The sequence below is a fragment of the Panicum virgatum genome, chromosome 1N (assembly GCF_016808335.1).
Source record: "Panicum virgatum strain AP13 chromosome 1N, P.virgatum_v5, whole genome shotgun sequence".
In the NCBI taxonomy this organism is placed as follows: domain Eukaryota; kingdom Viridiplantae; phylum Streptophyta; class Magnoliopsida; order Poales; family Poaceae; genus Panicum; species Panicum virgatum.
In genome coordinates, this window is record NC_053145.1 from 20417717 (window position 1) to 20489304 (window position 71588).

The 71588-nt window shown below is 45.5% G+C and overlaps 3 protein-coding genes across 15 annotated transcripts; 1 reads left to right on the plus strand and 2 right to left on the minus strand.

Annotated features, from left to right (window-relative positions):
- Positions 1 to 24137: 24137 nt before the first annotated feature.
- LOC120653408 (protein ELC-like) lies at positions 24138 to 25705 on the plus strand. The gene is made up of 3 exons (XM_039931159.1): positions 24138 to 24498; positions 25079 to 25083; positions 25334 to 25705. Exons 1-3 carry the CDS (start codon positions 24138 to 24140, stop codon positions 25703 to 25705), a joined length of 738 nt encoding a protein of 245 aa, XP_039787093.1.
- Positions 25706 to 29842: 4137 nt separating this feature from the next.
- Positions 29843 to 43199, minus strand: LOC120655483. Of its 11 annotated transcripts, none has more exons than XM_039933327.1 (15): positions 43058 to 43138; positions 42894 to 42966; positions 41607 to 41710; positions 39671 to 39869; positions 39476 to 39573; positions 39314 to 39400; positions 39074 to 39218; positions 38633 to 38983; positions 36054 to 36193; positions 35786 to 35977; positions 34660 to 34750; positions 34435 to 34582; positions 33282 to 33398; positions 33093 to 33186; positions 30729 to 31022 (listed from the first exon to the last, which is right to left on the minus strand). In XM_039933327.1, the coding sequence occupies exons 4-15, from the start codon at positions 39824 to 39826 to the stop codon at positions 30986 to 30988; spliced, it is 1656 nt and encodes a 551-aa protein (XP_039789261.1). In that variant the 5' UTR covers positions 39827 to 39869; positions 41607 to 41710; positions 42894 to 42966; positions 43058 to 43138; the 3' UTR covers positions 30729 to 30985. The 11 variants fall into 11 exon arrangements, 9 of the variants coding, with proteins under 9 accessions (XP_039789261.1, XP_039789262.1, XP_039789256.1 ...); XM_039933328.1 differs by having other exon boundaries at positions 38633 to 38977; positions 39671 to 39907; positions 43058 to 43100; XR_005667542.1 differs by adding an exon at positions 29843 to 30031 and having other exon boundaries at positions 30135 to 31022; positions 36054 to 38977; positions 39671 to 41710; positions 43058 to 43199.
- Positions 43200 to 61237: 18038 nt separating this feature from the next.
- Positions 61238 to 67001, minus strand: LOC120655485. 3 transcript variants are annotated; one of them, XM_039933332.1, is made up of 2 exons: positions 65604 to 66977; positions 61238 to 61669 (listed from the first exon to the last, which is right to left on the minus strand). In XM_039933332.1, the coding sequence occupies exons 1-2, from the start codon at positions 66960 to 66962 to the stop codon at positions 61652 to 61654; spliced, it is 1377 nt and encodes a 458-aa protein (XP_039789266.1). In that variant the 5' UTR covers positions 66963 to 66977; the 3' UTR covers positions 61238 to 61651. The 3 variants fall into 3 exon arrangements, with proteins under 3 accessions (XP_039789266.1, XP_039789265.1, XP_039789264.1); XM_039933331.1 differs by having other exon boundaries at positions 61238 to 61672; XM_039933330.1 differs by lacking the exon at positions 61238 to 61669 and having other exon boundaries at positions 65305 to 66836; positions 66870 to 67001.
- Positions 67002 to 71588: the final 4587 nt, after the last annotated feature.

Genomic DNA, 71588 nt, shown 5'->3' on the forward strand with positions numbered 1-71588 from the left:
TAAAACATCATAACGATACAATCGCCACCTGGTTGCAAAAGGAAGTCATGGCTAACGATCAAATTCATGAGTAGCTAGCTTGGCTGGCCAGGGGTCCGGAAAATTCAATCTTGATGTACCAAGGATATGAAATTAATGGTTACACATTTTATACAAGAGCCCAAGATAACAAGAGCACCAATCAAAATAGTGGTGTCCGTATAGATGCCACCGACTCTAGTGGCCAAATGAACTCATATTTTGGTTACATTGAAGAGATCTGGGAACTCGACTATGGGCCGTTGAAAATACCTCTATTTCGTTGTCAATGGGTTAAACTCACAGGAAAAGGTGTTGATATCGATGAGTACGGAATGACAACGGTAGACCTGAAAGAGCTTGGCTATCGAGAGGAACCATTCGTCCTAGCTAAAGATGTCACTCAAGTTTTCTATGTGCAAGACATGTCTAGAAAATCGAGAAAGGACAAGTCCAGAAATAAATCAAGTTTTGTAGGTGCCGGAGATGAGCCAAAGCGCCATATTATTCTGGCAGGAAAAAGGAAAATTGTGGGAGTCGACGATGTCACAGATGAAGAAGAATACAATAAGGTTGAAGATATGACTCCGTTCGCAGTGGAGGTTGACACAAGTATTCTTTTAGTCGAAGAGGAGGCTCCGTACGCACGTCATGATCATAATGAAGGGACGACTGTAAAGCGAACCATCGTTAATATTCCCTTAGTTGAATGATTATGTCTTGTAATATTTTCTGTGAACATTATTAGATTTATTAGGCAATTAAATGATTTTCTAGGCATTTATTAGATTTATTATTCAATTAACTAATTTATTAGATGATCAAATGATAAATTTGATAAATAATATAATTATTGGGAAATTAAATGATTTTCTAGCCATTTATCAGATTTATTAGGCCATTAAATGATTTATTAGGTAGTTAATAGTTTTCTTAAGCAATTAACAAATTTATTAGGCATTAATCAGATGTATTATTGAATTAACTAATTTATTAGATCATTAAATGATTTTCTAGGCAATTATCAGATTTATTAAGCAATTATCAAATTTATTATGAATTATCTAATTTATTAGATGATTAAATGATTTATTATGCAATTATCAGATTTATTATGAATTATCTAATTTATTAGATGATTAAATAAATTACTAGGAAATTATCAAATTTATTACTCAATTATCTAATTTATTAGATGATTAAATTATTTATTATGCAATTATCAGATTTATTACTCAATTATCTAATTTATTATACGATTAAATGATTTACTACGCAATTAATATATTTATTGGGCAACTAATGATTTTCTAGGTAATTAACTGATTTGTTTGTGAACTATTAAAAAATAGAAAAGGAGGTCTAAGGTACCGGTTGAAACCTTCACCCGGTACCAAAGGTACCTTTTTGCAAAAGAAAGGTTGCGCGGCAGGAGTCGAACCCTGGCCGCAGCTTCCAAAGTGTGTAGTGTTTCCATTGCGCTACTCTGGGAATTCGAAACAACGGGCGGCAAAAATACTAAAGACAACTGAATTATCGGCCTTAGGTACCGGTTGGTATTATTTAACTAGTACCTTAGTCCTTTTAAGTTTCCCGCTCATTGGGAACTAAGGTACCGGGCTCAAACCTAACCGGTACCTTTGCGGTGCCTAAGGTACCGGTTGGGTTTACAACCAGTGCTTTAGGCTTTTCTTAGGTACCGGGTTATGTTTTCACACGGTACCTAAGGGCCAGGGTACAAAGCACTGTTCTTCTTCCTCCCACTCTGCTTCCTCTCCAGTGCCCGATCGTCGACTTCCGCAACGCACCCTCCACGCCCGATCTTCCGCCGCCCCCTCCGTGCCTGGTCGTCCACCGCCGCGCCGTCTCGACGCCACTGCCCTCAACGCCGGTCGCCCTCGACGCCCCCGCCGTCGACGCCGGCCCCGCCTCGGCGCCCCCGTGCCCCCGGTATCGGCCTCCACGCCGCGCCGACCTCGAGCGCCCCAGCCACCTCCACGCCGCGCCGACCTCGAGCGCCGGCCTCCATGCCCCCGCCCTCGACGCCCCTGGCGCGCTGCCGGCCTTCCCCCGTGCCCCTCCTCAACGCCGCGCGCGCGGCCCCCTCCACTGCGACGCTGGCCCCCTCCTACGCGCCGCGCGCCGACTCGCCGGCCTCCTCCACCGCGCCGAGCTGCTCCCCCTCCACCACTGCCACCGACCTCCCCCCATCGACGTAAGCAATGGCGCTGCCGCCGCCGGCTCTTGCTTTTTCCTTTTTTTTCTTAATTATTATATCTAATGTTTTTCTACGATTTCTATAGTATTTAATTATGTAGTGAATAATATGTAATTTTCTAGTTTGTAAATTCTATTTGTACTATTTAATTATGTAGTGAATAATTTAGTATAGAGAGAAGAATTTAGATAGAGAGAATGTAGAGAATTTAGTATAATGAAAATAAATAATTTCTATTTAATTTTTGCAGTGAATAATGTACATGTCAATGTCAATTATTTGTTACTTTTTTTTACAAGTGTAATTTAGATGTACATGTAGTCAAAGACTTCAATTTATTGTAAATATACTTTTATTTAAAGACTTAAATTTATTGTAAATGGACATGTATTCAAAGACTTCAATTTATCAAGCTCCTCTGTAAGTCATTACATGTATTCCATGTGTAATTTAGATTGATTTAAATTAATTCTCGAGCTCGAACACCTCGACGCTTTAAATTTAGAGTACGGCCCTCTAACGCGTTACTAACACACTCACACTCACACACACACTCACAGTGACTCACACACACACTCACTAACTCTCTCTCTCTCTCTTTCTCTGTCCCACTAACACACAAACACACACACACACACTGACTCACACACACACACTCACTAACTCTCTCTTTCTCTGTCCCACTAACACACAAACACACACACTCTCTCTCTCACACACACACTCACACTCACAAACACACACACACACTCTCTCTCTCCCTCTAACATACACACACACTCCTCTCTCACACACACACTCTCTCACACACACACACACTCTCTCTCTCTCTCTTTTAAACACACATATTCGTTCAAAGAATTGAATTCTCCTGCTTCATTTAAGGATGGACACATACTCTAACACAGTTTTACGGTTTCAGTTAAGGATGGACCTCTTTGGTGATGACGCGGCCGCCCGGCAATACATGTTGGACGCAATAAACGAAGATACGAGGGCCAACACCACCCAGCCAATCGGTGAAGAAGATGCTCGGACAGCTGATTTGTTCCTAAATATATCTGGAGATGCCGATGAAGAAGATGATGTCTTTGCGCCGCCGCCCAATCAACAGCAGCATGTTCCAATACAAATCTTAAAACTATATGCGATTAACATATCTTTTCTGTAATTTAGTCGACCTCCGCATCGACTTCGTTGAGCCAGTCAAAAGGGAGACGCCGGCCAACCAAGAAAATGGAGGGAAGACAGGTCGTCACAGAAGTGGACGTAGAGGGCTGTCCAAGTGCTCCAGAGGCTGCTAGCACAAAATTTGTCAACCAATGTGGGGTTATTGTTCGGGCAAGAATTCCGATCACCACAAGACTATGGAAAATGAGCAAACCCGAAGAACAGCAACACGCCGTGCCTGCACATCAGAAGGAAATGCTATGGGCAGAACTCAAGGATATGTTCACTCTTCCTGAAGGAGTTGACCAAGAACTTGTGAAGAAATGTGCCTTGAAAAAGATGGCCCTTGCCTTTGCAACTTTCAAGAAGAAGTTGTACATCAATTACATCAAGAAGGATAAAGAGCTGAACTGGGACGATCTTCCTCAGGTTAAACCATACTGGGAGGAGTTCAAACAATACAATCTATCAGAGGAAGCCCAAGAAAAATCCGAACAGGCCAAGGCGAATGCAGCAAATAAGAAGTACAACCACCACCTTGGGGCTGCCGGGTACAAGAAGTCAATAAAAAAATGGCAGAAGATAGGAGCAGGACCTTATGGATAGAGGCATCAGGCCGACGACTTGGGATTGGCCGGATAGATCCAAGTGGTGGTTATTTTCTAATGGCGTGACACTAAACCAGTTGGATGGAAATTTGGTCGTGCCCGAGCATATGCAAGAAGTGTCCCGCGATCTAGTGGCTGCAATAGATGAGACCCAACAAGGAACATTCCATCCTCAAAGGGAGAATGATGAGCTGACAAGGGCATTAAAGAATCAGGAACACCCTGGACGAGCCCGCGGCATCGGCGTGGTCCCATGGAAAGTTGCTTGGGCCAGAGATTCCTCTTACAAGACTCACCGAAAGAGCAAAGCCGAACACGAAGAGAAACTTCGTGCCATGCAAGAAGAGATGACAAGGAAGGTTGCGTCCTTGGAATCTCAGATAGGCGCCAGGGTCAATAAGGCAGTGCAGCTAGCTCTGAGCCAAAGGGGCACTGCTGGGCGCACCCGGATGTTGTGATAAGCCCGGTCTCTCAGCGACGCAGCAGCTGTGCATCCACAGTGGCGCCCGACGTACAAGCGGAACAGCAACCCCAGATTGAGCCAATGGCGGTAGATGAACAGAGGTATCCAATGGACGATGTCACCATGCCGACACCGTGCGAGCTTCATGTGCGAGCAAGAAATATATCCATTCATGTCGCATACGGGTCAGCCCTGCCCCTGAATCCTTCTACTACAATTCATGGAAGGCCGATACCCCCTGGCTACACCTCCGTCACAGTCGAGCAGATAGTTGGAAACAATGAGGATCTTGAGCTCGACTTCGTTGGAAGAGATGGAGAGAAGACATTGGGAGACACACTGCACGGGGTCGTTCTATGGCGCAAGGCCGACATCAAACTTACTGCAAGCACAACGGCTCCCGTGCAGACCGATCACCGCTAGAGGACCTACAGGCCGCGATATGTCTTTCTAAAACTGGATTAACGCTAGAGGAGGCAACGGGGCAAGTGGAGGCGGAAATCCCTGTCGCTCCCGTTCTTACTCCATTCCAGCATGGAAAACCTTTTGTCACTGAGGAAGAGGAGAAAAGTCTAGGCACGCAGATGTTCAATTTGCATAGATGGTACTTGCGAATGTCGAAGGACCATGGGAAAATGTTTGGAGTCAAGTATCGTGACCATGATTTCTTCCGCGGGGAGGAGGACTTCTGGGTGTACTTCGAAAATTTATATCACATTTACCATCGACAAGCCCTCGACGACTCTATCATCACCATTTGGGTTTTGTAAGTATCACTTACCTCTACATTAATACTTTTTGTTAACAAGAACATAATTATATGTGTGCATTATAAAATTTCTATTGTATCGTTTAGACAGGAGACCCAAAGAAGCCGAAAACATGGATGGACCATCAGATCGGCTTCATGTCTCCTTTGCTAGTCAACCATAAAGTGCTCAACGAAAATTACAAGGAAACATGCGAAAATATGTAGGATTCATTGACTAGGCAAAATTACAAATCCTATATATTCATACCATACAACTTTGGGTAAACCTTGGTTGACTCAATCCTCTGTTATATTACTAAATAAATACTAAGTCGTCTAATGCATGTATGTATATATCCTATCTATATCCGCAGTTATCATTGGATTTTACTCATACTTTCCATAGAGACTGGCAATCTTATAGTCTTTGACTCAATGAGAAATCCAAAGTCCGCAATCCAACATATCATAGACCCCTTGAACAGGTAAGTTCAGTTTGCACAATCAAATCTTTTTTCTGTTAATAACAATTTCTAAATATCAAACTTAACTTTGAGCGCAGGGTTTGGAAAAAATTTGTGAGAAATAACAAAGGACGTGGTCAATGGAGGCCCGAACTGAACGTTAACATGGATTATCTGGTATGTTGATTCATAAAGATTTGTCTAGTTAAGTATATAATCCCAAATTGTTCTAAATTGAGTAATTTATTTGTTTCTCCTTAAGTGTGCGAGACAACAACAAGGAACTGATTGGTGCGGGTACTACGTATGCGACTACTTGCACATCATGACTCCATGCGGGAAGGTTACTGATGAAGACACGAGAGTACGTCCGAACCGTTCACTAGTATATTTTCATAATTGTACTAATGCACATGATGTTAATCCTTTTTTCTAAATGATAGATGTCTCAAATGGCGGATGAATGTTACTCTACTGATCGGATCAACGCCGTGTGCGAGCAGCTCGCCGGATTCATTTTTGAACGAGATCTTCGATCCTAGAGGCGAGTTCTACCACGACGGTCACATCCATAGAGGACTTCCATCTACCTCCTAAGGGGACCAGTAGTTGGACTACAAACATGACTTGTACATTTGTAAATATTTTTAAACATTATGTCTTGATGTTTGTAAATTTGTAAATATATTAGTTCATCTAATTAGCTTAATTATATGCTCGCATTTCACTTTTAGTTAGTTTCAAATATTCTCTGAAAACGAACACGAACGACCAATGAACGTATAGTACTGTAGAGCTTGAGTGTGTTTAGCAATTATAAAAGAATAAACAATAATAAATATAACAAAGAAAATTGGATTTGGGAAAAAAAGGAAAAAGGTCATTGGTACCGGTTGGAAAGACCAACCGGTACCAAAGGGGCTGCCACCTTGCGTCAGCGTGGCAACCTCTTTGGTACCGGTTGGACTTTCCAACCGGTACCAATGGGTGCCTAAGGCACCGGGTTAAATACCCGGTGTCCTAAGGTGAGGCCATTGGTCTCGGTTGGCGGGAACCGGTTGGAAAACCGGTGCCTAAGGCCATTTCCAACCAGTTCCCATGGCCCATTTTCTAGTAGTGAGGTTCGTCCTATAGCGAGTAGGGTTGTTGATATCATTGGTCAAGAGGATTAGGTCCTCCATGTAATGATTCTAACTTGGGATCGATGTACTTATGAATATTATTTTTCATGCTCTTGACAGGTGTTTATGCCTTACTTTCGCTTTTTGGTTAGTAGATGGACATATTTATTCCATATTAAGCTTTGTATGGGATTCCTTGAATACCTCGCTCCCAATAAGCACTACCGGAATCTGGGTCTTTGCCGTGTGTCAAAGACACACGGCAAAAGGTTCAAAGCACACGGCAAAAGGGTTCACCGTCGGACGCCCACGGTGAAGACCCGACGGCGACCGGCCAGACGGCAAAGGCTTCACCGTGCGTTTTTGACGACACACGGCGAAAAAAAGAAGAGACGGCATGACGACGGAGAAACGGCAGGGAACGGCAGGGTGGACGGCTTCGCCGTGAGCCAAATCAGATGCATGGCATACAATTTCAAAAAAATTAAAAAAATCAACCAGCTGCCCCCACCGCCGGCCGCACCCCTGGTGCCGCCGCCGGAGAGACGAGAGGCAGGGGAGCCGCTGCCGGATGGAGGGAGAGGAAGCTGCCGCCGCCGGATGGAGGGAGAGGAAGCCGCCGCCGGAGGCCCCCGCCGTCGTGGGAGAAGGAGGCAGACCCACCGTGCGCCGTCGCTGGGAGGAGGAGGCCGGCCGCCGCTCGCCTCCGTCACCGGATTTGAGGATGAGGCGGAGGACGCGGCCGCCGCTCCTCGCCCCACCGCCCCTCCTCACCGGTCAATCACCGATGAGGGGCGAGCAGAGGGGGGAGGAGAGGAGCCGCGTGAGGTGAGGGAGAGGGCTGACGGAGGCCGGCTCGCCGCTGTACTGGCTGCTCACCATCGCACGGGAGAAAAGGAAGGGGAGGGAGAGGAGAGGAGTGGCGGCGGCGGATCTGAGAGAGGAGTGGCAGGCGGCAGGGAGAGGAGGGGGGCGGCGGATGCGGGAGGAGGGCGTGCGGCGCGGCGGGACGAGTGGGGCGGAGGGGCGGTAGGGTTTGGAAGGGTTGAGGGGAATTTATACAAAGAGTCGGCGAATCTGGGCCATCCGGTCTCGAGATTGACGGGCCATAGTCCAGAGAGACTTGTTTGTCGTGGGCCAATAAAAAAACACACGGCAAACATTTCTACATCAATGAAATTCCTGTAATTGCACTTGATATATTATAATTATCAAATAGTTTTTATAATTGCACTATATATTGTGTATTGCCTTTAGAAAAAAGTTCGAAGACAAAACCAAATTTGATCATCACTTCCACTCCAAAACTAACCGCATCCTTCTAAACTCTATGATTCTTCTTCGGAGATGTTTCCGTTTGTAAGCATCGTACGTGAAAAAATTCCAAAACTCACTAAATTTTTTACCACAACCTCCACTTATGATATCATGAGTTGTTCACAAATCTCACATTTTTTAGACTTGATTTGCATTTTTTAGAATTTTAAAATCATTCAGACACACGGTCGTGGTCGTTTTTCCTGGTCAAGTTGTTCAAAATTTCTTTGGATTTCATGCGTATGGCCTTAAATTGGGCTAAATAACATGAATATCATTTTTTCACTCACTTTGATTTACTATTTGAACCACTTGCAGTTCAAATTTGACTTGATTCAAAAAAATTGCTTGAAATGTATATTAATTAGTTAAATATAGCAAATAAATACAAACATGTTCCAAATTTTAACACGGATTACAACATGTTGCTTGTGGATTGGGAAAAAATTTGGGAGGCGGGGGATGATTTTTTGTTGTCCGCTTTGCCGTGTGCCTTCAAAAGGCACACGGCGAAGCCAGGCCTTCGCCGTGTGCCTTTTCATGGCACACGACAAAGCCTAATGCCGCAATCCCCTCGTAACGGCCATCATACATGTAGATAAAAAATATTGCTTTGTCGTGTGCCAAAAAAACACACGGCGAACTATTACTTCGCCGTGTGCCACTAAAAAGCACACGGCGAACCATTACTTCGCCATGGTGAACTATCGGGCACAGTGCGACTTTCGATTTTCCGGTAGTGAAGGGGTCTGGGTTTCTGTTTCAGTAGATGAGTTTGAAGGCTCGATGGAAGTAAGGTTGATCGAGTTCTTGTTTCTGGAAAACGATTCTGTAGTGTGAGCTCGTAGACTCGGCAGACGTCAGGATGTCCATGTACTTGTTCCTGATGAGTACTCAGGGCCCTATTTTGCAATGTGAGCTCAAAGACTCAGCAAATGTCGGGTTGTCCGGGTACTTGTTCCTGACGAGTACTCGGGGCCCTATTCCGCAGTGTGAGCTCAAAGACTTGGCAAACGTCGGGCTATCTGGGTACTTGTTCCAGACAAGTACTCGGGACCCTATTTCGTAGTGTGAGCTCAAAGACTAGGCAGACGTCGGGCTGTCCGGGTACTTGTTCCTAACGAGTACTCGAGACCCTATTCCGCAGTGTGAGCTCAAAGACTCGGCAGGCGTCGGGTTGTCCGGGTACTTGTTCCTGACGAGTACTTGGGGCCCTATTCCGCGGTGTTAGCTCAAAGACTCGCCAGAATTCGGGTTGTCCGGGTACATGTTCCTGACGAATACTCGGGGTCCTATTCCACAGTGTGAGCTCAAAGACTTGACAGGCTTCAGGCTATTCGGGTACTCATCGAGTACTCGGGGCCCTATTCTGTAGTGTGAGTTCAAAGACTCGGCATACTTCAGGCTGTCTAGGTACTTGTTCCTGACGAGTACTCGACTACTCGGGGCCCTATTCCGCAGTGTGAGCTCAAAGACTCGGCAGACATCGGGCTATCCGAGTACTTGTTCCTGACGAGTACTCGGGGCCCCATTCCACAGTGTGAGCTCAAAGACTCGGCAGACTTGGGAAAACTAGGTGGCAGGTTGTAACACCCCGTCCGGATACTCTGGCGGTAGGCCCGGAAACTTCGGACAAAGCGGTTGAGGCGTCTTTAAATCCAAGTCTTAGCCTCTCCACTCTCACTCAGCTCTCTCTTCTTTCTCTCTTCTTCTTTCCCAAGCTGGGCTCATTTCCCCACCGCCCCACCATCGATCTCCACCTTCGGCCACCGGATCGTCGATTCCATCCACGAGCATCTTCCTCTCCTCGATCTCCACCTTTCCCCAAGCCCGTTTGATCCATTCGTCGATCGTAATGGCTCCCCACGGATGTCCTCCATTGTTGGCTGCTTGAAGATCCGCCTCACGCGTCGAGCTCCATCGTTTGGCCTTCTTCCACACGAAACGAGCACGGGGTAAGCTTCACCTCATCCTTCTCGACCTTCCCGGCCTCTTCCAGCACCTTTTTCCTTGCCGGCGCACTGGGAATGTTGCATGTGCCGCTGCACCCCGTGAGATGCATGGTGTTTTTGCTCTTTTGTTAGGTCTGCCCGGAAACTCCGGGTATAGGCCAGGAAACTCCGGACTTGGGAGTCCGGATACTCCGGTCAGTAGTCCGGATACTCCAGATTTGAGCGTTGATTGCCGGTTGATTAGAATATGCGGGCAACCCAGAGACTTCGGGTATTCGTCCAGATACTCCAGATTTTGAGGGATGTTTTTGGCAAGGGAGTGCAATTTTTGTGTAAATTACTAGTAGTTGCATCTGGTCATTGGCTATTTTAAGGTTGCAACCCATTTATGCATTTCTCATGGCAAATGCATACGTGTAGAAACCGCAGCCGAGGAGGTCGTGTACGAGGTGATTATGGAGCCTCAGGAGCAGCTGGAGCAAGCCTAGAAGGAGATTCACAAGGCAACGGCCCAAGGCCCAGTTCACCCCAGCGCAGAGCAGCAGCCCGAAGGCAAGCCCCGGTGCATGTTCTATTATTTTAAATTATGATTCACTATATATATGTTTATTTATTACTTGTGCATTACGTTTTAGGAATTATTTGGAACCCTAGTTGCATGATCCTTAGGTTCCCTTGAGTTATACTAGTATGTATAGAATGATAGCGACGCCATGCTTAATAGGTCTCGGTAGAAGTCGGGTGATTTCTTGTCACTCGCGAGATATAGGATTTTATAGAGGTCGAGTAATTGCCAGTTACTCGCGAGAGGTACAATTATTTTTATATACTTCAGTAATTGAGATATGTAATGCAAATGTGGAAATGATGGAAACTTGAGACTGGGCGGGGAAATGGTGATGATATGTAGGTATGGCAGCAGGACATGGTTCCTGGTTGTCTTAGCCCCGTCTGTGTCGATTAAGGACCGGTCGTTGTCGGCAGTGCTGATTGGGGATTGAACTGTACTAACCGCATGCCGAGAGTAGGAGGTAGTCAAAACCGGTAAGCCTAGTACTGCCTCACTTCGAAAGTACAGGACCCCATCTCACCTCCTGGGGTAGTCGAGTAGTCGCGGAGAAATGGGGATGCATGTATTTACTTTTGGTGGTCTCACGTTGAGCTCGGCTGATCATATAATGGTGGGGCGGTCCTGTAGTTCGAGGCGGGAAATGGTTGGTGCGTGTGGTCCGACGGGGCTTATGCGTGCCGTGTTGGTTAGGTCCACCTTGCAAGGTTAAATCAAATCGACTCGCCGTGACTCGCGGATATAAGAGCCTTGATGTCTTTGTCACATCGTAGTAATGAGATGGAACATGGATGTTATATGGTGGTGATTACTCTAAATTGTTATATAATACTCTACCATATTTGCTCTAGATATGCAAATATTAGCTTATGGTTAACCTATATAGAAGTTTGAGCTAAAATATTAAAAGTAAGGATCCAATCTTAGATGCTTTTTGGCAAAACAAACCACCAACCAGAAAGCCTTGCATGTATAGATACTAGGCTAAGTATACTCTTAGTCGGGTAAGTCTTGCTAAGTATTAGTATACTCAGGGTTTGTTGTTTACCCTGTTTTAGGTATAGAAGCTAACCAGGATTCACATCAGTGGGCTCGATGTGACGTCCTCACATTTTCGTAGTTGTCATTTTGTTTTACTGGTTCTCAAACAAACTCCCTTCTCTCATATTATATTAGCTTCCACTGCTATCATTTATTGCAAGTAAATTCTAAATTTAAAGATGCTTTTGTAAATATTTATGTTGTTATCTATATTTGTGAAATTATATCATGCTAGTATCGTCTGCGCTCGCCATCGTGCGAGACTACTGTGATGTTTCGATCGGCCTGTTGGTTGAAAACAGACTGTCAGGTTACACTTAATTAAGCTAATGCGTCTGATGTGTTCAAATGAAGGCCATTACGCTTAATTAAGCCGTTTAACTTGACGGTTCTGTCACAGCTGGTATCAGAGCTGAAACACACTAAGGAGGGTACTAGCGTGATTATTTTGGTGATTTCAAAAACTAAAAATGAGCTTTAGAAAACTACGTTTCTTTGCGCTTAAGGGAATAGGAGAGATTAGTTCGTATGCCCTATATAGAGTAGACTATGACAGGTGGTTGTAAATATGATGTCAACTAATTCCTAGCCATTTATTAGTCGTGAAGATATATATTGTGAATTCTTCTGTAGGTACACTAACCACGTTTATGCAGGAACAATTCGTAGCAAACGACTAGTATATATGTATAGGGAGAGTGCGTATTGTGCCACTGAATGATCTTCGTATATTGCCATAGTTTGATTGGCAAAAATTTACCTTTGTCAGGACGTATAGGTCATGTATGTGTCACATCATCTTATTGAATTTTTATGTTTTTGGTTTCATTAGAACTTTGGTATAATCGTTGTTCACTTGTGCACGTCTGTTCATAGAGTTGGCACTAATAGCATGTGGCCAGTTCTCACCACCAATATCATTTTCTCGAAACAACTAAACAATTAGAAAGTTGTAGTAATTTGTAGTTCAGGGTGGCAGATAAATTTTAGAGATTTTCGGGAAGTAGAATTCAGGTTATGGTTAATACTTTTGAGCCGAGTTTTCTAAAGACTTAAAGCACACAACAGTTATTGAGGTTAAAAATTTGACATGTTTAAGTCAGAATCTATTCAAATAATGAATACCCGGATAATTCGGATGTTGTGTTCGGATATTCCGGACTGCAACTTGGAGTCTCCGGAACTCTGTAGAGACACTATCAAAAGATCGTTTTGGAAAAGTATTTGAGGATCTCATGGATGTGTATAGGTTCTTTTGAGCACTGGTTCCAAATCAAACCATATAATTTATCCTTGTCTCTAGGCCCGTCGTTTTCATGCTCAAAGATAATTCATCCCGGCCATCCTTGATGACTAAAAGTATCATGTTATTCCTTCCACAGTATTTGTTGATTCCTAATCATCTTGATTCATATACCTAAGATGGATCCGCTTGCATTCTTGCTCAAATAAATATAAATAAATTAAAACCTTAATCACATTCATTGTTGTCATCATGCATCATTATAGTCGTCATACATGAATAAGGTCGCACTTTGTTGCATGGCAACCACACTATTGCATCACATCGCATTGTATTGTTGGGCCATGCAAGGTTAGGAAAACATTGGTAGTAGTTTGGCTGACTCTATGTATTCGTACTTTTGAGCATGTTTTCTGGCTGCCTTCCGCTTACTTAATCTCTTTCGATCCATTTGTGTTATTTGGGATGTTGTTATCGGTTCTTATGTAGTGGAGATAGATTTTTCCCATGACTTGTAGTGCCGCGACAGGACCTAGGGCCTCGTGTGTGCAGCCGCCACGCGATTGTGCTACTGGGTGCGCGCAGGTGCTTGAGTGCGTGTGGGTGAAACTACATCGCCAATTATTTTTGTGCAGGCTTTGGAATCATTTTTCTCTGCTTCTGTTCCTTAAGGGGGTAGGCCCTTGGGGGAGTAAGAATGTGAGTAGGGTGTTTTACATGGGAGTTTATGGGGGTCTACTAACTTGCATAGTAACATAGGGGTCTTGCATCATGCAACTTGACTAATAAACAATATTGAGCCAGAATGTTCTTGAGCATAACCTCGCCTTGATGCCTTTTATATATTGATCCCAGCCGTTCCTTGAAACTCACTTCGTATAATCAATGATTCCTGCTTCCAACCAAAGATAGAATTCAATTCTTTCAGGAACATCCTTGATGCAATCCTTTCTAATCAAAATCCATTGAGAGTCTCTTCGTGTATTCTATTTGCATGACCTGTTATGTTTTCTTGGTGCCGGTTAACCACTGTTCTGTTCCCAGTTGGGTCTGGTGCAAGTGACTTAGAGTAATTTTTTTCTTCTTCCAAATACTTCCTTGGTTTCTTTTAAAATGTCCAACTCTCATGACTCCTACACAGTTTCTAGAGGTCAGTACTCGACTTTTGCTTTCCCCTTTAAATCTCGGGATGAGATTTCTTTTAGGGGGGAGGATTGTAACACCCCGTCCGGATACTCCGGCCGTAGGCCCGAAAACTCCGGACAAAGCGGTTGAGGCGTCTTTAAATCCAAGTCTTAGCCTCTCCACTCTCACTCAGCTCTCTCTTCTTTCTCTCTTCTTCTTTCCCGAGCTGGGCTCATTTCCCCACTGCCCCACCATCGATCTCCACCTTTGGCCGCCGGATCGTCAATTCCTTCTATGAGCATCTTCCTCTCCTCGTTCTCCACCTTTCCCCAAGCCCGTTTGATCCATTTCTCGGTTGGAATGGCTCCCCACGGACGTCCTCCATTGATGTCCGCTTGAAGCTCTGCCTCACGCATCCAGCCTTCCTCCGCATGAATCGAGCATGGGGTAAGCTTCACCGCATCCTTCTCGACCTTCCCGGCCTCTTCCCGCACCTTTTTCCTTGCCGGCGCACTGGGAATGTCGCGTGCGCCGCTGCACCCCGTGAGATGCATGGTGTTTTTGCCCTTTTGTTAGGTCTGCCCGAAAACTCCGGGTATAGGCCCGGAAACTTCGGACTTGGGAGTCCGGATACTCCGGATTTGAGCGTTGATTGCCGATTGATTAGAATATGCGGGTAACCCAGAGAATCCGGGTATTCGTCTAGATACTCCGGATTTTGGGGGATGTTTTTGGCAAGGGAGTGCAATTTTTGTGTAAATTACTAGTAGTTGCATCTGGTCATTGGCTATTTTAAGGTCGCAACCCATTTATGCATTTCTCATGGCAAATGCATACGTGTAGAAACCGCAGCCGAGGAGGTCGTGTACGAGGTGATTGCGGAGCCTCAGGAGCAGCCGGAGCAAGCCTAGAAGGAGGTTCACAAGGCAACGGCCCAAGGCCCAGTTCACCCCAGCGCAGAGGAGCAGCCCGAAGGCAAGCCCCGGTGCATGTCCTATTATTTTAAATTATGATTCACTATATATATGTTTATTTATTACTTGTGCATTATGTTTTAGGAATTATTTGGAACCCTAGTTGCATGATCTTTAGGTTCCCTTGAGTTATACTAGTATGTATAGGACGATAGCGATGCTATGCTTAATAAATCTCCGTAGAAGTCGGGTGATTTCTTGTCACTCGCGAGATATAGGATTTTATAGAAGTCGAGTAATTGCTGGTTACTCGCGAGAGGTATAATTATCTTTATATACTTCAGTAATTGAGATATGGAATGCAAATGTGGAAATGATGGAAACTTGAGACCGGGCGGGGAAATGGTGATGATATATAGGTATGGCAGCAGGACAGGGTTCCTGGTTGTCTTAGCCCCATCTGTGACGATTAAGGACCGGTCGTTGTCGGCAGTGCTGATCGGGGATTGAACTATACTAATCGCATGCCGAGAGTAGGAGGTAGTCGAAACCAGTAAGCCTAGTACTGCCTCACTTTAAAAGTACATGACCCCATCTCACCTCCTGGGGTAGTCGAGTAGTCGCGGAGAAATGAGGATGCATGTATTTACTTTTGGTGGTCTCATGTTGAGCTCGGCTGACCATATGATGGTGCGGCGGTCCTGTAGTTCGAGGCATGTGGTCCGACGGGGCTTATGTGTGCCGTGTTAGTTAGGTCCACCTTGCAAGGTTAAATCGAATCGATTCGCCTTGACTCGCGGATATGAGAGCCTTGATCTCTTTGTCACATCGTAGTAATGAGATGGAACATGGATGATATATGGTGGTGATTACTCTGAATTGTTATATAATACTCTACCATGTTTGCTCTAGATATGCAAATATTAGCTAATGGTTAACCTATATAGAATTTTGAGCTAAAATGTTAAAAGTAAGGATCCACTCTTAGATGCTTTTTGGCAAAACAAACCACCAACCAGAAAGCCTTGCATGTCTAGATATTGGGCTAAGTATACCTTTAGTCGGGTAAGTCTTGCTGAGTATTAGTATACTCAGGGTTTGTTGTTTACCCTGTTTCAGGTACAGAAGCTAACCAGGATTCGCATCAGTGGGCTCGATGTGACGTCCTCACATTTTTGTAGTTGTCATTTTGTTTTACTGGTTCTCAAACAAACTCCCTTCTCTCAGATTATATTCGCTTCCACTGCTATCATTTATTGCAAGTAGATTCTAAATTTAAAGATGCTTTTGTTAATATTTATGTTGTTATCTATATTTGTGAAATTATATCATGGTAGTACCGTCTGTGCTCGCCGTCGTGCGAGACTACTGGTGATGTTTCGATCGGCCTGTGGGTTGGAAACAAACTGTCAGGTTACACTTAATTAAGCTAATGCGCCTGATGTGTTCAAATGAAGGTCATTACGCTTAATTAAGCCGTTTAACTTGGCGGTTCTGTCACACAAGTATAGGCAATCTGAACTGAGTACTTTTTATTCATATCTTGGGGAATATATCGTATAAGGCGTCTCTTTGCTTCAATATTATGGGTAGAATCTTTGCAAATGCTCAATATTCCATGAGTTCGGTACTTCTCCATCTTCTGTTTGCAGGCGGTAGGATCCTGGTCTGGTTACTTTTGATACTATGAACGGTCCTTCCCATCTTGAGTTCAAAACTTGTGTAGGCCGTCTTCATTTTGGATTCATCGGAGGACCAAGTCACCAATGTTGAAGGATCTCTCCTGAACAATGCGATCATGGTAGCGTTGGACTCCTTGGAGATATCTGGCCGACTGGACTAGGGCATTGCATCTTTCCTCTTCGATGGAGTCGAGTTCCATTCTTCTTGATTCTTCTGCTTCACCTTCCTGGTACATCTCAACTCTTGCTAATTGCCACATGATATCTGCTGGAAGGATGGCTGTATACGAGAAAAAATGGTGACTACCCAGTTGACTTACAGGGTTGAGTTCGGAGCCCCCAGATGACATGTGGTAGCTCAAAGATCCATTTGCCTCCTTTCTTGTTGTTTGCCTCATACAATCTTTTATTCAGACCTTCTAGTATCAGTCCATTGGCACGCTCTACCTGCCCATTGGCTCTTGGGTGTGCTACCTATACGTACTTGATGTCGGTAGCGCTCCATTTGCAGAATTCCCAGAAGGAGTCTGCTGTGAAGTTGGGTCCAGATCTATAATGATGGTGTTGGGGAATACGAAGCGGTATAGGATGTTGCAAATGAACTCAACTACCCAGTCAGCACTCGAAGTGGTGACCGGTTTGTACTCGATCCATTTTGTGAACTTTTCAATGTCTACCCGCACATGCGTGAATCCTCCTGTGGCCGTGGTGAAAGGTTCGATCGTGTTGAGCCCCTAGCACGCGAATGGCCATGAAGGAGGTACTGTGATTATTAGGCTGTGAGTTGGTACCATCATTTGTTAATTTGTCAAAGAATTGGCACTTGGTGCACTACCGCACGAGTAGTTCGGCGTCTTGAGTGTCGTGGGTCGGTAGAAACCTGATCTGAAGGATTTACACACTAGGGTTCTTGATGCGATGTGGTTTCCTCATACCCCAGAGTGGATTTCATCAAGTAGAGCCTTGCCGTCCTCCAGTAATTGCACTTCATGTGATGAGAACATCACCATGCTGGACACACACAATCCGACCGCATCACCAAGATACAAGTAGTCGCCAGCTTGGACTGTGCGTTCAGTTCGGATTCAGCCGACAACCCTGCACTCAAACTGCGATATCTCCTTCATACAGCGTCCAAATAAGGTGTTCTTGGATGCATTGGAAACCTGATGATGAGACGCTTCTTTTGGTTCTGGTCCTAGCTCCACAAGTTTCGTGCATCAATCTGTGTGACCACGACAAGGTGCCGCAACACCTATTTGGACCGAGCTGGCCTTTGTAACGTGTTGGGCCTTACGCCCAAGTTGTGGGCGCCCCCTGGTCACCCCAACCCTAGGACATCCCTCTTTCTGCTATAAACTGAGTAGCCACCGCCACTTAGGATTTCAGGTTTTGTTTAGATCAAGTTTTCAATCGAGAAATTGTCTTCTTCATTGTAACTGTGACGTCGAGTCCTTTTGCTGTGAATCAGGGCCCCCGTTCTTGTGTTCTTCACTACTATGGTGATTATTCCTTTTGTGATCAGAGCTAGAATGCCATCATAATTTTTGTTTCATACACATCTGCAATTTCAGATTGCGTGTTTACCCTTTCTTCTTGTGTTCTTGAAGGAAAAGCCTTCTTGGCGAGGTCAATCAAGTTGTGCTTGGTTGATAACCAATGGAGCAGTGGTGTAACGGTTGTAGGACTTCAAATCATGTCTGATTAGAAGCTGGATCGCCAATGTTACCCCTACCTTCGGGAGATTGGGATAGTGCTACATCAAGAGGTATCAGGATTCAGTTTTATCGTGAGGTATATTATCATGTTCCCCTTTAGATTCATCTCATTCCTTAACCTTGAGTCCACAAAAAGCCCATAAATACTTCACTTTCCACTGTCCTATAACCTGTTTTAGCCTCTGCAATTTTTGTTTCAGATTCACTTTGTTGAGTTCATGTCGGTGATCAAGTCTTGTTGCTGGTTTAGTGTGTTCGTAGTCATAGTTCAACCGCCCATTACTGCTTTTGTTTCTGCCGCCGTCCCATCCACCTTTACCCAAACAACAAGTCGAGCCGTCACGCTACTTGACTTGCCCTCACTAGCTGCCTTCTTGTGTGAACTCTCGCCGCGCAAGCCCTAGATAGGTTTCAAGCCGCATTGTGTTTTTTGCCTTGCATCGCAGCCTTTCTTGATTTATCTGGCAATACCTATTGCTGCATACACCAGGGACGCTTTCTTGACCAAAAGAACTGGAGATGCAAAAGGGCTAGTACTATTTTGAATGATACCTTATTTTAACATGTCCCGCGTCTGCTTCTCAATTTCTGTCTTTTGCAGTGGGTTGTATCTATATGGTCTGACATTGACAGGTTGTGCACCTGGAATGAGAGGAATATGGTGATCACAGGTCTGGTAGGCGGTAAAGCAAGAAGCTCCTGAAAGAGATGACTGTACTGCTTAATCAAGTGTTGAATATTGTCAGGGATTCCATAGGTACATAGAGCTGAATCTGTACTGACAGAGGTGGAGAAAACAAAAGAATCTTGGATTGGAATAGCAGACAACTCAACGCAATGTGAAATGGCTTTTCTCCTCAGCAAGCCTTTGAGTTTTCTGACATGTAATTGAGTACATCTAGAGGTATCATCAAAGATCCCAAGCAACTGAATCCTTTTGCCTTTATGAGGAAATCTAAATTTCTTCTTCTTCCAATCCACATGGGGCTATGGTCCTCAAGCTAATCAGCACCAATAATCATGTTATAACCTTTAGTGGGAAGCACTCTGACATCATAGGAGAAAGTGTGACCTGTAGCTGGGAGATGAGCTGGTCAGACACCATGACCATCAGCTTTAGAAAATCTCACTGACTCACATGGCCGGGACTGTTGGGAGATGTGATGAGCCACTTCAGAGCTGATAAAAAGTGCCCACACTACCGGAATCAAGTAGAATCGAAATGTCTTGCAGCCCAATGGACCCTTTGAACCTCATAGTGCATCTTATGGTTGTACAAGGGTGTTGCTCGCTTGGATCCTGGACAGCCAACGCAACAGCTTCGGAGTTCTCATCATCCTCATCAGAAGTGGTATAGTCTGAACCATCTTTCAACTAAAAAATTTCCATCAACTGATGTAGCACATTGAGAGACACTTGGTTAGGGCACTTTGGTTGTGGCCCCATTTTTCACCACATTTGTAACAGAGGCCATTTGCTTATCCGTAGGCTTTAAGAGCAGCCCATTTTTCATCCATGACAGACTTGTCAAGTCGCTTGCCATCTTCTTGCTTTGCAGGAGCCTTATCATTGGTAGAGAAAACCTGGCTACCAGCCTTGAAATGTTCTTTAACGTCACCACGACTAGAAATTTTCTTGTGAGATGCCTCTAGCACCTTTTCATGAATCAAAGAAAGAGCACTAGCAGTATCGACATAATTTTTTGGTCTGTGTAAAGCAATGGGAGCAGGATTATACAGCAAAATCTGGTGCGAAAGTTGCTCAAACATAGCATAGTATTCAGCAACAGAATTAGTCTGACGCAAGGTTAACCTAACCGGTGGGAACCGGTCCGGTTTGACCGGTTACCGGTCAAACCGGTCCGGTCCGGTTCCGGTTCCGGCCGGTACACAACCGGCCAAAATTCAAATTTTAAATTTGAATTCAAAAAATGAAAAATTCCCAAAAAATTCCTAAAAATACTTCAAGGTGTGATGAATCTAATGGTGTCAAATTTTCTCAAAAATTCATTCATTTAGTATAGTTTGTGAGAATTTAAAGTTAAATCAAAAAAGAAAAAGAAAAAAAATGGGCCGGCCCATGAAGGCCCACCGATCAAACCGGTCAAACCGGCCGGTAAACCGGTCAAACCGGTCGGTAAACCGGTAAAACCGGCCGGTAAACCGGTTGCACGGGAGCGTTTGAATTTCAAACCGGTCAAACCGACCGGTAAACCGGTAAAACCGGCCGGTAAACCGGTCAAACCGGCCGGTAAACCGGTCGGAACCGGTTGCACGGGAAAATTTGAATTTATTTGAATTTGGATTTGAATTCAACCGGTTTCCACCGGTTACCGGCCTAACCGGTCCGGTAAACCGGTACCGGAGGGCGGCGGTAACCGGTTTCCGGTTGGGAAATAAAACCTTGGTCTGACGCAAACTATCCAAGTGCCGCATATGAGACTGGTATTGATCTCAATCAAATCGATCAGTACGTAGTTCAGTACAGCCTGGCACAGAGCCTCCCAGGAAGTGACACAGCCTCTCAATTCAAGTGTCTGCAGCCAAGATCAGGGTTCAACTTACCGACCGCTAACCGGTAACCGCCGGCCTCCGGTTCCGGTATACCGGACCGGTTTGGCCGGTTACCGGTCGGAACCGGACAAATTCAAATTTAAATTCAAACTTCCCCGTTCAACCGGTTCGTACCGGTATACCGGCCGGTTAGACCGGTTTACCGGCCGGTTTGACCGGTATACCGGCCGGTTTGACTGGTAACCAGTCAAATTCAATTTTTTTTCTTTTTTGGTTTAAATTCAAATGCCCGCAAAGTATACTAAATAAATGTTTGTATAACATATTTTAGTCTAAATGAACCCTCCAACCCTCTTTTGTACTACTTTTACATTGTATTTGTATACTTTTGTATGCACGTTTTTTTTGTTTAACTTTAAATCCCCGCAAACTATACTAAATGAACGAATTTTTGAGAAAATTTGACACCATTAAATTCATCGCATCTTGAAGTATTTTTAGGAATTTTTTGAGAATTTTTCATTTTTTTTGAATTCAAATTTAAATTTTGAATTTGGACCGGTTTATACCGGATCAAACCGGAACCGGTCCGGACCGGTTTGACCGGTAACCGGTCAAACCGGACCGGTTACCGACGGTTAGGGGAACCATGGCCAAGATGCCATAGCACCCTTGAAATTGAGAGCAGCAAAATGTGGCTTAAGCGCATCACTAATACCATAGACCTCAAAATATAGCTCTCACTTGTCCTTCCAGAGACGAGGATTGTCACCATCAAAGAGAGAAAACTCTAACTTAGGAATATACTTGGAAGAACTAGCGCGAGTATCGACATGGGAAGGATCAACCATGGGTGAGATGGGATTTTTGCACGTACCCGTGACAAGGATCCTACCAACATCCCGGTGACCATGTTCATGGCGGTGCCTGCTGGGCCACTCCGAAGCTGACACAGATGGGTGTGTCGTTTGTCCAGGAGCCATATTCAAGACAAATGGAGTACCCATGCTGACGGTAGCGGTGGAGGAGGTTGGCGCGGTGGTGGAGGAGATGGAACCAACTTGAGCCGCCGCAACCTCGATGCCTTGTCGTCCACCTTCCACAGCAATGCATCCATGTAATCACGGGCAGTCGATTGCTAGGATTCGAGGCCCGAAACCTGTCAAGGACGCGTTGCATGACTTGGTTGAAGCCCTCGAACTTCTTCGTGACGTCATCCAGCGAGGCCACCATGTCGATTTGAATCTTTGATGGCTTGCACGCTGGAGCCAGTTCGCCAAATTGGAAATAGGGAGAAAAAAATTTGGGTCTATTTGTGGAGCAGGAGGCTCCGGATGCCAATTGTCACGAACAGGGGTAATGTCACAGCCCGTGGGCCGTGTTGGGCCGGACCGAACGTGCGACATTGAATCAAAAAGTTACTGTAGTGTCGCGGGTACTGTAGCAGCGGTACAGTACTTCCCAGTTTAGTCCTATAGCATGGAAACGGAAACGGAAGGAGAGACAGACCAGCTTAAAAACTCGGTCATGGGAAACTAATAACTTCGGTTGCAACCTTTTGCGCGAAGCGAGGACGAAAACGCAAGAGAGTTATTTAGCAGGTATGGTTTACTCAACATGTAGAGTAAATCTTAGTCGTTATCCCGGGCCGGGTCGTTGCAGAGGTATCAGAGCCATACTCTCGCAGTTTCACGCCACGTACGGGCAGAAGTGCGCGTACATGAGCACGTTGTGCGCGTGGGGACACGGATGCCACCGGCATGTGTGGACGGACACAACATGGGCTGCTGGCAGTGAACCCACGGACGTGGCACATGGTATCGTTAGCACTAGACGTATGGGACGTGGCCAAGAGAGGTGATCCTGCTCCTTTGTCCCATATGGGTAAGTTGGTTCGATATCTCGACGAGGACTTCGAGTCCTCACCAGGGGGTGATTGTCACAGCCCGTGGGCCGTGTTGGACCGGACTGTAGCATCGCGGGTACTGTAGCAGCGGTACAGTACTTCCCAGTTTAGTCCCATACCGGAAACGGAACGAGAGATATACCAGCTTAGAAGCTCGGTCGTGGGAAGCTAATAACTTCGGTTGCAACTTTTTGCGCGTAGCGAGGACGAAAGCACAAGAGAGTTATTTAGCAGGTGTGGTTTACTCAACGTGTAGAGTAAATCTTAGCCGTTATCCTGGGCCGGGTCGTTACAGGTAACTAGAGAGAGAGATTTGGGAGAAATTGGCTAGAATTTGGGGTTGAAGGGGAAGAATACGGCGGGAACCTATGGGGAAGACAGAGGTTGTGTTTGGTTTCTTCGAAACACACCAACCGAGAAAGAAATTTTATATGCATGGAGTACTAAATGAAGTCTATTTTCAAAGCCTCTTCACGGATGTATGTAACTTTTCGCGACGAATATGACGGTAATTAATTGATGATTGGCTACAGTTATGCTATGGTAACCATCTTCTAATCACGCGGTCAAATGTCTCATTAGATTCTTCAGAATTCTTAGCGCAGTGATTCTAGAGTTGGTTTTGTAAACTGTCTTTATTTAATAACCCTCGGTCAAAGTGTTTTTAGGATTTTCTAGGAAGAAACTGAACGGGGTCAGAGTTAACAACGACAGATTGTTCGTTAGAGTTTACAGGTCTTGTTCCATGCCCGGTTACAACCAGCACAGGGTGACTTATACTTCATCACCCGATACACTGGGCTCAGACCAACACACAATTCAGCCCACACGGCTTGGCCACACCTCTTAGCCACGCTGTGCGACGCCGCTGCATATGGTTCGTGACACAGATTGCCCTGCCGTCGAAGGGAGCAAGATTGCAGGCGAGGTGATGTGCCAAGCACCATCCGTAACTCGCACCATCTTGGACGGAAACATCTCGGCATCCATTGGGGATTCGACGTGGTCTAGAATCTTTTAGATCGGGATGAATGGAAGCAGCCAATTAGCGATCTGGGAAGAAGCTAGGAGATACAGCGCCAGGTTAATTAATATCCCAGGATATCCGGACGCACGGAGCTAGGTTACCCATATGTGGCGGCAGAAACAAAGCTTTCACGAATCAACAACCAGCAGGCCCTCTTTTTAGTTTTTTCTTTCGCACAATCTTAAACGGAAACAAACTCAGGAGTAGGGCACAACAACAGAACGAGCAGTCGAGCAGCACGAAAATCCAACCACATACCTCGTAATAAACGGAGCGCCGTCGCGCCAGTGCGCCACAGGGCTTGTGAAAACCGTCGCCATGGCGGCGAGCTCGCTCGGTCTCGGCGGGCACACCTACCTCCCTTACCCGCAGGCAGCCTGCCGCGAGATCGAGCACCACCTCCTCTCCCTCTCCGCGGAGTTCCCGTCCTCCTCCTTCGAGGCCACGCTGTCGCCCTTCACCCACGACGACGGCCGCGACGCCATCCTCGTCAACGCCGCCGGCGCGCTCCCGGTCGCCGGTTCCCATGTGTCGGTGTGGCTCGTCGAGGCCTACCAGCACGCTCCTCCGATCGTCTTCATGCCGGTGCCTGACTCGGAGACGACGCGCCCGGCGTACATCGACAGCTCCGGCGCCGTGACGGCGCCCTACCTCCGGCACTGGCGCTGGCCGGACCAAGGTTTTTTTTCTCGGCGAAAATTTTCCGATAAATCCGAAAATCGTGTTTCTCGGTGGGGCCCGATTTTTTTTTTACCGCTCAAAATTTTCGGTTGTTTTCAATTTGGCCCGGCCCAAAACCAAGCCACCCCCCGCCAGCTCCTAAGCCTAGCGCCCCACGGCCCAAATGCATTCTATTCCCCGTCTCAGCACCAAGACCCTGCTCGGCACTTCAGCAGCCATGGCGGCGGCGGCACTGCGTGCCTGCGCGGTCGTCCCCTGGTCGCCGTAGCTACCGCGGCCGCGCACACCGCCTCTCCCAGTCTCCCGCGCAACGGTCCCGCACGCCGGTCTGTGCGACTGCGGCACTGCGCCCGGCCGCCCGCGACGCACGGCGGCCTGCGTCGCACGATGGCCCTGGCCGCCGCTCTGCGCGACTGCAGCACTGCGCCCGGCCGCCCGCTCGAGTGCTGGGACGCTGGATCGCTGGGACGCCGGGACACTGGACTCCTAGCTCCGGTCCCCCGCCCTCGCTGGCACCAGCTTCCCCGACGCACGGAGCCAGCATACCAGCACTGCTTAACCAAACTAGAAACTACCAGAGAAGGTGAGCCTCTTGGATTTCAGCCGTGCTTGCCGATTCCAGCAAAGTTTTCGTTGTTAGATTGTTTGGAAGTAATCTATGTTATTCCCTGTACAAAATGAGGGATTTTTTTTCAAATTTCATCCGAAAACAAAACGGTGAATCCGAGAATTTTCCGATAAATCCGATAAACGCGTTTCTCGGTGACCTCCGGTTTTTTTGTTACCGGTAAAAAAACCCTGGGCCGGACTCGGACCTCGTCGGCCTGGTGCAGTCGCTCGAGGTCCTCGTCAGGCTGCACCATCAGCCACCAATGCCTCAAAAGCCGAGGGAGGAGTGCTCTATCCGGGAAGTCCGGCGCCTCGACGCCGGCACGGACACGGAGAGGGCGCTCCGGGAGCTGCGGGACGATAAGGATCGCCTGGAGCAGGAGCTGCAGATGGTCTCGATCAAGGAGGCAGAGCTGCTGGACGCCGTCGCGGAGGAGCAGCGGGCGGTGGAGATGGAGGCAACCGAGGACGCCCTCGACCGGGCGCTGCAGGCGGGGCGCCTGCCGCTGTGCCGGTACCTGAAGGAGATCAAGGACTTGGCGTGGGCGCAGTTCATGGCTTGGACGGTGCCGTCGCTGCCGGAACGCCGCGGCTGAATAGTGTACATGTAACATGTCAGCAGGCTTTTCCTGTCAGTAGGACTCACAGGGACTCACGTGTCATCTGATAAAGATGCAGCAACTTATCTGTACTCACGTGTCAAGTTGCAAGGGATTAGAGAGATGGTGTAGGTAAAATGCAAACCTATACTAAGTTTGTTTACTGATTAGGTCACACCACAAAATATTTAATTGTTGCATATAAGTTTAATACTAATTACTACAACAATTTTCTAATAACTTTAAAAATAATTTTCCAATATTTATATAATTATCTGAATATTTAGTACAGGAAAATAATTATTTTCTAAATCTAAATTAATATGATTCATGAGTGTTTGACTTTTAAAACACAGTTAAAACATGAGTGATTCATTAATTTTGAATTGCATCCATCTGGCGTTCAACTTCTAAAACACATTTACTCGATGATTAGGTCTTCTCCGAGAATTTGTTAGATTTTTCTAAAAATTATTCTTATTTTTTCTAAAGTAAATCCAATTTCTGGAGCCTCCAAAATCCTTTTCACAAGCTCTATGAATTTTATTTTGAACTCCTCGTGTCCTTAAAACAGGATACCTTCACGGTTCAAAAGCATTTACTAGATTTTTTCACCTAATTGTTTTAGAATTTAAAATATTTCTTCAAATATAAAAAATCATAGGGAGCATTAAAACCTAGGGCCTGCCCCATCCCTATAAAGGCCATGTTTGGTTACAAGTCTAATCACAATTTCACAAAAAAACGAATATCTGCATGGAGTACTAAATAAAGTATATTTGCAAAACCTTTTCAGGGATGAGTGTAACTTTTCGAGACGAATCTAATGACTCAAGTTTCATCATGATTGGCTACAGTGATGCTACAGTGACCGCGCTCAATTATTCACTAATCGTACGGTCAAAGGCCTCATTAGTTAGAGCAACTGCTACAGTACCATAGTTATGGAGTTAATTTTGTAATTAGACTTTATTTAATACCCTTAATTGGTTGTCAAAGTACCAAAAAGTTTTCCTCAAAACATTTTCACCCCTCATCCAAACATAGCCAAAACCAGCGGACGCGTCCTCGGTCCTCTAAGGGCAAGTTAATGCTAGATAGGCGGGCTGGGAGCCGTACACATCAGAAAAAAATCATAGATGACAGAGAACATATGAGAGAGAAAGAGGTGGACGACTCGTGAAAAACCGGCTCAAACGGACAGATAGGCACTGTACCACAATTTAGGAACTCTCATTGGTCCTGTTTGGGGGAGCTTTGGAATCTCCAGGAAGCTCCAAAAGCCAAAATCTCCCCTAAACAAGGTCTGCTGTTCTCAGAAGCAAAAGCTGAGAAAGCTCATTTTACACTGGGAATCAAAAAGCTCCTCTGCCCTAGCTTCCCGAGCTTCCACAGGTGAACCATTATTTTCTTCTTTCCCCGTCTCTTCTCCTCCATCTAGTCTCCGCCGTCGCCTGCCACCGTCGCCGCGCCCGCCACGCCTTTCCTCGCTTGCCGTCGTCGCCTTCCACCATCGCCGCGCCTCGGCTGCTGTCGTCTCTGCGCCCGCCGCGTCCTCCCTCGCCGGCGGGGGCGAGCTTCCCTAGGGCGCGGCCAGGGCTCGGGGCCAGCGGGGGTGAGCTCCCCTAGGCGGCGCGGCCCGGGCTCGGGTCCGGCGAGGGCGAGCTCCCCTGGGGGCGAGGGCGAGCTCCCCTAGGGGCGCGGCTGGGGATCGGGTCCAGTGGGGGGGTGAGCTCCCCTGGGGCCGCGTCCTTGCTCACCTGCGCCGCATCCTCCCTCGCCTCGAGCCGCTGCCACCGCATCCTCCCTCGCCCCGAGCCGCCGCCGCCGCATCCTCACTCGCCTGTCGCCGCGTCCTCCCTCCCCTGGGCGGAGACGACCGCTGCTCGGGGCCAGTTTGGGCTCGCTCCCCTAGGCGGCTCGGCGGGGGCTCATGGTCGGCGGGGGCGAGCTCCCCTAACGGCCATGCCGCCCGGACTCCCTTTTGTGCCGATAAGCTCATTTTGATAAGCTCCCCAAACAGACAAGGTCAGCTTTTCTAAAAACAGCTTTCTAGAAAAGCAAATAGAGCTTTTCCGAGTAGAGTTTTTGGAGAAGCTGCAACTACCCCAAACAAGGCCATTGACTCCAAAGCAATAGAGAGCATTAAATGATTGCTATGAGCCCGCCACTACCGTCCCTCTCGGCCGTCCTATTTGGTTCCTCTTGGAACATCCTGGAATGTGTCTTCTAGGCTCCGCATGAAGTACCAAATAAAGTCTATTTGTAAAATCTTTTCAGATATGGGTATTATTTTTTGCGACGAATCTAACGACGGTAATTAATTAATGATTGGCTACAGTGATACTACAATAACCATCTTCTAATTATGTGGTCAAATGTCTCATTAGATTCTTCAGGGTTCCTAGCGTAAGAATTGTGAAGTTGATTTTATAAATTGCTTTTATTTGACATTTTTAATTAACGGTCAAAGTACATTTCAAACTATTCTAGGAACAAACAAAACAAGACCCTGGCGATGCATGCCGCCACCATACGGCCTAACCATAAGCCGTGCTCTAACTGACCACCGCTTCAGCCTACTCAGCGCACTGCCGCACTAGCTCGCTGAAGCTCGGCATAGGCCAGTTTCAGTTTAGTTTCCAAAAAATTTCGTGTGCTACAGTAACTTCGAATGTTTAACTACTAATTAGGAGTGTTAAATATGGATAATTGATAAAAACTCATTCCACAACTCTCGGGCAAAATCGCGAGACGAATCTAATGAACCTAATTATGCAATAATTAGACAATGTCGTGCTACAGTATCAATCTCTAATGACGAATTAATTAGTCTTAATAGATTCGTCTCACGATTTCCCGTCCATCCGTGTAATTAGCTTTACAATTAGATCATATTTAGCCCTGCTAATCTTGGGTTGAAAATTACTACAGTAATTTTTCCCAAAAATTTTTTGGGAACTAAACGCGCCCAGTTTGTTTCTCCACCGGCAAATCCGTTGTCTACGAGTTATGTCGGAGCATGCCGACGCTTCCTTGAAATTCACCAGCCGGCTGCCATGAATCCTCTCCGCCCCCACACTGACCAACAGATTCTGCCAGTGTTCCTTGATTGCTAGGAGCTCCGAAAACGCCGCTGCCAGGCCAACTTCCCCGTTGGATACCGACCAACATTGAGGATTTTTGGCGCGGGTGAACCCTCTGCAGTTTTCCCCTCCCTCCCTCTCCCTTTTGCATTACTTGGCCGCATCGCTCCATCGCCAAAACGCTTGAGAGTTAGCTATTAGACCAGTCTCAGTAAAAATATCATCAACACAGTTATCAAAATTGAAAACTTGAGAACTATGCCAGTGGAGTGTCATGGTGATGACACTCCTCTCACATTTCATGATACTCCTCTCTTCTTTCTCCTTATACTATTAGTACATGTTAGCAAATTTAATATCTATGATACTCCCATTGAGATTGGTCTTATTGCTAGAGCTGGACAAAAAACTCACAGCTCGTAATTAGCTTTTGTAATCTTCTAGATATTTCTTCAATGAGTTCATCTCGTAACTACCACTAAGCTCATGTTAGGAATTATTATAAATAATATCTTGTGATTTCTACAAGATTATACAAAATCACGCTTTTGCCTCGTGTTAGGCATAAATGTTCAAAATTCTAAAAGGTGTAAGTCAACTCATCCTTTTCTCTATCAAGCTCGAATGTTCCCTAGGCAACTGTTTCGATGGTCTCTTGTAGTCTATATGTTGCGGCCTATATTCTTTCACCAAAAATGCACTCGCCATTATCTAGGTTCAAGCTTCCGCCATGAGCATAAATTCCACTGAGATAAATAAGAGGGATGGATGTGGGTTTCTCTACTAGTAACAAAAGTACCCGTATGTTCTCATCCTCCCAAAATATGTCCCCAAAACTGATTGCAGATTCGGCTCTTGTTTACCAGTACAATTTTTATGTAGGAAAAAAACAATCGGTTATGATCAAGGTGCCAGGCTTCAACTAACACATAGCCCATCCACCTAGCAATCAACATTTTCAACATCAGAGTACAAGACCAATGTTACTCAAAATAATCATGGAATAGTATACACATAAATAGCTTAACCAAGTGATAAGACCCAAAGATAAATCAAATGGTTTATTCATAAGGTTTTCTGAAAAGATCATTACAATTGTAAAATAACAGACACTAAGAGCAAAATAGTTCTCATCATTTTCCATTTAGAAACTCCTTTAGTTTATAGGCAGTTCCTCGGCTAAGAGGCCAAACATTGGTGAAGAGAACCAAACTTGTTTTTTTCAATAAGCTAGTACCTGTGTAGGAAGCAGGAAAGATTACTTTTATCAATAGTGTTTAGCATTGCTTGCCAAAGATGACAAGTAGTGGTGTGGCAGAGGAATTAGGGGTTTTACTGACTGGAAACGAAGATGAACGATGGCAAGCAATGCTCACGCTCCCACGGAAGTCGATTTGTGCTCAATCTATGCCTCACTGACACGATGATCCTCTCAGCTTATAATTGCCGACAATAACAACCAATATCAAACTAGCAAGATTCCCCCAATAGCTGCTAACAAACCTGGACCTGCTAACCAGTGTTTTAAAGACAACAAGGCGACATAAGAGCAAGTATTATAGTAAACTGTGAGCAGATTGAATGATGAGATGGAAAGAGAAGAGAGGGGGAGAGAGAGAGAAAGCAGGTTGTTAGCTTACAACCGGCTTTGCCGGCTTCAACACAAGAACCAAGAAAACTTATGAGAAAGATACACGGCGCCGGCGCAGGAGCATGAGGTGTGCGTGAGCAAGAGATGCGTCGGGGAAGAAGATACACAGTGGAAGAGATTAGAGCCAGTGTCCCGCAACCGCCGGCCCCTTGCGCATGTTCAGAGAGAGGCCCAGTCCATACCAGCTCTTTGGGCCCTATAGCGTCCATAGCCCGTCACACACCTAATGTTTTTTTAGTGGAGTCACATACCTAATGTGAAGAGCGCTCTAATGCAAATGGGCTTTTAGTGAAATAATGGCAGCAAATAAATATACCCACGATCCTCGTTCCATAGTTACGTTCCGGGTACATCGTCCCAAATTCACTGGGATCGTGATCCCAACATCAAACCAAACGTTCCAAAAATGTATACCCCTTGGAGAACCGGGAACTTAAAATTATCGATCCACGTCCCACGTACCACGTTCCTTGTACCTACATACCAGGAACTTTTGTGACTGACAGCAAATTGAACAAGCCAGAGACTGAAATCACTACATTATACCCGGATACACTTTCGCATCTGACGTCTGGACCTACAATGACAGTTACAACCAAATTCCAGATTAGTGAAAAAAAAATGTAGACAGGAATTACTCTTAGCAGTTAGCACTATGCGAAGGTCAAAAAACATGAGGTTAAATAGTATGACATTGTCAAGGGATGAAAGCAGTGCCATGTCATACAAAAATGCCAGGATTAATTAGCCTGTTTTGTATATCAGGCTATGTTTTATGATTCCATGGTAGTATGAGTGCATGTGGATTTCATAAAATGCATGCAGCAGAACAAAAAAGATGATAAAGAAACAAATGGGACTGAAAATCAGAACAGAGATCACTTCATAGGGTATTAAAGATCAATATATTATTTATAATACATTAACTGGTAAAACATTAAGCAAAAGACAATTGTTTGATCTATCACACCCATTGTCTTTTGCCCATATGTATATGGATGAACACATACCTGACTTCCTGAGTCAAATGAATACATTTTAATATTTCTGGAAATAACTACATAAAACAAGGTATGAACATCCTATATTGCAATATGGGGAATATTATGCTTCAGATTGCTGATGTTTCACCTGTTATTACTAGAGCTTTTTGTTGGGGAATCAACTTCGTTTAACAGGAACTTCAGTATCTCATAGTACAGTAAATAAATATAAACTATATTCTAATATTCTATTTCCATATTCAATCATCCATGTAAATCTATTCTTTGTCCTTTTGTTGTAATACTTTGATCTGTCTTTTTTACATTTCGTTACAGCCCAGCACTCTATCCTTTCTAACCAAGGATATCCGTATTTTCAGTTTTTGACAACATAGCATTAATCCTATGAAAGCCTAACTGCCTAAGCTATTGAAAACTGCGGCAGCAACCTTCTATAAGGTTTAGTTTAGAAGAACTGAAACACAAATAAGGTTCCACCATCCTCAAAGACCTGACCAGCAGACAATAATTTATGAAACGGGGCTTTGAGATGCCTAATGTATACTCTAATGTGGTGTGTTACTTCATCCTGTGAGATGATAACACAAACTCTAGTCTAATGACAAAGTACTAATTATGAAATAGAGTGTAATACAATAGTAGTATATAAATAACTAGTGCCTAGCATTTTCTCTCTTCACTTTTCTACTCCATATAAGCAAACATCTAACTTGGAGTCATGGACACCCTTATAGTTAGCTGATAAATTTTTAAGAGATGTATATATGTTGGGAAATGCTTCACTACATATACTATATATGTTGTAAACACATAGCTTTAAGTTAGGAAACATATGGTTGTTAGGCAGTTAGGATCCTAGGAATAAGATTTTACTGGTTAAGATTGGGTTCGGTAGTTTAACATTAGCTATCAGGGAGTATCGTGATCCATGTGGCATGAGGAATACAACCTTACAATCAATTTGGACTTGGCTCAGAGTCTCATCACTCTGAATCCCATTCTGTGTTACTATGTCCTCTTCATTTCCAAAAAAGAAAAAAAAACATAACACATACACGGTGGAGACAATTGTAATATGGGAGTCAAGGCATCAATTCAATGCAAATGTAAAAAGGAGTAATTATGTTGTGGACATAGAGTCTAGCAAAAATGATGTTCTTTACGGAGTCGAGGGCTCAAGGCATCAGGTTCGATGCATTTTAACACAGTAATTCTGTTGTCAACCTAGAGTCTGGAAAAAAAAATGAAGTTCTTTACTAGAAAGCTCCAAGAAAAGGAATGATTGCCTGAATACTTAAACAACCATTTGATACATGTTGAGCTTTATTTGATCGCACTAGTTTCAAAAAATTGAACGAATCAATCAACATTTGAGCTCAGAGATGGAATAATAAAATGATGCAACTTATGGAAGATGCAGCACATTTATGAACATTTGTTACGATGCTAGTTTGACACTGTCTAATCATCACAACACCACATAGAAATGAGTTTTTGGTAGCATAAACTGGAGGATCTACAGCAGATAAGATACGAATAGGGTTTCCATTAAATAATTTTTGTGATATACAAGCAACAAAAGAGAAAATTCATCGTCATTAAAAAGATAGATATATCCAAAGTTCACAAGACAAAATCCTTACCTTGTTGCTATATATTCTTCAATTAATTTCTCTTCATCTTCAGTAAACATAAACCACTTGTCTTTATTTGCCAGTAACTCATCATCACCATACTCTGACATAAACATGTTATCACGAGTTAGTAATGTAATATTCCAGATGCTAGAACAAGTAAATCAAATGTTACTGCACAATAACTTCAAACAAAACCTTGAAGTAATATTGCTGTGTTATCACAGTAGCCATCTAGCTTCCAGTACGCTAACCCTTTTTCTACCATCAGAGGCTTGGTCCAAAGGCCTCCCTGCTTTGCTATTGCTGCCATATCTGAGAAGCAAAAGATGAAAATTAATACTAACAGCTAGCTCAATTTGTTTACACACTACAGAATAAGATAAACAAAAAGTGTGCAAAACAATGACACACTGCCCAAAATGTTTTGCTTGAAAAGTCAAGACAGTCTGTATAGTAAATATAAGTTGAGAAAATGTGATTCCCAGATAATCTGCACTCTTCTGGTAACTATCAGGCTAAATGACACCAATATATGCAAGTAACATTACAACAAAATAAGAATACAATAGATAATAGACAGATGAAACTCCTCACGATACATAAATTATCGCAATGGGGTAACTGCTTTTACTAAACATTGTGAATGAAGCACGAAATGAGATCCAAAATAAAGGGGTGTGGGGTGCCCCATGCTTGCTTCAGTTTTGATTTATTACCCGTGGAATCAGACTATAATGAAAGAATTTAAAATCATAGCAAATAAAAATGAAATCCAAAACAATCCTTCTCGACATGCACTCAAGTTTGCTACTTCTAATGGCATATTTTCTAGAAAATATAAGGTAGTTCTATCCAAATAAGAGACATTTTTCCATCCTTTTCACATGACAAATTATGGCGACTGGATCTGCATTTAGTGGCTCTCAGCTCCCAGTTTACACTATTTAATCACCTGAACCTACAGCAACCCTCTATCAGCTGGCACAAGCTGTCAGGCCCACAGTTTTGTTAAGCCCAGCGAAATATGCTCACTCAGCACACATAAATCTATGGAAGCCCATAACCCACTCTAAGCATCGGCACAATGGCATGGCTGGTTTTATGCCCAACATTGTAACTAAAAATATTATGCTAATGGGCACTGACATAAGTATAAATAATTCAACAACATTTTTTCTGAATTTTTGGCTCAAGATTTAAAAATGCAGAAAGCTAAAGAGAATTGTGCCATGAAAAACCATAAAATAATAAATTCAACTAATCAAACAAATGGGGAATTGAGAAAACGCATAAAACTAAAAAAATTGAAGTGGAAAGTTCCAGATGTATTCAGTCGTATTGTTCTGACCATTTATGGCTGAACGCTTGACTTCCTGTGCTTCCTTCATTTGGGAAATAAGATCCTTATTTTCTTCACTGTTAAGGGCTGCTGTTTCATTGGGTGAAAGTATTGGTTTATCCATGTGGCCCTTTAGCCTTTCCTTTAGCTCTTTTTCCTATGAAACACAAAAAAGTGTTGTAGAATGCTTCAAGGTCATGGTCCTAGAAAGAGAAGGCTCTCCAAGCTCAATACCTTTTCTTTTGCGGTGCGGACTTTTTCTCTGGCAGTATTCATTGCTTCAGCAGCAACATCATTTTGCATGTCAATCCAGTTCCTCAACTTGCTAGACAAAGTTAGAAATCATTAACAGAGTAATAACTAATAATATACTCTCACTATTCTTTTATGACTTATAATCAAGGTTTTTAAAGCGGTAAGGCGAGGCGAGGCGACTGACTACCGCCTTGTGCTTAAAGCAACTAAAGCGTAAGGCGAGGCGACGCCTTTCCAATAGACAAAACAGCAGGATAGAGCAGTAGGATTAAGAAAAAAAAAAGAAAAGAAAAGGGAGAAAAGAAAGAAGCAGGAGTGATAAATGGGCCGGCCCGGGCCTTCATGCAGCCCATGTGGCCCATCTCCCTCTCCTGGCACATTGAAACCTAGCCCTTTCCTACTCTCCTCAGAGGCTGTGACCTCCCTCCCCCCCTCCCTCCCTAAACCCTCCCTCCCCCCCCCCCCCTCCCGCCCCCCCCCCCCCACCCACCCCTCCCTCACGGCCTCGAGTGCCGGCGCCGGCACTCTCTCTCGCACGGCTCCACCCCTCCCAGCGTCTCTCCCTTCCCTCTCTCCCCTCCAGGTGAGCTATTGCCACCGGCAGCTTCCTCTATGCTGCTTCCCCTCCCTTCCCTCCCTGCTCTGCGGGCTCAGATCAACCCCATTGATGTCCAAGGCGGCACCAGTGCTATCTCTCGCGCGGCTCCGCCCCTCCCAGCATCTCTCCCTTCCCTCTCTCCCCTCCAGGTGAGCTATTGCCGCCCACAGCTTCCTCTATGCCGCTTCCCCTCTCTTCCCTCGCTGCTCTGCGGGCTCAGATCGACTCCGTCGATGTCCAAGGCGGATGCTGGTTAAGCGACTCCGACAGCTTTTTTAGGCGACGCCTTGAAAACCATGCTTATAATTTGTGCTAGCACATAAAATTTTATTTGTCCCCCATGACCGATACACATTTAGTTAGGCAGTGATATTCTATGAGAGAATAGTCAGTTCTTTATGTTTTATAACATTGAATAATAAAAGAACAATTTCACTTCTGAAACATAAAAAAGGAGAGAGGCAATGAAGTGAATTAATTACTGTAAATGTTGTAAACATTACTTACTCAGTAGAGAGGGTCTCATCACACAGAAAATTCAGGACACGCAGCTTGCAAGAAGGGCTCAAGTTTTTATATCCTGATACTCCCTGATTTAAACAGTCATGAGGCAATTCTTTTGATGTAAATGCTGATTCACTGATATATTTGCCAACATCGACTACCCATGCATCTCCATCTCTCGTGTAAGCCAGAGGCCTGGGAACAAAAGTAACATTTTTTATTGACTGCATTCAAACAAAATTGCAAGGAGCTCAACTTGGAATGTTCTTACTTCTTCCCCTTTTCTTCTTGAATGACCGATAACAATTTTATGTGAAACTCAGCAACAACTGAGGATACCAACCGAAGTTCACGACCTCCAACTACATCTTGAAGAATTCTTTCTGGGTGCTCTTTCCTTATTTGGAAAAACTGTTTGAGAACATTTCTGTATTATATTACATAATTTAATGTGTCATGAAAGTATGTATACATGATAGAGCAAATTGAAATGTTGAATGGAAAGAATTAAAATGTATCTGTTTGGTTATTCATTTCAGGTAACAAAAGTTTGATCTCTGCATTATTCCTACATACAGAAAAATAATTAAAACTAAGGTCGAATTGCTCCTGCTATAAAGAAAATCATAATAACATCAGTTCTAAAAAAGTCACTATACTTTGAATTGTTTGCCAAAAACTTGTCATGGTGTAGCAGGTCACAGCTACCAAAATACTCAACTATTATTAGTGATTTTAATACTGCAGTATACTGATGCTATTACAGATAAGGGTTCTTAGTCACTAGCTCACCATGTAATGATTGCTATAGTGTCCGCAGACAATTGGTGAGGTACAGTAACCAGCTAAATCTACAAAGTTGCGTGCAGCAACTCATCAGTACAAATACAGTTTAAGCTTAATTTGACAATTTTCAGTCTTGTTTTACCTCGTACTCTTTCCTTCTTCTAAGTTCTGAGATGGATGAACAAGTTCTAGCACGTATGTTTGTCAACAAAAAAGACAACAAAAACAACAACAGCATAGCCTTTTGTCCCAAGCAAGTTCAGGTAGGCTAGAGATGAAACCCAAAAGAAACAAGGATAAGAGAAACACAAAAAAGACACAAGACAGAAGGTAGAGATAGGGGTAAACAGAGATAGAAACAGAGGTCACGGTTCATGCACGTTGATTGCTAGTCTCCAAGCGCTCCTATCCATAATGCAATGTCAAACTATTGTTGACATGAACAAAAGGAAGAATGAACATGCACGACCTCCATCCATCAACTTCAACGTCTAGTAATTAATGTACCATAAAAAAACGCAAATATCTTATATTTGCATCAAAATATATCTATGCTGCAGACATATTAAAAATATGAACCAGAATATCGAGGCCACAAATTTGCCACTATACCTTATCCTCTAAAAAGACTCATTGAAACCCCTGTTCCGTGAATATTTATGCATCCAAGATTGAAATTAAGCAAATAATAGCACAGAATCAAAATCAGATTCTGTTATACATTTCACGTATTGGCACTTCCACCATTTATTGTGTGCTAATATGTACCTTGTCCTAGTGTATTTTTGTAAACGATAACAATTTTCAAATGAACTAAAAGCTATGGCTTGTCTTTGAGGAAATTCCATCTTTGTGAATCACTATGTTTAGTGACTTAAAAACTTGAATGAAGACATTACACACAGAACTACATGAACACACCGCAAATATAGTATACTTAAAATAGAAACACCAATATCTATACATATATGTATAACTATGTGTTTCCAAATTAAAACACTTAAAGTGCATTCTCAAAGCAAAAAATTAGCACGCATTACAAAAAATAGAAATATAGATTTTTTTTTGTTCATTCTTTTTCCTCATTAATGAACTTAAACAGGATATCCAAATCCTGGCAACCCAAAAAAATAGTGGCTGGGCTAGGGTGAAGATAGGGTTCAGGTATTTTCTCTGCCGGCTTCGTTGACGTTCCTTCTCAGTTATAATACCATGGGGTCTGTTTTTCCCACCAGCCAAGTTTTTTTTAAATGAACTTAAACAAGGACATCTAAAAAGCTATGCATCTAAACCCAAAACAAGAATCAGACCCTTTAACACAATAATTATTGGCACTTTCATGAACTAACAACATATGTTCAAGTTCTATCTAGGTTGGCCATGTGCCTGGATGTGCACTACCTTGGAGAGACCTATTAAACCAGGAATACTCATCTGCCCTATTCAGGGGCAAAGCTCCTAATATGGAGTTGAGATCGACATGTCAAAATATGAATAGAATTGCTCACTTCTGGCAAGAAATCAAGCCTAATAAGCATGGTCAGTTATGCATGACAGCAGCACTTCAACAATCTACACATGAGTTATTCCGAACCAAATTTAGAGGCAAGGAATCAATGCCTCAATGCAACATAACGTGATCCCTGGTTGCGGGAACAACACTCCAGCACAAAGACCTCCCTATCTCCTTAAGATCAGGGGTAAGTTCAAAAAAAGGTTCAGATGTTTCTCTCTCACATCTTGCATCGTCATCCACAAGCTCCATAAGTCCATAATCACTTGCCGATCCAAATATCCCTTTATGGTTTGCATCCCCACAAAACACCAATGGCATGCTTAGTGCATCAATTCCTAACTTCTAGAAAACTCTAATGTTTAACTATGATTGTGGTTAGCAGCGAAAGGTGTACATGCAAAGCAGCTAAAGAGTTCACAGGACATCAAATCATGGCAATACTCAAACTTTCAGATATCTGAACCCAAATCTGACCATTATGTTTTGCATATGCAATCCAGATGTTATGAAAACAAGGCATGCACCATTTATTTATTGACTTTGACTACCTCTGCGAATGCGCGGCAGAATTCTAGAAACTGAATTGCAGCCCCAATATCCTCATTGTCAAGCTGTGCACCTGCAATGTTAGTGACCGGAGTACCCCTGGGTAGTGCAATGTTATTATGGAGAACATCAGGGCTCTCATTCCTTTCATCAGCAGGATTCTTCTTTACACCGTGCTGGAGCTTCCTCCTTTTCTTGATACAGACAGGGGGACGTGCATTGAGATCAACGCCTATATTTTCATCCCCTTCACCTCCTGGAACTGTATTGAGATCAATGCCTACACTTTCATCCCGTTTAGCAGCCACCTTATCAGCAGCATCTGTCTCTCGGGACCTCTTTGTGCCCTGATGCTTGTTTATAACAGTTGTGTCAGCAAAGCATATCAACCAGAATGCAGGATTGTATGGTACAACTGAGAATACAGAGTAAAACAGCAATACCTTGTCACTACCATTCATCTTGAGTATCGCTTGTGTAGCAGCCACCATGTCTGACCCCTTTTCAAGGAGATCATGGACAGAGGTACACCCTGAAGCCTTGGCAATGTGGGCCATTATTCCTGTTGGCATCTCACCCTTCTTCTTTCTGATCAAACAACGACAAGACATAAGAAAATATAGATTCCCCACCATGACAATTGAATTGAGCACCATCACCCCAAATCATCTATGCTCGCTCACCTGCAGAAGCTGCAGTTACATATACCCCTGCACTTGGGGCAGATCCAGTCCTCCTTCCCTTCCGCCTCTTCAGCATTCTCACCGTACCTAAGGAAACCAGACCAGCCTAAAGTTGAGAAAGAAACTGCCCGCGCTGAGAATAAATGGAGGGTAACTATTTACCTGTTGAGGAGGCATTTGCGGCAGTACTTGATTGGGCACGGGCCCTTCTTCTTGACCTGCTTGCATGCTGCCGCGAAGTCCATTGTCTTTTGGCGGCACTGCCGAAGAGGAAACAATAGCAGTGAAGCCATCTACACACCTCAGATGAGAAGTCAAAAGCAGGGGAGAACTAGAAGGAAGAGCATGTTAGCTCACCTGGTGGCAGGTCTTGCCATTATCTGGATCGTAGATCCGGCAGCCAACAACCCGGACTTTGGGCACCGGGTTGCACTTCTTAGCATTCACCTCAGGCAATATCACCTCCAGCGGCTGCGGCTCCAACACCTCGACACTCTCTGGTGATGCGGCCATCCCAAGTGGCCGGCGATGAGCTCAAAGAACGGAAAGGGGGAACCTAATTCACAGTGGCTCAGATCGTGTTTGGTTGGAGCACTGCAAACGCTAACGTAAATGTTAATAAATCACTTCGTAAATGTGAAGGGAATGGTGGAAAGTAGCGATTGTTTGGTCCAGCCACGGTATCAAATCTCATGGAAGCATTATGTTAATCATGAACATCTGACATGGACCGAGCTCCTCGTACAACTACCTCCGGTGAACCCTTCACCAGTCACCACTCCTTAAGCCAAGTCCCCTTGACACTGCCTTAAAGGTCACGATGGCCGCCACAATGACCTCCATCCGCAGCACCGCCATGGCAAGGTAGACAGATCGAGGGGTGGGAGAGGGGCTGGACATATCAATGAGGCCTTGCCGACGATGGGGATCCACGACATTTAGGGAAACCTGCTCTAGCTGGGCAAGCAGAGGGGTGGGCGGCGGTGGTGCTGTTCAAGCAAAGGGTTTGTTGAGGAAGACAAGCGTTATGAGAGCCAGTCAAGTAAGGCTTGAATAGACTTGAATAGACCCGGTATCAGATTTCATGTAAGGCTTCGTTTTGCAACCGCAGAGGATAAACCATCCCCACCAACCCAGATCTGGTTAATCAATCACTGGCACTACTGTTTTTGGTATTTGGTAACGAGAGAGTTTTGGAACCAAGGGTTAATCACCGATGGCCTCCAGAACATGAGCTCCCATCTTCCAATTGCAGAACGTGCAGATGTGATGTTCAGAACACATGTTCAGTTCCAATTGCAAATAACAAAATGATGTACACATGTTCAAATTGGCAATTCCATATCAGTAGAAAATTAATACCCAAGCATAATGTCTGGCTCAGTACAAACACAACATGCAGCCTGAGCTCCCCAACCCATGTTGCCCAATAAAGTACAATCTTCCAGAATCCATATCAGTACAAAAATTGTCCAAACAAAATACTCCCCATGAATAGACTAGCAGTGAGAATAGACTAACATCACATCTGATGAGCAACTAGGCGATCACCCAATGGCAAAACTGAAAGTGAAATAATGCATGATAACAAAATAAATAAAAAATCAGTGATACTGGTTCAGTAAGGTTCAGTAAGATAAACAATATTCAGTGACTCATAATGGATCAAAAGCTTTCACAATTGCAGACCTTGACTGAACTTTCATTATTAAAATTTTGAATCTTGATGAGACACATGCATGACAACAGGAGTATGGCTATACAGTAAAGCAATTATCCCCAAACAATCCAGATAAGCTAGGACTTCATAGAGCAGTGTTGTCAGTGCCTAACTGAATGTTCAAATGGGACAATGTCCAAGCCATCTCAATCAGCTCCAGAAGACTAGAAATTAGAGGATACGTGAATAGAACAGTATTCAGCATTCAGTGAACAAAACAGTATTCAGTGACTTAAAAATAAACTGGACCAGAATGGTATTTAGTTAAAAAAACGTTAAGTTGCTAACCTAGCTTGGAATTAGAGGATGTGCGATCAAATAGAAGTGCTAGCAGCACCTATTCATTAGAAGAAGCACTAAGAAACCACAAAAATTAAAGTGCTAGCAGCACCTACATTTGCAAATTACAGCTATTCACTAGTAATAATTGCACCTACAAATCTGTACTTTAACTATCCCAAAAGAAATGTCATAGATTTTGTCAGACCTTGTAATATACAACACAAAACCATATTTAAGCACTTCGCAATAGCTACTAAAATCTGCAGGTACATGTACTTTGCAATAGCTCACCTTTTGTGGCTCCAAAATTGAGATTTTCAAACAAGACTTTGTTCGTCAATATGATAACATTCTGGACTGTCTGGCGATGAGGATTCCTGCTGCGGCCGCTGCCCCTGAACAGAACATTTTTCAGTTAAAAATAAGCTTAATAAGTTGCTAGGGGCTCCTATTTAGAAGCGTTACTAAGAAACCACAAGAAATAAGGTGGAAAAAATGACATGCAGCATTAACAAAATCACAAGAATAAGATGGAAAAATAGAAGACAAGCAGTATCAGCAAAATCACACAAATAAGATGGAAAAAAAGGAGAAGCAGTACCAGCAAAATAAGGTACAAATATGTTAGAAAATTGCTGATCCCAACACTAACAAACAAAGAACTTAAGTCGAGATTAATGCAGTGCTCTTGAAGTCCTGTTTAAGTGACATTTACCCCCCAAAAACGGGAGAGAATCCTTATCTGCACTGTTACTCAGAACACAGTTGAGACAACAGAAAATAGATAGGTATGGGAGCCTGACGAATGGGAGAGTCCTTATCTGAAGATTCTGAACTGTAAATCCGACTGCCAAGAATCATGATTATAGAGCGCAAATAGATAGGCATTCAAATATGATCTCAGTGATGAAGTAATTAAGAGAGCACGAACCACGAAGTTCATCAATTTGGTCGGCGCAATTTACAGGAAGGGAATAGCGAAGTGAAGTAGCCATGGGTGAAAAATAAGGAAATAGGCGCACAAAATGAAGTGAATCATTGATTTTAAGTTAAAGTAAGGGCGGAGCTTTCTCTTTCGGTTGAAGGACTAAATTCTATTTAAGGGTGCTTGTGATTTTTCATGCAACTAGTAGCAGGCGGTGATAACAAAAACTACAGGATGCCCAAGCACAACTAGCAATAGATCAAAGCCCCTAAAATTTGCAGGTAACACTGGTGTGGCCGCTGCCCTGGGGAAGAAAAAAGGGGTACGACAGCCCCCAACCGTTTTTCGTAAAGAGGAAGCAACCAGCTTCCCTGTCGAGAAAACCCCCCGAACCCTGTCTGCGCCAGCGACCCGAACCCGGTCTGCGCCAGCGATTTTTCTACCCACGGGCGGAAATTCGCCCCACGCTGGGTTCGAACCCAGACCTGTGGTGTGTGCTTCGACCAGCTGGTCTAGCATCCTTTGGCGCTGCCCTGGAGAAGAAAAGCAACCAGAACGGATTTGACACCAGCAAGAAACCCATTCTCGTGGATCTGGCACAGGAGCATGGGATTTAACCTGACAAGAAAGGGAGGAGAGGAGGGGAAGGGCACCTGGAGGAGCCGCTACCATCAGAACCGACGCCGACGGCGGAGCAGGCGCTGCAGCTACCGTCTATCTCGAACCCTAACAAGAAAAGAAAGGGATGGGAAGGAGGAGAATGGGGAGAGTGAGGCGGAGGAGGGGATTGGGGATAGGGGAGCTCGAGGAGGCATACCTGGATCCGCGCGCCGTCGTCGGAGTAAATGGAACCGGAGAGCGCGGGCGGTCTTTGCGGGAGCGCAGCGCGAAGCGACGCAGCGGAAAAAAATTGGGTGGGGACGGTCCCCATATCCCTCACCAAAATCGATTGCTGCCACGTGGCAGTAAAGCCAATCCGACGTCTCCTGCTTAAGCAGACGATCCTCCCGTGGAAAGGCTTCCGCGACTCAGTTCGGCTCTTTCCAACAGCCAGCCCAGCGGGCTCTGTTCGTTTAGAAAATATTAAATATATTATACCAGCAGTGAAAATAATTATATTATATTACCTCTTATTAACCATAGCAGTTGTGATTAAAAATTGTGTTATTTATTTGATTTCCGGCACAGCACACACAGGGTGAAAAGAATCTGAGGTGATACTTCGAACCGAAGGAAAACAGAGACCCGTGACCCCTCCGTGTCGCCTCCGCGTTGGGCGACCGGGGGGCGAACCCGCCGCTGTCGCTCCCCCCCCTCCCCACTGCTCCCTCCGTCACGCCGCCGCCCGAGGGGCCTCTGGAAGCCCGTGAGGCGTCGAGGACGGCAGTGGCACCGCCTTTCCTCTGGCTCGGGGCATCGGGACGGGCGCGGCCGCCCGGTCTCTGTGGGTGACCGCCGGCGGCGGCGGAGCTTGGAGGCCTCAGATCCAGCGTCCTCACGGCCAGATATGGTGGCTGCGTGGCGGCGGTGGTGGCCTCGGCCGGCGCGGCTGCGGCCTGGGCGGGGCGTGTCGTCGCGGCAGCTCGCGGTTGCCCTGGGGCGCAGTTTCGGCGGCGTCCGGGCGGGTGCAGCAGGGGGCTGCTCCCCCTTCTATGCTCCCTGGTTGGCGGCGGCGGGCGTCTTCACGGCGGCGAAGGATGGAGCCCTCAGATCCGGCGTGGCCCCGGCCGGGGATCTGGTGGCTGCGCGATAGGGGCGCGCGAATGTGCATGGGGGCGGCTGGCACTGGGCAGCGGCGGCGGCTGGTGTGTGATGGCGCAGGGGGCGGCTGCGGCTGGCGCGGTGGCGTCGGCGACGACTGCAGACGGATGTCGCCTGCTCCGCCTGTTGGTGGGGCCAGGGGTGTTTTCTACGCGCGGGCGACGGGGTCTGAGACGTAGGGGCTGGTGCTCCCCTTCTCCTCCTCGATGGCGATGCTAGTCCGGCGCCGCCTTGGTGGTGGGGCTGGGGGGCTGGTTGGTGCTTGCTGGTGGCGTCGTGGTGGTGCTTCAGGCTGTGCCGGGCTTTTCTGGTGGAGGCGTTGCGAAGGCGAGTTGGAGCGGGCTACGGGCTTAGCCAAGATCGTGCGGCAGCCATGGTGCTGAGTCGGATGAAAACCTTTCACTGATGCTTTTATCAGTGGCGATGGTGGCGGCGCCCTTGTGGTGTCGTTCTCCCTGCTGGGGGCATCATTGTGAGGCACCATGTTCCTACTGCACGTGACTCTTTAGGGTGAAAACCCGGTCCATCTATGGACGTGCGACGGCGGCGCCATTGGCGTCGTGCCCTTGTTGGAGGCGTCGCATCTGGATTCTGGAGTCCCGCCTTGGCCAGGCTGTGGTGGTGGTTGGTGGTGTTGCCCGCGCGTAGTGGCCGAGGTGGTGCGCGTGGTCCGTGCTGGCAGGGAGGTGCTGAGGACTCATGGGTGCTGGAGGTCTTGAGCTGGCGCACATGGTGCAGTGGCGATCCCGGTGACGGCTGGGCAGAGGTTGTTGCTTTCATAGCGGTTTCAAATATCTGAGTCCTTGGCAGAGGAGTGAGAGGCGGTGGGTGAGGCGAGGCTCCCACGCAGAGTGGCCAGGATCAGTGTTTCCCATCGGCGCTGCGACGGGAGTGTTCTGCTGATGCACCACTTGAGCGAGGGGTTCGACAATCGTGTGCGCGGCTTGAGGGTGATATTCCCATGGTGGAGGAGTTCGGGCTGCCGCTCAGGCCTGCAGCGGGCCGCGACATTTGGCGTGGCACAATATTGATGACGGCGGCGCAGTTCGCAGGTGGTTTCTTTTGGCTCCTCTCCCAGGTTGTGGCGGTGTAGTGTTTTGTTGTGTGCGTTGTTTGTGTGGTGCTGGTGTTCGATTCGGCACGTTATGTATGATTGCTTCTTTTCGGCACAGTGTGGCAGTGCTCCTGCCTTTTATTTCAAAAAAATTTGATTTCCTATATTCTCAATAAATACAAATGCATTGGACTAGAAAAGTATCATCTACATAAATATTTGATTGGTTCCACGCCCTTCTTAATGCAATTTTTCTTAGTATTTGATATTGCTTAATTATATGATATTTACTACAAACTAAACTAATAGTCTTTGTGGGACAAAATTTGAATGCTAAATAAGATCAATATCAGTGCACAGTTTCATGGTACAATTACCAACTAAAAACTACAATTAGTCCAATGCATACTGTAACGATCCGACCCGGGGTAACGGTTAAGATCTACTCTGCACGTTGAGTAAATCACACCTGCTAAATAACTCTCTTGCGCTTTCGTCCTCGCTTCGCGCAACAGGTTGCAACCGGAGTTATTCAACTACCCTAGGCCTGGTATTTAAGTTGGGCTGGATTTACTTCATACTGAGAGACTAAAGGGCACTGCCCGCGGTGCTACAGTAGCATCGCTACAGTAACTACGCGGCCCAATGGCCCACTGGGCCGTTCTGTTACACATACCGGACAAGATAGGATAAGCGGGTGGTTTCGTTTAGTCCGATGGAATAGGGTATAGGAACAGAAGAAGATGATTTTTTCATGAAGTTTGTGCAAGAACTAACGCTATAATAGTTGAGAGAACTATTTCCTCAGCCTTGAAAAAAAGCTATGCTTAGTTCCTTGACTCTTTTTCTCTTAAATTTGACTATTTGGCTTCCAAAGCAAGTTTCGTTTAGTTTCTTGACCCTTCCATCACCTTGCAGTTAGGTCTACAGTCTTATTATATTCAAACACATCATTTTAGATTTTTTAAACAAAAAAACTATAACATAGAGGAATTTTCATGTTTTTTCTTGTAAAATAATTTATAGGTATTTATAAAGCTATTTTCAGTTTTTAAATCACAAAAAATCACTAACACAACGTTTGAACTACTAAAAAGTAGATATTGTTATTAATAAATCATTAACTCATTTTGGGGCCAAATAATCAAGTTCAAAAGAAAAAGAGCCGAAGAACTAAGCACAATTTTTTTTTTGGGACCAAGGAAGTAATTCTCTCGTAACCGTATAGGTTTGGACTAGAAACGAATCTCGAAAAAGCTCTATTTTGCAGTTATACCAAGCATGAACATCTAGACAGAGTTTGCTCATTTGCGGCGGAGGGTCTCACGCACATACTAGTAGACCTTGCCGGGCCACGGATCCGAACACTGGAAGACGGCCTTTTTGGGCCACGAAGCACAAACGTGTAATTATACTATATAAGGCCAGTCTCCGCAAAGTTTTATAGCACAACTATCTAATCTAAGAACTAGATAACCATTGTTGGGGATCCCTACCTCCGGAGGAGCTTTATCCGAAGGTTACAGGTGCAACCACGACTGCAACTAACCTATCTCTATAACCTTCGGCTCATGTTGTTGTTTTTCTCTTTGATTCACAGATCGTAGGTGCTTTCCGAAGGTGCATTCTCGCGAGGGGCCGATCGAAGGGCCTCTCGCTACCTACGAGCGAAGGTCGAAGACACCGAAGACCTTCGACCTCGAGTCGGCTCAGCATGGCCAAAGGAACGGTGCGCTCCCGGGTCCCCAAGAAACTTCGGAGGTGCGGCAAAGGCGTGTTCGATCACGATTCGGAGAAGCTTGCGTGGCGTAAACGACTCTTCAACTCGGAAGCAAGAAAAGACTAGTTAGGGGTTCTGAAAGTACTGACATAAGGTGAAAATATATGGGCAAGAATGTAAAAACACCGCGAGGGTTGGGGTATAAATACCCCCAGTTTTCTCTACTGTAACAACTTTCTGATCATTAGAAAAAGCTCGCTCTGAGTTATTATTCGAAGGTCTTTGAGTATTTTGTTCTCCGCTTGTTTCCTTTGTCTTTTTGGCGTCTAAGCAACCTTCGGGTGAGAAGATCCCAACAGCGGCGCCCACCGTGTTCCAGCTCGAGAAACAATCACAATGGCTCCCGCAAAGAGAAAGGCCACCAATCAAACCACCGCCGAGGTGGAAACCTCCAACCTCCACATCGTCGTAGTCCAAGCTGTTGCCCCCTCAGAGCAAGCCCCCGCCCAAACCACCGGAGCAAGCACATAAGTCCAAGGGCAGCGCCCTGCTCAAGAGAAGGACAAGGCCGTGTTGATTAACAAAGACACAGAGTTCGTCGAGAATGAAGAAATACAGCCTGAGCAGGAAGATGAATACACACAAACTGCTCTCAAGCTCAAGGCCCTTGAGAAGGAAAAAGTCTACCTCAATGCCCAGCTGGCAACAAAGCAACGAGCAGCAACGCAGGCAAAGAAGCTAGCTGAGGCCAAACGCAAGCTTGCCAAGATGCAATCTGAAGTCGAGCAACTTCAGAAGGCCTGTGAGACACAAGATGCAGGTCAGACAGAAGCTTCCCGCCAGCCCCAAGTCAACAACCTTCGCCATGAGCCAAACCAACATCAAGAGCAGCATTATCAAGCAAACTCTCCCTTCGACCCAACCTCCCTGCTATCCCCGCAGCTTCAGCTTAAACCTTGGCCATTCGGCTACAAGCCCACACAGTTGCCAAAGTACAACGGCTCTGTGGACCCAAACCAGTTACTCATGACCTATGAGGCAACGATAGCCTCAGCCGGAGGAGACGACCCCATCATGGCCAAATCATTCATCATGGCTTGCAAAGGCCCAGTCGCAACATGGTACTCTTACCTCCCACCACTGTCAATCACAAGCTGGTTCCACCTCAGAGACATACTGAAGCAAGACTTCGAAGTCTTCAAGAAAGCAGCCATAACCTCCGTGGAGGAATTCCAGTGCTTCCAAATGGATCAGGAGCCACTACCCGACTACCTTCGAAGGTTCGTTCAAAAGAAGGCACAGACACCAAATTTCTCTGAGAAGGCAACAATAGAAAAGTGCATTGCCGGCTTATCACCAAGCCAGCTAGCCTCACATCTCTCCAGAGAACCCCCAAGGACATTGGCAAAACTGTACACTGAAGTGGAAAAGTATGCAAGGTCTGATGCAGACCATCGAATAAGAGTTGAATAAAGGAAGCTGATGAGGCAGCAGCAAAGTTAGCCACAGGGCAACCAAAACAGCACAAGACACAATCCCCAGTACATATTCCCAGTGGAACCCTTGTAGAGAACAGCCCCACACCCCGACACTGAATCCTACATGACACCACCGGCTCCACAGTCATTCAATTCACAACCAAACAACCATCGCCATGACTCCAATAGAGGAGGCAGATCTACCCGCGGTCGAGGACGCGGAAGAGGCCGAGGCCAGGGATCTCCGGATCAACCAAAAAAGTTCTTCTGTCACTTCCATGGTGCAGAGTCAGATCATACCACGAATCACTGCCCAGAAAAGAAGAAAACCCTCGATAGAATGGAAGCGAAGAAGAAAGCAAAACTGTTCAGTCATACAAGCTGGACGGCATCAGGCCAAACATATAATCCCCAGCAAATCCAACATTACAACCTCATACCCTCGAGTCATGCATACAATCCCACTCCACAAGCATTACCCTCGGCACCACCTTTCAACCCCTTCCAACTGTCACCCGCCTTCACCTATAACCCATACCCAGCAGACTGGCAACCTCTGCAGCCAAACCCTCAAGGAGTACAGCCGCAACCCTCTAACCCCAACCCCCAAGAAAGCCTTCTGCCACCACCACTAGGGCCTCTGCCCAAGGAGGGAAATTCGAACCCTCTTCAGAGCCAGCCAGGTCCGTTACCAAGTTTTGGCATGATCATACCCATCTTTGGGGGCTCCTCTCTCGAGTTTGAAAACAAGAAACAGAGGAAAAACTAATTCAGACAAGTCCACTCCATTATGCCCAAAGGGCTCTACAAAAGAACACAGTGGTCTCAATCCCCCATCACGTTCTCTGAGGAAGTTGTGCAGCTACTCAGCTACCCTTACATTGATGCCCTTGTCATCGAAACCAACATCCAAGACTGGACAATAGGCAAAATCTTAGTGGATACTGGAAGCTCTGCAGACATCATCTTCTCCAGTACCTTCGTTCGAATGAACATCGACCTCAACCTCCTACAGCCATCAGATATACCGCTCATAGGCTTCGGAGGCAAAAGAGTGAATGCCCTGGGCAAGATCGCATTGCCCGTATCTTTCGGGGACACCTCCAACCCCAGAACGGAGCACGTAACCTTCGATGTGGTGAAAATGAACTACCCCTATCTTGAAATCTTCAGTAGAGGCCTCATAAACAAATTCAAAACAATAGTCCATCAACTCTATCTCTGCATGAAGATACCCGCTGCAAAAGGAATCATCACTGTCCGTGGTAACCAACAACTGGCCAGAGACATCTAGAGAGGCATCGCCCCCCGGATAGAGAAATGTACATGTCCTCGAAGCCGACAAGAAACCTCCGCCGTTCAAGGAACCAAAGAGGGACAAAGAAAAGCAAAATTACCAAGAAACTGAAACAAAAAGAGTACCCCTTGATAAATATCTGTCCAACAAGGAGGTTACCATAAGCACAACCCTCGCGCCAGAAGAAGAACAAAGTTTTTTGGAGTTTCTCCATGTACAAAATAGCCCGCTAATAGCCCGCTATAGTCCGCTATTAGCTTTAAGAGATCTACCGCTACGCTATACAATATTTGTCCGCTATGTACGCTAAATAGGTTTTTACAAGATTTAGTGATAACAAATGTCCGCTACTTCCGCTAAAGATGTAGCCAAAAGAAATAAAGAATCAATATAACTAGGGTGAACCATAGACAAAGCAGCACGGGCACAGTTAGGCAGTCAAGAAACGTGTTAAGTCTAGTTTAAAATGTTAGACCAATAATGCTTCTAATTTTGTATGCATTATGGATGTATGGCTATGAAAAGTTTGCTGAAATTGGTTGCATTACTGATGTTATTGGCCACATTATGCATACTTTTTTTGCAAACCGCTAAATGGATAGCTCCGCTATAGCTTTCACTATAGCTCTCTTAGCTTTTTGGAAGGGCTTCCGCTAACGTCTTAGCCCGCAATTTTAAACATAGGAGTTTTTTAACAAAAATCGAGACGTGTTCGTTTGGTCCGCGAGTGACCTTCGTGGCAGCAGCCGTGACATAATTGAACACAAGCTGGACATCGATCCCAAAGTCCCGACCCAAAAAGCAGAAACTTCGGAAGATGTCCGATGACAAGGCCGCAGCCGTTAAGGCGGAGGTTCAGAGGCTCCTAGACGCGAAGGTCATCAGAGAGGTCAAGTACCCAACCTGGCTGGCCAACACCGTCCCCGTCAAGAAAAAGAATGGAAAGTGGCGAATGTGTATTGACTTTACAGATCTGAACAAGGCTTGCCCGAAGGATGACTTCCCATTCCCCATGATCGACAAAGTAGTTGATGATGCGTCAAACAGCCAAATGATGTCCCTCCTGGATTGCTTCTACGGGTACCATCAAATATAGATGAGAAAGGAAGATGAAGAAAAAACAAGCTTTACCACCCCCTTCGGCACCTACTGCTTCGTAAGGATGCCCGAAGGTCTCAAGAATGCGGGACAGACATTTTCAAGAATGTCAGCAGTTGTACTTGCTCCTCAGCTGCGAAGGAACATACTGGCCTACATTGATGATATTGTAGTTGTCAGTACCCACAAAGAGAACCACGTGGCAGACCTGGCCGAAACCTTTGCTAACCTTCGGAAGGAAAACTTGAGCCTAAATCCGGAAAAATGTGTTTTTGGAGTGCACAAGGGAAAGATCCTGGGTTGTTTGTTATCAACAAAGGGTATCGAGGCAAACCCAGAAAAAATTAAGGCCTTGAAAGAAATGGAAGAGCCACAATCAGTCAGAGAAGTACAAAAGCTCACCGGAAGAATAGCAGTGCTAAGCAGATTTATCCCCCGATCAGCAGATCGAAGCTTACCATTGTTCAAGGTCCTACGAAGCGCCATCAAATTCGTATGGGGCAAAGAGCAATCGAAGGCCTTTCATGACCTTAAAGAATACTTGGAAAACATGACCAAAATGACCTCATCTGATCCCAAGGATACCATACTACTCTATGTCTCAGTTTCCCCTTCAGCAGTCAGCGCAGCACTTGTAGTTGAAATCTATTATGTCTCAGAAGCACTCTCAACTTCCAAGCTATTCTATTCTGAGCTAGAAAAGATCGCATATGCGGTGGTAATGACTTCGAGGAAGCTAAGGCACTACTTCGAAGGTCACAGAACAATAGTGGTAACAAACCAACCCATCCATGACCTCTTCCATAATAGAGAAGCCTTGGCAAGAATAAGCAACTGGGCCACAGAACTCTCAGAATTTTACATAGATTTCGAGAGAAGTACCGCCATCAAATCGCAAGTATTAGCAGATTTCATTGCCGATTGGACCAACACTACTTTTCAGCAAGGGGCCCCTATAGAACCATGGGTAATATACTGTGATGGGGCATGGTGCAATGACGGAGTGGGCATCTCCGCGGTAATACAGTCACCCTCGGGGACCAAATTCAGATACGCTGCTCGCCTTGAGTTCAGCGACCAAGACCCAAGCACAAACAACACCACCGAGTACGAAGCACTGTTACTCGGCCTTCGCAAGATGAAAGCTCTGGGACACCCAAACTTCATCATAAAGTCAGACTCGAAGGTTATAACAGATCATATAGAAAAAGAGTGCAAGGTCCGGAAACCAGAAATGAAGCTATACTTGGAAGTTGTCAGGTCCATGGAAAAACACTTCAAGGGGTTCACAGTAATTCACATCCCAAGAGATGAGAACCAAGAAGTAGATAAGCTTGCGAAGGCCGCAGCTCACAAAGAAGCTCTGCCACCGGACGTGTTCTATGAAAAAAATAACAAATCCTTCGATCAAGCCTTGCAAGGAAAAGAAAATCAACGCCATCCTCAGCGAAGACTGGAGATCACCCATCATAGCCTACCTGCAGGGTCACTTCGAACCCTCAGACGAAAAAGATGAAAAGATGATATCTCAAAGAGCAAGAAACTACACAGTGCTAGACGGTCACTTATACAAGTCTGGCATGGTCGCACCATGGATTAAGTGCATTACCATCGATGAAGGCAGAGAGCTACTACACGAAATCCACTCCGGATCTTGTGGCTCCCACATCAGAGTAAGACCTCTCGTATTCAAGGCATTCAGGCAAGGCTTCTTCTGGCCATCAGTTCTAAAAGACGCAGAATACATTGTCAAAACCTGCGAGGGCTACCAGATGATGGGCCCAAATTCTCACAGACCTTCGAGTTTAAGTCAGCTAATCCCACCAGCCTGGCCACTCCAAAGATAGGGAATGGATCTCGTCGAACCATTGCCAACGACCCAGGGCAACTTGAAGTATGAAGTCGTGGCTGTGGAATACTTCACTAAATGGATCGAGGCTAAGCCACTAGTCAATATAAGCTCCGAGTCCGTGTGAAAATTCTTCTGGCAAAACATCATCTGCAGGTTTGGAGTCCCAAATGAACTAACTGTGGACAATGGTAAACAGTTCGACTCCCAACATTTCAGGGAATTCTGCCACTCAGTTGGCACCAAACTTCTGTTTGCTTCGGTTTATCACCCGCAGTCCAATGGCGCGGTGGAAAGAGCAAATGGAATAATATTCACATCCATCAAGAAGTGTCTGTTTGATCAGAAAAAAGGAAAGTGGGCAGATGAGCTTCCGAAGGTTATCTGGTCACACAACACCTCCGAGTGTAGGGGCACTAAGTTCACACCATTCAGACTCCTCTATGGAGCAGAAGCAATGACCCTAGAAGATCTCAAACACCGAAGCCTCAAGTCACAGCGCAACAACATCGAACCCTCGATGGAAGCAGACCTAATGGAACTAGACATCCTACAAGCTTCGAAGAACCTTTCCAAGTACCAAGAGGAAACAAGGAAGTGGAGAGACAAAAAGGTTGTCGACAAATTCATTTCTATAGGAGATTGGGTACTCAAAAGAAAGCCAAGTGCTGAAACCGTCGGCAAGCTACAGTCCAAATGGGACGGGCCATACTTGGTCCTATACTCCAACAGGCCAGGTTCCTATCACCTAGCAGACCTCGAAGGTAATGAGCCGCAGCATCCATGGAATGCTGACAGCTTGAAAAAGTACTATGTGTAAACCAAGTGTAAACAAGGGCTAGATTGTGTAACTATAAGCAATTCTAGACCCTCGATGTCGAGTAGAGACTTTTTCCTTTTGCTTTGAGTCACGGGGCGTACTCTTTTCCTCACAGAAGGGAACCTCACACCAGGGGTGAGATTTTTAATGAGGCGCACCCAATGTAAATTTACTACGAAGAAATGATAAACTTTCCCTTCAAATGCTCCGACTCGAAGCAACTACAGAGTTGCAACCATCGGTCATCGCATTTCTCGCATTTCGGTAAGTCAGCAAAATTCGCAATCCTGGCAAATTTCGCACAGTTATTTAAAAAGGCCAAGGGGCTTTCGGCCAAGTTAAGGCCCGAAGCCAACAAACCTTCAGCTACCAAAGTGCCTAGTGCACGCGAATCGCCAAGGGGCTATCGGTCAAGTTACAACCGGAAGCCAAAACACCTTTGGCTAATTAAAAATGCCAAGGGGCTATCAGTCAAGTTACGATCTGAAGCCAAAACACCTTCGGCTAACCAAAAAGGCCAAGGGGCTATCGGTCGTCACGACCTGAAGCCAAAACACCTTTGGCTAACCAAAAATGTCAAGGGGCTATCAGTCAAGTTACAACCTGAAGCCAAAAACACCTTCACCTAACCAAAATCGCCAAGGGGCTATTGGCCAAGTTATGGCCCGAAGCCAAGAAACATTCGGCCTTAAAAATGCCTAATGCACAAAAACGCCAAGGGGGCTATCGGTCAGGGACCGAAGCCAAGCAACCTTCAGCTAACAATGCACACGGCGAATGCAACGCAAAAAGGCATCAAAAATTAAATTACAGATCGTACAACCATCACAAAAAACATGGCTCGAAGGCGGATCGAGAGCGAAAACATCCACAAACCCCCAAAGATTTCATCTCCTAACGACGCAAGAGGAGTAGGGCAGACATTTTCTAAAGTTGCGTCGTCTGGAGCTGAAATCTGGTCGACAAAAGAAATCCCTAGAACTGTACATCGCCATTAAAACAAACATCGCAACAAACAAGCTCAGATACTACGCGCACCGCTCCACATCAAGTACTCCATCACACTCGCACCAGGGTTAGCCTGACAGAACACCTCCCACGACGCGCCTTTCGGCAGTTCAAGAGCTCCCAACCCCTAAGCACCAGGAATATTACAAATCAGCACTTGTTCCTTAGAACTTCCCTAGCTTCCACAAATACCCTAAAAGCTACACCTGTTCTTGATTCTCAGCCTCATTCTTCACGGATGTCTCCTGACCAGCAGCATCAGTGGCCGTTGGGGAGGCCGTAGCCGGCGGTTCGTCATCGACAGCTCGCTCATCAGAACCTTCGGCATCAACTTCCACCTGCAAGAGTAGAGACATCAGCGAAACACCCGCAAGCACAAACCCACAAAAACCTTCGATGTAAGAACACTTACAGCCTCTAGCTGCGCGGCGGCAATGGCCCGCACAGTTTCCCGCCCGGACACCAACTAGAACCTCCGAAGAAACGCCTTTTTCACACTCTGGATACTCTCCATCTCCGAAGCAAGTTCTTCATACGAGGCAAAGTCGAACCCTCGGTCCGCGAGCCTTTCCAGGTCAACACAGCCGGCGCGCTTCAAGACGGCCAACAAACCCTCCGAAGCCACCGTAGCCGTGTTATCCCCAGCAGTCTGTGCAACCTCCTGGAGACCCTCAAACTCACTCAGCAGCCATGAGTAAAGCCTACGGACTCCTTCCGGACCTTCGGCAGTAGGAGGAAGCGGCAAGGGCTCGGCTCTGAAGGCAGCCAAGGCTTTCTTATAAGCTTGATTAATCTCCTCGCTCTTGGCCACCATCTCCTTGCAAATGATTTCTACCTTCTTAACCTCCTCCGCTGCCTTTGCCAACATCTCATCCTTCAATTTAATTTGTTTCCTCAACTCGGAAGCCTGCTTCTCATCCTCCTCCACCAACTCTCAAAGGTTCTCTATAACCTTCTCGTTATCTTCGTGACTTTTCACTAACTTTTCAACAGCTTTGCTCTTCTCGGCGTTCGCCTCCTTCAGAGTTAGGTTCTCTTCCTCAAGAGAAACCTTCGAGTCCTCCAGGGCCTTCACCAATTTCGCCATCCTCTCGTTTTCCTTTTTAAGACGGTCCAGCTCCCCACCTTGTATCGCCCGATCGGAGCTTACAATGGAAGTCTTTCGCGCGGCGATACGGGTAACCATCGCCGCACTCTGGATAAGAGTTGCGGCCATGTCCGCAATCGCCGCGGGGCTGAACCGTGCAACAGAAGCCTCTCCCTGGAAAAATGAAAGTATAAGCCTCGCCTCACTAGCAACAAAGCTTCGCTTCATAAACAACAGGCAATCACCAGAAGGCAAAACAACAGCCCAAGAGGAGCAACTTACTTGCGTCATCGATCTCCAGTGCTGCAACCGCCTCGGTAAACTTCTTTGAGTCGGCCTCACTCACAATTCGGCCCAGCTCTAAAATCGAAGCTGCAACAGCTGTAGGGCATCAACCAGAATTAGAAACAAAAACCTTCGATATTGGGTACACTAAAGGAACTCACCTCTCTCATCGACGCTCTGCTCCGGAGGCCGCTCCTCAAACGTGGCCGCGGCCAAGGTGTCGCCGGACCCAACAGTATGTGCTGTCCCAGCTCTCCTGTTGTCGTCAGAGTCCGCTGCATCCTTCAGAACCTCGGCCTCTGCCCCACCTTTGTCCCCGGACACCTCGCCCGCGGGGACAACAACCTTCGGGGAAGTCACCCTCGGAATCTTGGCGTCAGGGCTCTTGTCCCCCTCCTCCTCATCCTCGAACAAAACACCCATGATATTCACCAGACGCTTCGCTTCATCAGAGGCATCCCCTTCATGTGAAGCCTCCTCGTAGCGTTCGCAATGCCTAGGATGGTGCCGGAACCTGCGCGCATAGTACCATACTCATCATAGAGACCATCAAGCGACCAAATGGCACCCTCGCCTCCACAGCCAACTCCCCCCGCCATCCTTCGCAGCTCCTTCATGAAAGAAAACATACCAGGAGCACTCGTGCCAATAGGGTCGGCACTCGCATCGTCGGCCTTTCTTTTCCTCCTCTTAGCACGGGAAACCGCGGCCTTCGTGGACGAAGGTTTCGCAGACGCCCGCGCCGAAGGTTTCGACGTAGCCTCGCCCTCCAATACCAATGCCGGATTGGCCCTGGAAGACTCAGCCTTGGCTTTCTCCTTCCCCTCCCCCTTCACGGGAAACTCAGATCCAACATTTCCAACCCCCCCACACGCGGCGAACGGGGGGCGGGGGAACAACACGAGCTTCGAAACTCACGTTCACCTCAGCAAAACAACGATTCCCGCGCCTCCCATGCTTGCAGATCTTCATAAAAGAAGTGTACTCCTTCCTATTCCAGGGCCCGAGCAAATTGCATGCATCTCTCTCCACCTCCGAAACAATCGCATGATCGCTCATACCCACGGGCCTCTTCAACCCGAGAACAGGGCAATCAATCTCAACTGACAAACAAGGAAACTTCACCTTCCTGAATCCAAAAGGATACCATCCAAAGGTCAACGGCCAAATCTTAGCCGCAACAAACTCTTCCACCAAATCCCGACCTCCGCAGACCCGGCTCGCGGTAACGAAAGCACCGAGGCAAGACTTGAACTCTGAAGAGTGCCTGTTGAACCCAGGCTGATAGGTGTGCTCGAACAGTTCAACTCCCGAAGCCAAAGGGTAGTAAACCTCCGAGGGTGCGTCTGGCTTCGGGAACCCGATTTCGGCATAGAACCAATACTTCAACCAATCATCCTCCCATTTATTTTTCTGGTAGGGGGACAACTCAATCCGCTTAAGCTTGGCCTTCTTGTTGTTCTTCCGAGGAACAAAGGTGCAGCAAGCATTCTGAGCTTCGCTAGGATCTACCTCCCCCTCCTCGAAAATCTTCCTGCCCTGACAGTGGAGCTGAAAAAGACAATAGAAAGCATCCACGGAAATAACACCTCCAAAGGTTCGAACCGCCCAAACAAACTTCGATAACTGAACTATAGCATTTGGGGTCAGATGATGAAGCTTTGCATTGAAAGATGCCAGAAGCAGCGGGACAACCGGGTCCACCGAAATCCTGAGTCCCGCTGTGAAAAAGTCTCTAAAAACAACCACCTCGCCACCCCTTGGCTGAGGAGTGGTCTCACCCTCCGGAGGTCGGCAGTCACCCTCCTTAAAATACCCCTTTGAAAAATGTAGAAATCAAGGGTGTTGCTTGAAACAACAGAGGGTCCAAGGAGCAAGGTCTTATGCTTCTCTAGAGCCATTAAATCCGAAACACCCGCAGAAACTCCTGACAGGTTACCCCCAGAGGTGGATTGCTCAACTCGAGGCGCGTCACCTTTGGAAGGATTCGCAGAACCACCAGCTTTGCAGTCTGCGCTTCGAGTAATCCGCATAATGTTCACCACGGCTGAAAAAATAAAAACAAAACACAAAAATAAGATAGGGCGAACCTTCGATGAGACTCGCAGTTTGTTTAATCCGAGCGATACCCACAACAAGACGAACCTTCAAGAGAGAAGCAAGAAGTAAGCTCTTCCCTCAAACAAAGAAGAAACCTTCGCAAGAAAAGCATGCACAGCTCGACAAATCAAGTGACAACACATGTCAGAGGCTAAAAGGCAAGCGAAGGTTGCAAAAGCTCAGAAGGAACGTCCTTTTCACCCCCACCCTCGCCTTTTATAGGCACGGTAAAATGCAACAGTAACTTGGCGTTAGAACCGAGAAGAAGTCGAACTGACATCTAATCAAACATCGCGATGTGTCAAAGCTCCCCCACTAGCAACCTTCGAAGTTGCAGTGAAGCATTTACGGGCGAGGGGGGAGATGTTTTCTCCGAAGGTCACTACGCAAATCCTAATCGCCGGCTGAAACAGCCTATGGCCATCTCCCCCAGCGAGGGGCTACTGTTGGGGATTGCTACCTTTGGAAGAGCTTTACCCGAAGGTTACAGGCGCAACCACGACTGCAACTAACCTATCTCTATAACCTTCGACCCGTGTTGTTGTTTTTCTCTTTGATTCACAAATCGTAGGTGCTTTCCAAAGGTGCATTCTCGCGAGGGGCCGATCGAAGGGCCTCTCGCTACCTACGAGCGAAGGTCGAAGACACTGAAGACCTTCGACCTCGAGTCGGCTCAGCATGGCCAAAGGAATGGTGCGCTCCCGGGTCCCCAAGAACCTTCGGAAGCGCGGCGGAGGCGTGTTCGATCACGATTCGGAGAAGCTTGCGTGGCGTAAATGACTCTTCTACTCGGAAGCAAGAAAATACTAGTTAGGGGTTCTGAAAGTGCTGACATAAGGCGAAAATGTATGGGAAAGAGTGTAAAAACACCGCAAGGGTTGGGGGTATAAATACCCCCGGTTTTCTCTACTGTAACAACTTTCTGATCATTGAAAAAATCTCACTCTGTCCGAAGGTCTTTGAGTATTTTGTTCTCCGCTTGTTTCCTTTGTCTGTTTGGCATCTAAGCAACCTTCGGGTGCGAAGATCCCAACAACCATGCAGGATGAGTTTCATGAGGTTGAAACTCTTGTCACATTCCATAAAACTCCCTTCTCTTTTCTCACCATGTTAGCAAAATTGATAATGTGATATAGAATTTAGGGCCTGTTTGGGAGTACTGCACTCCCAAAAATACAGCTCCACTCAATAAATTTGCTGGAGCCTTGCAGCTCCACTCCATCAATTTTAGTACAACTTGTTTGGAAGAGCTCTGCTCTAAAAACACAGCTCTAGGTAGATGGACCCCACATGTCACTTAGAGAACGTGTATACAAGAAAAATGGTCGACTGCCAGAGTTGAGGAGCGGGCAACGGCAGAGGTTAGCCAGGCACGGCGGAGAGCCAGGCATGGCGGAGGCCACCGCCGGCATGCCTCTCTCCCGCGTGGAGGCCACCGCAGGCGTGCCCCTCTCCCGCGTCGAGGCCACCACCGGCGTGCCCCTCGCCCGTGCAGAGGCCACCGCCGGCGTGCTCCTTGTCCGCCAGCGAGCTTCAGGCAGCGCCGGGGAGGCCCGAGGGTCGCGATGGGGAGGTAGCCGCGGTGGGCCGCACCTCGTGCCCACCCGCCAAGCCAGCCACGTGTGTGAGCACTAGACAACTCCGTCGCTTGGTTGCCGCCGCTAGAGGATGCCTCGCTGGCCGGAGTTGGTGAAGGAGACAACCAAATTTGGGGGTTCCCTATAGGGACGATTTGGGATGCAATTGATGCGCTGGGGAGCTTATGCGGGGTGTGGGGATTTGATTTTGGGGCTTAGTTGGGTCAGTGGAGGCTCCATGGTGGCCAACGGCCATGGTGGAGCTCGGGGGCAGGGGAGGCAGAGGCACCCCTTCGGGCGGCGCCGGGGCGGCGGTGGGAGGGGACTTGTCGGGCTGCGGCGGTGGGAGGGGCGACAGCGGGCAGCGGCGACGGGCGGGGCCACGGCGAGCGGCGGCGGCGTCCTAGTAGGTGGTGGGAGGGGCCACGAGCTCGGGTGGTGACCGTATGTGTTAAGGATCTTGTGATGCCTGCCAAGAGGGAAGGTGAATAGACGAACATGTAAAGTCTAAAAAATTCTTCGTAGCGGATCAGTCTGTTGGAACTTCCGACCCTGTGAAGGAAGTTCCGACAAAATACGAATTTGAACGAATTACAAGTTTATAGGAGAATTTGGGAAAAGTGTTTGAATCAAAAGTTCACAAGTATGTCCTAGAGCAACCTGCAAATGATCTCACACAAAGGAACAACGCACAAATGTAGATAAGGAAAAAACAAGCACTAGATCAACTAGAACAAGATATGAACGTGAAGAACAAGTGACACACGATTTGTTTCCAAAGTTCACTCCCACAAAGTAAGCTACGTCTCCGTTGAGGAGCTCATAAAGAGCAGGGTTGCCCTCTAACCCTTTTCCTCACACAATGAACCACTTAGGAAGATTGAGTACTTACTAGCAATTGTTCACGAAGGACGGGGTAATACAAACTTTCCAGGGTGCTCACACACGAGAGGACGTTCCACGAGCGGTGCCGAACTGTCTAGGAGCAAGCTCCAAGAGTAACAAACACGAATCGAAGAGTGGAGATGCTTCTAGTGCCCTTGAACGTGGCTGCTCTGACAAGTCAAAGGGTCAAGTTCACACTCAATCTTGCTCACACCCAAATCCTAGCTCGAATCAAGTCAAGGATTAGCTCTTGGAAGGGTTGGGGAGAAGTTTTGAAAGCTTGAGAGGTGTTTGTGTTCGTGGATGTCAGCAACAAATGAGGAGGGGGGCTGAGGGGGTATATACCCGAGCCCCAACAACTAGCTGTTATTGGGCAGATTATGTGTTTATCGGAACTTCCGACAAGTTAGAGAAATCTAGCCTGAGAGCCCTTTGCCAGAAATTACACAGAACTTCTAAGGGGGCTCGGAACTGCCGACCCCACATCGGAACATCCGACCCACTAGACCTACCGGCCAAGAGCTTTTTTGTGGGAGGAGATGTGGAGGTTCCGAGAGTGGTTGGGACTTCGACACCTACAGAAACTGCAAAGTGCTGAGTTAGTGCAAAGAGATTCTCATGGATTTGTTAGCATTTCTAAAGCACTATAGCATCTCCACATTATCTTTTCGCATCTCTCTTAATAGTACGGTGATTCCTATACTCAATTTCAAAATAGAAAATTATAAAAAATCTTTATTGAAACTCATACACGGTCTCTTTACGAAAATGACGTCGTTAATTGCTCTTTTTCATTTCAATGATTTTTTATCCTACTCATTGCTCAATAAATGTATTAGCTCCTTAACTATGCATGTCATTATCATCAAAACCCACTTAGGGGGGCCAAATGCACTTACAGTCTCCCTTTTTTTGGTGAATGATGACAATACAATTAAAACTCACAAGATATTCAATAAAATCATTTAGATCCAATGATATAGTTGAGCTCGCCCTTAATTTGTGCATTTCTTCGAATAATTTCAAAAATGGCCCCAAATATCATTTGCACAAATTTAAAAAGCTCCCCCTATATCATTGCATTTCAATGGGGTGCAAAGTGTCATGAATAAAACTGTGATGCATATGACAAGATATATCACACAATAAAGGGACTAGCCTAAACGCTGAAGTAGGGGTTAGATAACTGGACGTCCCATGTTTAATACTCCTATTATTTACATGTAGCAACTAATCTATACAAGCAAATATCTTTTATTCAGAAATGTTCTGCTCGGTTCGAACTAGCCTTCCTTTATTTATTCTCATTTTGAAGCTGGCCCATCAGCGATCTTGTTATGCTTCTCATCTTTGGGCCTGCAGTTTTAGCCTTGGAAGTCCATCTGTTCCCTTTCAAGCTGCAGTCTGAGCCTGCTATTGGGGGAAACAAGGAACATAAGCAGTGTGCTGAAGGGAACAGTTGCTGATATGAAAACTTTCAGCAAAAGAAGTTTGTGTGAAGTTTCAAAAAAAGAAAAAAGAAGTTTGTGTGCACATATATATTGAAATTCTCATATCTCGTCTTCTTCAATTTGCAGTAACGGAAACAATAATATAAAATAGTGTTAATAATCTTTGATCCAAAAAATGGAATTAGGAGGTGTAAAATGTTGATTGCAATTTCATCATGGTGCCTTTCAATCAAGTAAAATAAATCATTTCTTATGCATCAATAAAGTGATTTGGATAACACGACTCCTATATGACCAAGTAAAATCTGCTTTGAGCCAATGAGCACCAAAACAGGAAAGTACAGTCTTTGAGACAACTTCCTTTAAGAAAACAAAACTACAACAAAATACTGTAACAAGCAACACATTTGAGTCTTCGCTAGCCTAACTAAACCACATTAGTAATCTTGCTTCCACCTACATATATATTGTTGCAAGGTTATATAATTAAGGGCGCGTTTGGATTCCCTAAGCACCTTGCCTAGCCAGGCAAGCTGTAGCTAGCTCATACGGGCAACAAGCTCAGGAGCCAATTAATCTTGTTTGGATCCCATAAGCAACGGCTTTGTAAACCCACGTTCTCACCTTGCCGTGCTTGCTTGCTGTCGGGGGAGAGCGAAATCTGCTCGCCTGGCTGGGCGAGCAGTTTCTTGCTCCCGCCAGCTAACTTTGCCTGCATTAGCTAGTTTTTTCATACCAAACAAAACCCTTGCTAAGCTAGACAAGGAGAGCTCTTGCCCTGGATCCAAATGCACCCTAAATCACCGACAAAAGTTAGCAGAGGCGCCAACAATGGAGCCCTGATAATTTTTTTTTGACATCTGAGTGTAGCATTATTCAACAACAATAACAACATAGCCTTTTTTTCCCAAGCAAGTTGGAGTAGTCTAGAGATGAAACCCAAAAGAAACAAAGATCACAGTTTAGGCACATTGATAGCTAGTTTCCAAGTGCTCCTATCCAAAACTATCTCTTTAGAGATATTCAAAACATTAAGGTCTCTCTTAACCGACTCATCCCAAGTCAGTTTAGGTCTACCTCTACCCCTCTTTACATTATCGACCCGTTCTAGAACCCCACTACACACCGGCATATCAGGAGGCATCCGTTGGACATATACAAACCATCTCAACCCAATTTACATTATCGACCCGTTCTATAACCCAACTACGCACCGGCATATCAGGAGGCCTCCGTTGGACATATACAAACCATCTCAACCGATGTTGGGTAAGTTTCTCCTCAATTGGTGCCACCCCGACCTTATTACGAATAGCTTCGTTCCGGACTCTATCCCTTCTTGTGTGCCTGCAAAACCACCGCAACATCCGCATCTCTGCTACACTCAGTTGCTGGGCATGTCGCCTATTTGTAGGCCCAACATTCTGCACCGTATAACATCACCGGACGAATCGCTGTTCTATAGACCTTGACTTTTATCTTTTGTGGCACCCTCCTGTCACAAAGGACGCCAGAAGCTTGACGTCATTTCAACCAGCTAGCTGAAATTCTATGCCTAACATCTTTATCAATGTCGCCATCCTTTTATAGCACATGTCCTAAATACCGAAAAGTATTCTTCTGGGCCACCACCTGCCCATCTAGACTAACATGTCCCTCCTCCTGCCTAGTCGCGCTGAAATCACACATCACGTATTCGGTCTTGGTCCTACTAAATCTAAACCCTTTTGACTCTAACGTGTGTCTCCATAACTCTAACTTCCTATTAACCCCTACCCTACTCTCGTCAACTAGCACCACATCATTAGCAAAGAGCATACACCAACGAATATCACCTTGTATGTCCCTTGTGACCTCATCCATCACCAAAACAAATAGATAAGGGCTCAATGCTGACCCCTGGTGTAGGCCTATATTAATAGGAAAGTCAGTGGTGTCGCCATCCCATGTCCAGACAAATTTCATTGCATCCTTGTACATATTCTTAAAGAGGGTAATGTACTTAATTGGAACTTTGTGCTTCTCCAAGGCCCATCACATGACATTTCTCAATACTTTGTCATATGGCTTCTCAAGGTCAATAAAGACCATGTGCAAATTCTTTTTCTGCTCCCTATATCTCTGCATCAATTGTCGTATTAAGAAAATCGCCTCCATGGTCGACCTTCCAGGCATCAACCCAAACTGGTTTTCGGGTCACACTTGTCACTCTTCTTAGGCAATGCTCGATAACCCTCTCCCAGAGCTTCATCGTATAGCTCATCAACTTAATCCCATGGTAGTCAGTACAACTTTGAACATCGCTCTTGTTTTGAAGATAGGTACTAATATACTTCTCCATTCTTCAGGCATCTTGTTTGACCGAAAAATAATGTTAAAAAACTTAGTTAACCATACTATTACTCTATCACCTAGGCATCTCCACACCTCAATGGGTATACCATCAAGGCCCATCGCTTTACCTCCTTTCATCTTCTTCAAATTCTCCCCAATCTCTGCCTCCTGAATTCTCCACACAAAGCGTCTATTGGTATCGTCAAAAAGAGTCATCTAACTCAAGGGCCCTCACTCTCCCCATTAAACAACTTGTCGAAGTACTCTCTCCATCTATCCCTGATCTCCTCATCCTTCCCTAGAAGTCGATCTGTCCCATCCTTGATGCATTTAATTTGGTTGATATCCCTTGTCTTCCACTCGTGGATCCTAGCCATCCTATAAATGTCATTCTCCCCTTCTTTCATGCCTAGCACGTTGATACATGTCATCATATGCCTTACCCTTTGCTACACTCACAGCTCGTTTTGCAACCCTCTTCGCTAATTTAGTCTCCTGAACACATAGAATATTTACACGCCTCCCCTAATTGCTGCATCAACTAGCTCTCGCAACTTATCAGTTAGGGACCCTACGTTCCAGCTACTTATACAAATCCTAGTTGGCTCGGCTAGCTTCCTTACCCTTCGCACCCATCGAGGGAAGTGCGAAGATCCTTGCTTATTTTTCACTACACCTAGGCGTAGATGTAGCGCACCACTCAAGCTGCAACGACCCTACCCTTGCTCACTTTTCATCGTACCCAAGTCACGATACGACGCGCCATTGGAGGGATGGCGACCCGGCCCTTGCCCATTTAACACCACTACCGGGTTCCGATCTAGCGCGTAGCTAAGAGGGTTACGCCCCAACGAGTTTCTTATGGGTTTCAAATCCATTAGAGTGGCTATTTTTGTTTTGGTTCGCCAAACCTGACGCAACCCTCCTCCTTTACCCGGGCTTAGGACAGGCTATGCTGAGACGACTCAAGAGAGAGAGTCTTCCAGTCAACATAGACGGAGTCGAGTGTCGCATTGATTAAAACCTACTAACTCTACCACAAATATGTTTATTCACATTGTAAACTAGATAACAAAGTAGCGAAGCCAACTAAGCAGATGAGAAAAAAAACATAAGTTACATCAAACACAGAAGGTACCAAGACAAAGTACAAGGTAAAACATCATAAAGTCCAACCATTATGCAGCAAGCACAACTTCCTTAATGAAAAAAGAACAATAGCATCTGTTGCAACAAGATGTAGCCTGACATAAAACCAAATAAGTAATCTTGTCTAACGTACTCAGTATGCTGTTGCATGGTTATATACTACCACAATGGGTGAGAATCACTAACAGAAGTTAAAGAGTAACCGACAATGCACCCCTGCCAATCGACTCTGCACCTGAGCTATTTTGTTGCACTGAGATAAGTTCAATTTACATCGTAAACTATACAACAGAGCAGGCAAGCTAACTAAGCAGATCACAAATTGTCATACCCAGAGAAGGGACTAACAGAAAGCACAAAGCTAAACAGATAACGGACAGCATTACTATAAAGGGAGTCAAGAGACAAACCGTGCATGACTCCTTTTGATCACATCCTTCCTTCATTGGCGGGAAGACAGGAGGCCATATCAGCATCAAGGGACGGACACTAACTAACTCTTTATCCTCTGGTGTCAGCTGATACACCTTGTCTGCCTGCCTGCTTGTAATATCCAAGAAAACAACAGCCCCAAACATCTCCAAGAACACAAATCTGGCATTGTCCCCAACAGTGCATATCTTAACACTAGCACTCTGTCCATCCACAGAAGGCCAAGTTGTCATATCCAAATTAGCGCACACCTGACGCAAACAAATATAATCCACTAGTAACCAGTTCCCTGGATTATCACTGTCCTTCCCGCAGTGGAAGATTTGAAGCTGAGATTCTTTAACATGCACGAGAAAAATTCCAGAACCGTCTCCCCGGGACAGCATGATGCAACCGCCGTGCTTGTTCAACACCCCATTTGGGAGCTCCATGACTGAGATACTCGAGGATGGAAAATCGCATACAAGAATCTTGTTGGTTGCGGACAGCATGTAGAATTTGGAATTATCAAAGAGCATAACCCTCGATCTCGGTGGCAATAAAGGGAGCTGCGCGGCCGCCGAGGCTCTGACAACCCAGCTCATGTCCTGCAGCTCGTACAGGTAGACGGTGGTCTGCAGCTCGCTGTACCCCATCACCACGCAGAAGTAGGAGCGGCCGTCGTCATCGTCGGGGAGGAACTCACCATAGTGGTATATGAGGCACTCGTCGTCGTTGGTGAGCTGGATCGGCGGCGGGGGCGGGGGCGGCGGGACCACGGCCGTGTTCCCCGCGGGGGACAGCGGGCCGCAGACCTGGCGCGTGGAGTCGTGGCGGTCGTCGAAGGTGGTGACGAGGAGGCGACCGCTGCGGCTGTCGTAGACGGAGGTGGCGGAGCCCTTGAAGGCGTCGAAGAAGGCGCCGGCGCGGCGGGCCGCGGCGGCGAGCTCCGGGACCGGGCGGATCGGGAGGAACCGCAGGCGCGGAGCGAGGCCGGCGGAGGTGGCGAGGTAGGCGCCGAGGAGGCGCGGCGGGTGGACGGCTCGGAACCGGCGGATGAAGGTCGGGTCTGAAGCGTGGCGGAGCCAGCGCCGGCACACGAGGGCGGCGCGGAGGAGGCTAGTTGGGAGGCCGAGGCGGAGGAGGATCTCGCGCAGGAGGTCATCGTCGCCGAGCACCGAGGAAATGGCCGCCGCGGCGGCGGTGACAGGCGGCGGCGGCGGCGTCTCGACCTCCATTCCGTGCGGCGGCGGCGGCGTCTCGACCTCCATTCCGTGCGGCGGCGGGTTTGGGAATTTCAGGTAGGCCGGTGCCGCTCCAGAGGAACAGGGGCTCGGGCCTTCAGGAATCAGGGCCATTTCCCCCAACTCGTATTTCCAATTCCAAGTCTCTTTTTTTTTGGAAAGAGTATTTCTAAATTTCGACACACTGGCTGCAATTTTGCTAAAACTAACTTTTTAGAAAAGGGAAATGGTTTTCGGCTTCTGCGGAATATGCATACTCTCCCCCCAAAAATAAATGCAATTATAAGACCGAACGCCCAAACAAATGCATGATGTGAAATTACAAAAATACCCCTTATCTTTTGTGAGAAAAAATCAGACACTATATTATTTTTTTGTAAGAAGATTCCGGATACTCTTGTCTTTTATGGTAGTTAGGTGAAAGTAGTAATTTTTTGTGGAACAAATTTCAAACTCTATATGTGCAATTATTTTTAGGACGGAGAGAGTAAATTCTACTATCATTCCTAGCTCAAGGGCTGGATATGAATAAAATAGCAATTGATACAAAATGTTTCATTGTTTCTGGTTAGGAACAGAGGTCTAAGTGCAAAGGGAGGTCCAAATACCGTTCGGTATCTCTATTTATATATGCTTCTTACTCGTTATGGGTCAACCGAAAATAGTAGTTGGTTCGTAGATGGCGGTTAAGTATACTACACTTGGATTGTAGTGTCACCTAGCAGTGGATTAGCATGGTTGCGGCTGATTGCTCGTAAAACCAATGGCAGAGATATTGCCATATACGACTAGGGACGGATTTATACTCTCATCATTTGTATCCTGTGACACTAATGATCTGAAATAATTAGCCTATAATATTGCTGTTATTAAATTGAAATCATGTAGCTTTAGCTAAGATAATTATATGGCGACACCGATGAGTTAGTTTCTAGATCTGTCCTTGCATATGACAAAGGAAGGTTTGATGCGGAGCATGGTCAAGCGGGATGTAGAGAAGATGATGGATGAGATTGCTGCTGAAGGTAGAACATGAATAAATGACGATCATTGCCAATCGAACGGCTCAGAAAATTAGCCCAAAGAGAAATGAAACAATATACCTTGATTATATCATATCCATATTTTTATGGATTGCCTAATGGAATATGCTTTCATTCATATTTTCAGACAATCATCATATATCTTTTTTATTTCTTCTAGCATTCTTTATTTTCTCCACCATTATATCCCCCTTGTCATCACCATCATGATTCACCAAAGGGCTAGGCGCCGCCGACACCCTTGTGCACTCCGCAACAGCCTCCTACTCCTGTCACTCATGGGACGATCTCTGCTGAGGCAATATATTTTTGATGGGCTATAGTTTTAAATTTGATAATTGTTGTGAAAGACAAATATTTATGATTAAAAGTTGGTGTAATTTTTCTTAGAAATATAATGTATGGTATGTGATGTGATGGATTATATAGCTTTGTGAAATGATAGGATAATTATTTTTAAGACCTGGTTAAATAGAATCAAAATGCGCTAGTTTCTGTAAGAAGAAAACATAATTCTTATTGTTAGAAATATAATGTATGGTATGTGAGGTAATGGATTATATAGTGAAATGATAGGATAATTATTTTTAAGATTTGGTTAAATAGAATCAACACGTGCTAGTTTCTGTAAGAAGAAAACATAAGAAGTGGTTAAGTGAAGCCATAATAATGGTAGTAATAATATAGTGAGTTGATTAATGTATAGGTTAGATAAAAGATCTATTCTAAAGGTAGTAATTAATTGATGAAATGGTAATATATGCAATGATTAAGATGGTGTGTCGTAAACAAGTGTTTGTATGAGTTTGTAGCGAGATATTGAGAAATTCAAAAAAGAAAATCATTCTCAGTCTCACATGAAGAACTCTAGTTTATGTAAATTGTAGCCTCGACGAGATCAAAAACTTTTTAATTTGTACTACCTCCGTCCCAAAATATAAGCATTTCTAAGTTTGGTCAAAGTCAAATTTATTCAACTTTGACCATCAATATTTTTATGAATGAGTTATTTTAAATATAAACATTTACATATTATGATAGTTGCTTTCATAACAAATCTAGTAATATTATATTTATCCTATAAATCTTTACAAATTATTTACTATTTATAGTCAAAGTTGAATAAATTTGACTTTGACTAAACCTAGAAATTCTTATATTTTGGGACGAACGGAGTACTCATTTGGGTGTTGAGATGATCTGAAGATGCCTAGAAGGGGGTGAATAGACTAATCTGAAAAATTCAAACACTTTAAACAGAATCAGTACCAAATACCCGGAGACCCCGGGTTCTAGTCTGGAGTATCCAGGTGAAAATCCGGACTCTCCGGGTCCCTGGGCAAACGCGCAACAAGCTGAAATAAAGTGTATGGAAATTAGATCGAATAAATTTAGAAGTACCAGGAGTTGCTTCTAAGACTATTCGACCAGATAAACTTTACCGGAAACTTGTATTCAAGTAGATCGAGCTCAAACCCTAAAAAGATAGTCTCACAAGAAAATATCAAGTAAAGCAAGTACGGTAAAGACAAGAAGACAGTGAAATTGTTTCCCAAAGTTCACACCCGAAGGTGATACGTCTCCGTTGAGGAAGAGTTCAAGAGACGGTGCTCAAGAACCCCTATGCTTCTCACCCAAGGGTGAGACCAACGCTCAAGCCCGAGGTCACTTACTATGGATTCCTCGGAGAAGGATGAAGCTTACAAACTTTCCGTGGAACTCACAAATCAGCTTGAGCACACACGAGCAGCCTAGCCGTCTAGAAGCTCAAAGCTCCAAAAGTAAAAGAATTGAATCCGCCAGATTGACGAAGAACTAGTGCTCAAAAGTTGGAATGGATGCTTACTAGCTCAAATCACTTCTCTTGCAAGTCTCTCACTTGAATCCCTCAAAGGAATCACTCAAGAATCAAGGGGAGGGAGTGAGAGAGCTCTTCTAGGGTTTGAGAGTGTTCTGTTTGAAATAGAGGCAAGAGAGAGTGAGTGAAGGGGTATGGAGGTGTATATATACTCCAACACTGAAAACTAGCCGTTGCTCAAGGGTTACCCAGATCGTCTGAGTAAAATCCAAGATACTCCGGGCCTGGTGCCCGGACATTCTGGGCTGAAACCCGGACTCTCCGGGCTCAGCAACATCCTCACTCAAAACTGTTTCTCATGGGGTTCTGAGTGGTTTCTATGGCTCACTGGGTTTGTATGTGTTTCTTGAGCACTTGAACCAAGTCAAAACCTTTCCTATACTCAATTATAAAATAAAATTCTAATTCTTGAGTTAATGTCCAATACCGCTTTTTCATTTTCTTTTTGAGGGGCGTACTTCATCATTTTGATTCATTCATCCAACTGCAGCCAGGGTTCACCTAACCGGTGGGAACCGGTCCGGTTTGACCGGTTACCGGTCAAACCGGTCCAGCCCGGTTCCGGTTTGGACCGGTACCAAACCAGCTCAAATTCAAAATTCAAATTTAAATTCAAAAAAATGAAAAATTCTCAAAAAATTCCTAAAAATACTTCAAGGTGCGACAAATCTAATGGTGTCAAATTTTCTCAAAAATTCGTTCATTTAGTATAGTTTGCGGGGATTTGAAGTTAAACAAAAAAACGTGCATACAAAAGTATACAAATACAATGTAAAAGTAGTATAAAAAAAGATTGGAGGGTTCATTTAGACTAAAACATATTACACAAACATTTATTTAGTATACTTTGCGGGCATTTGAATTTAAACCAAAAAAAAAATTGAATTTGGCCGGTTACCAGTCAAACCAACCGGTAAACTGGTCAAACCGGCCGGTAAACCGGTTGGAACCGTTTGCACTGCGAATTTTGAATTCAAATTTGACTTCGACCGGTACCGACCGGTTTCCGGCCAAACCGGTCCGGTATACCGGTACCGGACCCAGCCGGTTTGGCCGGACCGGTCGGTAAGAGAAATCCTGACTGCAGCTCCTGAACACATGCTAAATAACAACATTAAACGTACATGTGTTTTGTCGTCAAACACCAAAACCCAGTTAGGGGCCTAGATATCTTTCAAGTGCGCAGAGAATAATCGGAGTTATGTGAAGCTGAAGCTTGAGCCATTGAAAGAAAATTATCGGGTCGTATATAAGGAGTGGAGTGTGCTCGTGCAAGCAATTACAGATGTTATTATCACTTTCAGATAAAAAGTGCAATAAGTGTGGACAATAATCAAAGTTAGTACTATTTCTCATATTCTTATATTTATATACTAACAAAAGTAAAAATATCAAATACAGTCATGCTCCCTTCAAACAGTGTTAGTACAACCATTTTGACTTCATCTTTGATATCTGATTGTTTGTGATCGGCTATTTCCTCAATCACAAGTATTTAATTTTACTTTTTCAAAAACAGTATTAATTTTTTCGACATCGACCTAATTTAAGGTGATATGCATAGTATAAAAACTCTTGATATAGTTTAAGAGCCTTAGAAGGAAGCACTCATTATACTTTTATACCGTGTTAAATAGAAAATTTTCTCGCGGCATACTTCATGCACAATTTCTATTAGGAAAGGCAACTTTATGCCACAACAGGCAACATATCTTTCTGCATATAAGCTGCTCTGTTGCATTGACTTAAACATTTTTCACTCTTAACCACAATACTAGATAATAGTGCAAGCAAAGCTGACCAAGCAGAGATGAGAAAACATCATGGATCAGAGAAGGG

Excerpts from the sequence above, each read along its gene's own strand:
- LOC120653408 (XM_039931159.1), top strand. The coding sequence starts at position 24,138 with ATGGCGGCGAGCTCGCTCGGTCTCGGCGGGCACACCTACCTCCCTTAC.
- LOC120655483 (XM_039933322.1), bottom strand. The coding sequence starts at position 39,826 with ATGGCCGCATCACCAGAGAGTGTCGAGGTGTTGGAGCCGCAGCCGCTG. Across the intron at positions 39,574-39,670 it reads ATGGCAAGACCTGCCACCAG|TGCCGCCAAAAGACAATGGA; the intron begins GTGAGCTAACAT and ends CCTCTTCGGCAG. Across the intron at positions 34,751-35,785 it reads GATGAGACCCTCTCTACTGA|CAAGTTGAGGAACTGGATTG; the intron begins GTAAGTAATGTT and ends AACTTTGTCTAG.
- LOC120655485 (XM_039933330.1), bottom strand. The coding sequence starts at position 66,962 with ATGGCCCTGATTCCTGAAGGCCCGAGCCCCTGTTCCTCTGGAGCGGCA. Across the intron at positions 66,837-66,869 it reads CGCCGCCGCACGGAATGGAG|GTCGAGACGCCGCCGCCGCC; the intron begins GTCGAGACGCCG and ends CACGGAATGGAG.